At 47.4% G+C, this 70,976-nt stretch overlaps 2 protein-coding genes across 4 annotated transcripts; both read left to right on the top strand.

Moving 5' to 3' along the window:
• Nucleotides 1-37,539: 37,539 nt before the first annotated feature.
• On the top strand, nt 37,540-52,712 carry Erlin2 (ER lipid raft associated 2). 3 transcript variants are annotated; one of them, XM_032918929.1, is made up of 11 exons: nt 37,540-37,660; nt 38,794-38,915; nt 40,931-41,012; nt 42,361-42,407; nt 42,818-42,879; nt 42,984-43,109; nt 45,128-45,201; nt 45,344-45,402; nt 45,990-46,081; nt 47,201-47,290; nt 49,971-50,077. In XM_032918929.1, exons 2-11 carry the CDS (start codon nt 38,809-38,811, stop codon nt 50,060-50,062), a joined length of 831 nt encoding a protein of 276 aa, XP_032774820.1. In that variant the 5' UTR covers nt 37,540-37,660; nt 38,794-38,808; the 3' UTR covers nt 50,063-50,077. The 3 variants fall into 3 exon arrangements, with proteins under 3 accessions (XP_032774820.1, XP_032774821.1, XP_032774822.1); XM_032918930.1 differs by lacking the exon at nt 37,540-37,660 and adding an exon at nt 37,693-37,960; XM_032918931.1 differs by lacking the exon at nt 37,540-37,660 and adding an exon at nt 50,390-52,712 and having other exon boundaries at nt 38,796-38,915; nt 49,971-50,050.
• Nucleotides 52,713-56,322: 3,610 nt separating this feature from the next.
• On the top strand, nt 56,323-69,112 carry Plpbp (pyridoxal phosphate binding protein). Its single transcript, XM_032918985.1, has 8 exons — nt 56,323-56,666; nt 58,979-59,086; nt 59,165-59,200; nt 59,718-59,793; nt 63,707-63,841; nt 65,983-66,125; nt 66,943-67,041; nt 67,798-69,112. The coding sequence occupies exons 1-8, from the start codon at nt 56,568-56,570 to the stop codon at nt 67,927-67,929; spliced, it is 828 nt and encodes a 275-aa protein (XP_032774876.1). The 5' UTR covers nt 56,323-56,567; the 3' UTR covers nt 67,930-69,112.
• Nucleotides 69,113-70,976: the final 1,864 nt, after the last annotated feature.

The raw sequence follows: 70,976 nt of genomic DNA, 5'->3' as shown, positions 1-70,976 counted from the left end.
CTAAATTACAAGTTTCTGAAACTTTGATTTACCGGGCTAAAGAGGACCCTGTGTGAAAGAAATGGCTGAGAGGCGGTTGGCGCGCGCGGATCTGGTTCTGTTGCCCGTGCAGAGTAAGAACACACAGGGCCTGCAGACCGAGGTGTGTGTGTCTGTGTGGGCCAGGCGTGGTAACTACCGCCTAAGTGACCATGCAGAGAGGGTGGCTAGAAGGGAGCCAGCCGGGAATAGGTGGCTTGTGGACCGCATGGCAGAGCGGCCGGAGTGAGCGGATTCGGCTGGCTGGAACTGGAAGCAAACAATTTTTTTTTTTTACTGCAACAACTGGATTTTGAGTTGCTGATGAACTAGATACACTTTTCTTAAGACAAAATAAATTGCTAAAAAGAAGGCGAGTGGGGTTGGGGATTTAGCTCAGTGGTAGAGCACTTGCCTAGGGAAGCACAAGGCCCTGGGTTGGGTCCCCAGCTCCAAAAAAAAAAAAAGAACCAAAAAAAAAAAAAAAAAAAAGGCGAGTAACGGTGATCTCAGAATGGAGTCCAGTGGGATCAGTGTGCTTGGGTGAACTCGGTGACCATTATGAAACGTCCAGCCTATCTAGCCGTTAGGCAGCTAGGAGTCAGGGACCTTGGCTGTTGTTCTGCTTCTAAACCTGACCACATGACAAATCCATCACTTTCCATGCTAAATTTTAAAAAAAAAAATTAGACGGGGGTGGGGGGTGGGCTGACGAAATGGCTTGATTGCTCTTCCAGAGGACTAAGGATTATGTCGGTTCACAGTCATCTGTTAACTCCAGTTCCATGGGATCCAACACATCCTTCTGGTCTCCACGCGCACCAGGCACTTAGGTGGTACACAGTGACACATGCAGGCAAGGAACCAACACTCGTAAAATAAATAGATAATTTTTTTATTTTGAAAATCATAATTGCTAGCCAGGAGCAGTGGTACACGCCTGTAATCGCAGCACTGACAGAGGCAAGAGGATCTTGGGTTTAAGGTCACCTTAAAGTGTACAACGACTTCAGAACAGCTTACTTCAAAATAATTAATTATATCGAATAAAACCCAATGGCCACCTCTAATGGGCCTTTTTTTTTTTTTAATCACCGAGATGAAATTGTTAAACTATACAAATATTTCTTACTAACTGAAATAGTCTATATTTTGAAGACAGAGTATTGCTATGAGGTTCGGGCTAGCCTAGACATCCTCCTGCCTCAGCCCCCGGAGTAGCTGAGACTACAAACACATATCGTACATAGCTCCTGTGGACTTGTGAACTGTTTAAAGAATAAAGCATCGAGGAGGGTATAACTGGTTAGGACGCTGTCACTGGCCCCCATCAAGTATAATTCTAAAGCTCCTATCAGATTTGACAACGTCGCTCGGTGATAGAATGTGCCTGGCCTGCATGAAGCCCTGAGCCCCATCAGAACAAATTCCCTACCAGAGCAGCCAATGTGGACGATCCAGTAAAAGAGGCTCCACGGCCTCGATTCACCAACAGGCGGAAGGAAGGAATACACATGAAAAATTCCTCTAGTGTGGGAACCTTCACCCCAAAAACCTGAGCCCTCCAAAGTGAATTGCTGACGTTTTATTTTTTAACGAAATGTTTGGTATGGTATAGTATTTTAATGAAATGTTCAGTATTTCGGCATCTGCACAGATGGTTCAGGTAGGGTGGAAATTATTCTTAAATAATTTGAAAAATCCTGAGGTTAAACCAAGGGCTTCAAACGGATTTCGACTTTTTCATAACCTACAGCCAAATGTTTTCAGAGTGTGGGGCTAGCTAGGGGAAGAACAGAGAAGCAGACAGACCTCAAACCACACCGTAGACCTTTGCTCTGAGCGGGCAGTGCGTGTTTCTGCACGGTTCAGAACATAGCATGAAGTAATCTCGACGTTTAAATCGGAGCCAGATTTAAGAGTAGAAACAGCAGTTAGAAAGTATTATCGCACGCCCCTCCACATCCTGTTTGCCCTCCTGAGTGTGTGGGTATGGGTGCATATGTGTCTGCATGCGTGCTGTACACAGGTTTGTACTCGGCCCTTACAGGAAATGGCATTGCTCCGCTTTTCCAGTGACTTCACACATGGAGAGCTCTGAGTCCAACGAACGTGTCTGGGGAGTTCAAGAAGCATCACTCCGTGCCCGTCATCGATCAAGAAGCGTCACCGTTCACCATGACAGTCCCACATCATAAGATGTGCAAAGCACTCGGCTCCTCCTGGTTTTGTATGCTCAGCTAAAACCCAGGCCCTGACACAGACTAAGAAGGCGCTCTGCATCTCAGCTAGGTCCCTAGTCCCGGCTACTTAGTGCCTATGACAAATGACTGTTTCCTCTCGGTGACAGAACTGAGATTTAAAGAGGTTTACTGCCCAAGATGTCGTAGTTAAAGGGCTGTAGAAAGCTAGGTATAGAAAGATCCACCGGTAGTACCAAGTACTTGGGGTACTGGAACAGGAAGACTGTGCCGGATTCAGCAATTACTTCCAGCCTCAGAGACCCCCCCCCCATCTCCTTTCCAATCAAACTAACAAAGCTGTACCACCGGGATCTCGCTGTTCTCCTGGCTTTAAGACAACTTGCACTTAGCTTCAGACTTCCTGTCTTGAAGAATCTCCAAATGTGACGATCTGTAGGCTGGATGACCATCCAAAGAACCCAACAGCAAACAAAAACATTTTCTGTTTGGGAGTCGTGTGTACGTTACAAGTGTCTTAGACCAGAATGCTGGTCAGGACAGTAAACATTCCAAGTGACCACCACATACCAAGTAAATCCAGCTGGGAGCAAACCCAGGGTGTTTTAATGTTAAGCAAGCTCTCTACCTCTGAGGGAGACTCCTCTTCCAAGACAGTTTTTTGAAAGAGCTGCGTAGAAATTGAACCTAGATAATGAAAAGATTTGCATCTCACCATCATCCCTTAAGCAATACAATGTATCAATGACTGCTACAGCATTACAACCTGTTGAGTGTTCTGAGTATCCTACAAGTGGTTTGACTGGACATGGACCTAGGTAACAGGTAACTCCTAAGCCATTTTTACGAGAGTCTTGAGCCTCCATGGATCTGGATACCCAGGGCAGGCTTTGGAGTCAATCTACCTTGACACCAAGAGGTGTCCTATAATCTGGCCTAGGAGTCAATGATATGTAGGAACTTATTTCAAGAAACTTTTGGCTGCATATGGTATAGAGACACAGTGTAGTCAATGCATGGTGTACTAAGGGATCCATCAATGCTTTCTCCCGTGTTGACTAGAATATGCGGTAACAACAAATCGACACCCAAATCCCAGTGTCTTAACACAAGGAAGATCTTCCTTCCTCATCCACATTCCTATACGGACTGAAAAGAATTCCAACAATCACAATTCAGCACAATCACAGATGGCAATGGTAAGACACCTCTTCCGAGTCACTGGCTTATGCAATTTTAGTGTTAGCTAAGCAGACCAGGAGTCTATGGTGCATCAAGCAGGAAGGGAGGATCACAAACACTCTGAAAGTCTGCTGGCGTGAGCCATGACTTGAGAGATGGCCGAAAACCTCTCTCAAAGCGCTCTCCCGATTAGGCCTGGCCCTCCTCAGATCGTCTGTCCCTTTGATCGACCTAAAGCCCATTTGTCAGGGACTCTTACCACACTTGTGAAAGTGTTTCACAGAGGCACTTGGACTGGTACGTGATTGACTAATGGGACTATGGCTCAATTTCATCAAGCCAACATATCAGAACGCGTTACGCTATGCCATCCAATGAATCAGAGCCATTGACTGGCAGGGACAACAGCAGAGGATCTTGAATGAATTGTCACATGGTTGAAGCCAAAAATGGCCCTGTTGCCTCTTCTCATTGGATCCTTGCCTCTAACTGCAAGGATAATTTGGAGTCTTTTCCAGTGCACAGCAGGGGAGCCTAGAGGGTAGTTCATCTAGGCTCTGTCCATTCATCCTGCCATCCTCAAGCCCATGTTCATAGAGAGAACTAGGTCAGAGAAGAGATGGGGGTATCCTGCAGCCGCTAACAGTTGTATACCATGGGTACAGGAGAACTTCATCTCAGCTCCCCTCCACCTACCCCCTCAGATCTCACCACACAGAGGCTCTCCATACTCACTGAGCCTTGTGGCTGTGAACTTTTCCCTGGACAAAGTTGATGCCGAAGTCATAGGGGAGGTGAGAATTTGATAGTGTAGGTGTCGAGAAGTCAGAACCAGAATGTCTGTGAGTTTGAGGCCAGCCTGGACTACCTAAGGAGTTCCACGACATCCCAGAGTGAGATACTGTTTCAAAAACAGAAGGGGAGGGAGAGGAAAGGGAAGGAAAGTAAGGAAACACACCCCCCTCCCCCAGGATGGAATGCTCTGGAGGCCAAAGCTGGAACCACTAAGGGCAAAGCAGAAGGCTCAGAGATCAAGACCGGCACCCTCCACGGAGCTGAGGCCTCCACCTTAGAGCACGTTCAGTGGCCTAAAAGTGAGCACCCCTAACAAAAGGGCTAGGGACCTCTGGTGTATTTGGTGACGACGATGGCCTCACAGTGCAATTTACAGGAAGCTAAAGGTTGACCCAAGGTAATGATGATTGGTGGTCACTGCCATCTACGGTCACCAACAGGTGCTGTCAAGAATGTGCTCAAAGTTCAAATGAAATGGAGTGGGTGGCTGAGACCAGACCTGAGCCCTTCTCTCCTGTAACATTAACTGAATGCTTGCTGTGTGTCCGGCACCGAGCTAGCACTCCCCTCGGGTGTTTCCATCAACGATTGCCTTCAGTAAGTCTTGACACATTTTACCTAAAGTCACAACAAGATCCCTACCATGTCCGCGATTACAATGCCTGTGTTTCTTCCACACATTCTGTTGTGCCAAGGCAGCAAGCAAGCAACCAATTGGGGCCTCATAGCTACCTCTGAGCCAGCATGGGCTGCATCCACAAAGGTGTCCCGTGGGGAAGCAGCAAGGGGAGCCATGATTACCTCTGACCCTGCCCTCCGAAGACCAAGGTCAAAAAGGAGCCCTCAGGCCCCAGGTCACAGATTCCCCTCCTGACATATGACACCAAATGTAGACTTGTATCAGGCTAATCGACAGCTACGAAAGACTTCTGGAGCCCAGTGTCTAACACAGCAAAGCCCAGTCTTCAGAACACTGAGGCCTGAGGATCCCAAGTTCGAGGCCCGCCTGGACACCTTAGTATAAAACTCTGTCTCAAAAAAAAAACTTTTTTTATTTGTTTTTATCTCATTCCTGGAGAACTTACAGTGTGTATTAAATACTATTGGACACTCTCTGTGCACCAAAGTGCCTATGATCCAGTAGGAAGAACAACATAAACTCACACTAATAATGCAAATACGATAATGGCAAACAGAGGGGGGTCCCCCAAAAGTGCAAGACCTTCAGAGCACCCCCAGATCCTCCAGAAGAGAAAGAAGAGAGCTTGCTAACAAGACAGGCTGAGCGTGACCCCAACAGGACTGAGCAGGTATCCTGGGGATGCCCCGCTCGGATGCTCCAAGTGACTAGCTTGTGTGCAGAGCAGAAGGCCACGTAAAGACAGCAGTTCATTTCGTTTCTGGGCCACCTGCAGAGGTGCAGTCACCAGGCAAGGGGACAAGAGAGGGTCAGAGGCTCAGTACAGGAAAGTAGCCTGAGCAGCTTGCTTCAGAAGAAGGAAGCTCCTCGATCCCGGGGTTTGGATTTGAAATGAGTGCTGCACTTGCTCAGCCAAATTTCAAAGTCCCAGCTGCCCACCCTGGACTCTCATCCTCACAGGGACCACCTCCCCCGGCTATGTTAGAGCATCGGGGTTTCCAAAGCACGGTGTGTTCTCAGAAGCCTTTCCATGGCCACACCCACAAGAGGTGACATTCACCCACATATCCTGATAGTCACCTGCTCCCCACCCCAGACTCAGCTCCTCCCCTCCCTGCCAAGTACTGGGGAGTGTGTAGCATATTTCTTTGCACCCTTGTACCTCTCTGTAACTGTCCCCCTCGTGCCCCTCCCCCAGAGCCATCCCCCCCAACCAGACACACTCACATGCATGCTCCCTCTCACCCTCGCCTCCCCTCCTTCCCCTCCATTTGTTTCAATGAACAGCCCCTTTTATCTATTCTGTAGGTACAAATGAAGCTGTCAAATTTGATCAGGCGCTTGATATGACAGGCTGTGGGAGTCAGGACCCCTTGAACAGAGTGGGCCTTGTCTGTCACAGCCTGCCTGACACTTCCTATAATGCCCAGACTGATGAGATTCTGAGTAGGGCCCAGCACATTTTCAACTCTATTTTGGGTGAAAACCCTTCTTGAAAGGTCTTGAAAGGAGCTGGCAGTTCCGCCGCCCGGATGATTAATGAGGGTTGGCTTCACTGGACGGATTTCTCCTGGTGCCAACAGCCGTCCTCCCAACAGGCCGGAACGTGTTGCCTCGGACTCCCCCAGTGTTTCCCTGCAGACATTACCCCCCAAAGTCCCTTCCCATCAGCCCTCAGAATGACTCCTCTAACTCTCACTTCTTCTGCCAGCCATGGTCTCGGCCACTCGCCTCCAGTTCTACTGGGAGCCGCCCCCACACATGGAAGAAGTTACCTCACCGCTGAGGGGCCAACTGGAGGGAGCAGGGCCTCGTGGACATCTTTTGAGGAGAAGGGGTGGCTGAGGAACAGCTCGGCAGGGTCTGTAGAGGACTTGTGACCCATGGACTCCGTGCTCCTCACAAGAGTGGGCCTTTCTGCTTTCCCCTCCAGAATCTCAGGGGACAAAAGGCCCCCAAAGACAAAACATGGAATTCCTTGTTTGTTTTTCTTATCTGTGGCTGTTTCTCAAATGGGACAACTACTGCCATGCAAGTCAGGAAGGCACCTCTGGAGGGTAGAAAGTTTAGTATCTTGGTCTCAAGACTGCTCTATCAAGCATCACGGGGAAGAGTAAGAGTGCTTCCCGAAGTTCCTAATGCCCCTGGGGCACTGCCAGCTAAGCCATTCCAGGGACCACCATACCCAGAAAGTCCTTCTGGCCCAGGTATCTAAAGAGCCAGGCTCAGTATGCAGCTTCCATGAACACCTGTGTCCTTCAAGCCCTGCCCTCCCCACGCAGGGGTGATTGCTCTCCCCCCCCCTCTCCCTCCCCCCCTCCCTTCCTCCCCTCCTTCTTCCCTCTCCAGTCCTCCCACCCCAAATCATGTTACACCAGCAGTGCCTGGATGTTCTTTGGGGACTTTCGAACTCAGAACCCTTCAGGAACAAGCGGGCTGCAGGTAGTTGGGGTTAGAAATTTGACTTTGCCTTTTCTTGCTAGCTTCCTGTTTTGGTTGGTTGGTTGGTTGGCTGGTTTTAGTTTGGGGTTTGAGTTTTCTTTCTTTCATTTTTGTTTTTCTTTGGGGGGAGGGGTTGGACATGATCCCCCCTATATAAGCCAGGCTTACCTCAAACCTGCAGTTCTCCTATTTCCCAGGTGCTAGGAATAAAGGTCTGTGTCACCACACACATGAGGCCTCTTTTCCCTCTGGGGCAGACCCTAGCTATGTTGTTCAAGGGCCAGCCTCATGACTAACTAGGCTTACCGCTAAAAAGTATTCTGTCTTTTTCTTAAAAGCACTCATAGATGTCTCTTTCAAACTAGGTTTGAGGTCTGGGGAAGAAACTGGGTCTCTAGAACCAGAGCTCCCTCCCTTGTCCCCCTTCTTCCTTTCCTCTGAGAAGGGAGGAAAAACTCCAAAATACCACCCCCAGATCACTGGGTCACTGCCTAGCCAGTTTTGAGATTACCTCCAATGCACACTTGAACCTGAGACCATCATCACATTCATTCAGCACCATCCACTAAGCCCTATTCCATTACTAGGCAGTAGATTGGCTCTGAAGAGACCACAGTCAGCCAAAGCCTGCAGCTAAATAAGCCTATCTATCCCCCTTCACGCAGCCGACAGGCAAAGAGATGACGCCCACACAAATCAACACACAACTGTGAATCGTAGGGCAGTGGTAAGCAAAACACTGAGTGTCACATGGGGCATATAGTGGGTTGGTGAGGAATCCTCATTTAGATCAAAGGTCCAAGATGGCCTCACTAGAACAGGATCCTAAAGCTAAGATCCAGTGGCTAAATGGGTTCATCCAGGAACAAAACATGTCAGGCTGGAGAAAGTCACGAGGGACTGTCAGCAAACTTCCCTTGTCAGGGGGTTGCGTCCTTTTCAGTCAAGACTTTATGGAAGACAAAAACTCAGAAACCCACCCAAGCCTTGGTAGAACCACCAGAGCAATGAGCTTGGAAGAGAAAGGAAATCCAGGAATGCAGAGGGGGTTACTGACCACAAAGGCCTGGGCAAGGCAGGACCTCTGCACCTAGGCAGGTGAGTGAGTCCCTAGGTGTTGCAGGACCCACAGGGAGGCACTAGGCCGCTCTCTCGATCTTGGAGCTAAGTGTACAGAAACACTACAGAGGAAGACAAAAATCAACAGGAAACCCGTTCGCATCTAAACAGAATAATGACAAGACCCCTGCCAGAGTGTATAGCTTGAAGCGATTGAAGAGAAGTTAGTCTTCGCTCTCCCAGAAGATGCTTTTTAAGGGAATTATAGAAAATTGTGTTTCTCGCTTTTGGAAAACTCCTAGGATCTATGGTAAGTTGGTTTTCTCCAATATAACAAGTACCCGAGATCATCGATTGTTGTTTTTAATGTAAGTTTTAAGGCTGAAGAGAGGGCTAGGGAATTAAGGGAATTTTCAGCACTTGTAGAGGTTTGGTTCCCAGCACCTACACGGTGACTCACAACCATCTGTAACTCCAGTTCCAGGGGATGCGACACCTCCTTCTGGCCTCCACCAGCACACTTGGCAGGCAAGACTTACACACACGCAAAATAAAATTAAGTAAAATTTTAAAGGCATTCAAGAAGAAATGTTAAGCAGGTTCTGGTGGCTTGTGACTGGAAGGGTCACTGCCAGCTGAGGCCATCAAGCACAGGAAGTTCTGGACAGCCTTGGCTATAGAGTGAGACCGTCTCAAAAAGAGAACCAACCAGCCAAAGACAAAAGGTTCATTTTGGCCCACAGTTTCAATGCCTAGCGTGCGCCCTGTCCCTTCAGGGCCTTGGTAAAGCAGCCTACCATGGAGGGACACAGTGTAAAGAAAAGCATTCAATCGGTGATCAGGAGACAAAAGGAGTTATGTTTGCAGTGACTTAAACCCACCACTGGGCCCACCCCTTAAGGTTACACCAGCTCCCAGTATTACCAAGATGGAAACCAAACCTTTAATGCACGAGTCTTTGAGAGAAGTTCCACAGCCAAACTACTGAACAGGACTTCGCTGCGCCCCTTTGTTTAATAAGGCCAAACCTTTACTTTAGCGTGGATGTCCTCATGTCCCCAGTGTCCCTACATCCCCCACCAGCATCCTTCACAGGAGCCAATGGGACAACTAGAGACTTCCTGTACATCAAGCTCTTTAGGGACTTGGGCCTTCTTCTAAGACTCCCATACCCCTCAGAGCTGTCAGTTCTGCCCAGGGACCCTTATGACCTTTGGGGAGGCTGGAGACCGGAAACATTCTCATCTCCTCTTTATCTCCCCTGCCATCCTCATGCACGTCCCTCTCATCTTCCCAAAAAGAACAAGAAACTGCTTTAAAGGTATTCTATTCATCTTCACGTCCCCTCCACCTAGGACGGTGCCCAGCACCTGGTAGGTAATCGATAAATGCTGTCTGAGTCCCATTACTTGAAATCACCACAGGGATAAACATTTGTCGGTGTCTTTGAACGGAGTCATTAAGTGGACATGGGAGGAGCCCCGGGGATGAACCTCGAAGGAGAGACAGGAGTGGTGCGATGAAAGAGGAGAGAACCAATGCACAGTGCCGCTAGGACCCAGTGATCGGTTATTCCAGAAGGACTCCTTCCTCTAGTCAGTCTCCCTTGTCCGAACCAAGCACGTGGTCAGTCTAAGGGACACAGTTTCAGCAGCATGTTTGGAAGCACGCAGGGGAAACAACCTAAACAGAAGGGCAGAGACTCCCTTCCTCTACCAACTTGCCAAAATGGCTAAAATGTTACCTTCCAGTCGCTGCTTGGAGAAAGGAGGGGGTCCTAAGAAAAGCCCCATAGAGGCCAAACGGGATGGCACCTGTCTGTAACCCCAGGCCTCAGCAGGCTGAGGAAGGAAGACCAGAGCTTCCAGGCCCGCCTGGGATGCATAACAAGTACAGTGCCCACCCGGATTACATAGTGACTCTGTTTCTGCAAAATAAACAGATAATAGAAATGTACCTGAAGCATGGTGGGTAGGGAGACAGCCCTGCCGATGCACTGTGTCCACTGAACAGGACAAAATCATACCGAGGTAAACAGAATTGGGGTCTGAGGTCAGAGGGACAAGAGACCACTGGAGGGTGAGACAGTGCCAGGTCACAAACACGCTCCCAAGAAAAGTAGTTCCAGAATCAATGCCCTAGGGGTGGGGGACAACACACACACACACACACACACACACACACACACACACACAACACACACACACACACACACACACACACACACACACACACACACACACACACACACACACACACACACACACACACAGTGCCCATGAAGAGGTCTGCAGACAACGTGTGGGAGTGTGGGATTTGGTTCTCTCCTTCCACCATGTGTATTGAACTCAGGTCATCAGGCTTGGTGGCAAACACCTTTTACCACTGAGCCATCTCAATGGCCCGTAGATATTTCTTGAATACAATTTTTCCCTAAGTCTATAAATGAATGTGCTTTAAGAAAACAGATGACAAAACAAAACAAAACAACAGACCTTAAAACAAAACTAGCCCCTGCCCTTTGGATTCTGCAGCAGACCTGGGAGGCACGCTGAAGTGCCCCTGGACCACTAGAACACTACCTGCATGAGTGGTACTCCTCTTCACAAACCAGGCCCACGCCTGCAGCTTGGGAAGGACGCACTTCACAGATGTTCTCCAACAGTCCCCAGAGCAGAACCAAGCTCCCTCCTGTCTTTCAGAATCTCTTCAGGGAAAAAGATAATTCTTGTGCCCATGAGGCCAGAATAGAAAAACAAGGCTGCATAAAACATGCCTACAAGGGAAAGAGTAGGCCAAGAACAGAATGTTCACCTCTCCTGTATGTCCCCACCCCCAGGACCTCAGCTTCTTTGTCCTGGGGGGACAGGGGGGAGAAGGAGAAGAGGCAAGCCAAGCCTAGTGACCCCCTGGTCTTTGCCAGACCAAAGGCCATCATAGGTAGGGGGTCAAAAAAAAATTCGCTGAGGCCGATTACCAGGAAGGGAACTAGGTACTGGGAGCACGTGTGAGCAGAGCCTCGTTTCCAATTCAGGACTGTCAGGCGGTGATTAATGACTAACAGCCATGGAGCGGCCTTGATTGCCAAGTGCCGTATTGTTAAGCCTGACATTTAATGAGGCCGGACACAACTCCAGCACAATTCCACACCATCATCTGCAAATAGTGCTCGACGGACTTAATTGGTTAAGTATTTGTGTGTGTGTGTGTGTGTGTGTGTGTGTGTGTGTGTGTGTGTGTGTTATGCGCCTGTTCATGGGGGATATACAAGCTGTCCAAGGGTGAATTTGCCTTCAGTGGGCAGTGTGGTTCTCTGTTTTAATATGCAGGGCTGGGTTATCGCTGTGAGGGTTGGTATGAGGGCCACAGCATTGAATCTGCCCACCCTATAACCTCTGCCCCTTGTGTGAGGAAACCTGCCTACCCAACCCAACCGTATCAGTGCCCGGCTCCTCCCCACCACCCCACTCTCCTTGCCAGTGTCTCTGAGGGGCAGCTGGGAGCTGGCATGTTTGTGAAGTTAAAATACATGAAAGGAGATTGAAAGGAGAAGTTGTCTCAAAGTGGGCCAGCATCCAGGGCTCCCGAGAAGCTACTTTTCACTGGACTCAGATCAATGGCGCCTTGGCCTGCTTCGCTGGGCGGTTCCTCCTTTGCCAAAAGAAAACTATGTCACCCCCCATTCCGGAACCAGGGCTCTTTCTCAGGAGATGGACTGAATCCATCTTATTGTTCTAGAAACTACATCCCAGGCAATCGGGCCTGAGAGATGGGTCTGGCATAGATTCCTTGGGCCAACTGAGAAAGGTGACATGGGGTTTTGGAGAGAAGAGGTTGGCTCCGGAGGGCAGATCAATTCCGGGAACCCGTGCCTACAGGGTACCGGCTCCGGTCTCATGTCTTACAAGGACAGATGGAAGTGAATGGCATACAAGGAGCTAGCCATCTAGCTGTGGGGGGATAACAGATGGACATGTGGGACAGCCTAGACAATGTGTGCTAAGGAGCACATGACAGGGAAAGATGGTGTGTACCATAAGGGTGCTTGGGGAGGCCAGCAGCTAGGGCTGGGGAAAACAAAACAAAGAAAAAAGCAGATGTAAGGGGATCTGAAAGGTGTGAGGCACTAGGGGAGCTCTGAGAAGGCTGTCATCCGAGTGATGACTTAGGACCATTAGTCCCCGTTTAATTAATCCCCATTAATTAATCCCCACTGGACACCTTAAAACCCTGTGCCCCTAGCTGTAGAATCTGCAGCATCTGCGTGGCCTGGGACCTTGTTGTAAGGCAGACTCCAGGACACTACCCTAGACCCACAATCCCACAGCTGTAATTTCACGTCAGCCCCCAAAGTAACGGTAACAGTGTGTACATTGTAGACCGTAGGCGAGAGGAGAACGTCTCAGAGCTCTGGCTGAGAAGCGGTATGGAAGAGAAAACCCGGTCCAGAGAAACCTGGAAGAGAAAAAACAAAAACAACAACAACAAAAAAAAACCTCTGTGGAGCAGATGTGGTGTTGCTTGCCTGTAATCCCAGCCTGGGGAGGCTGAGGCAAACGGGATGTTCAAGGACAGCACAGGCTACAGGAAATGGAAGGAAGAAGAAAGGAAACGGGGATGAAGAAGAAAACTGAGCACAGGGAAGGGAGGGTGAGGGCAAATGTTGGAGAGAAAACTTAGTCCTGCTCCTCTGGCTACACTGAGATTCCACTGAGGGGCTCTGTGAGACAGTTAGCCTTTGCGCTGAAGGGCTAGGGTCAGGAGCAGGGGCAAGCGGACTTTCTCCTGTGGGTGTCCGAGCTCTGGCCTTTGTTCCAGTCCAGCGGTTGGAACCTAAGGATCCCATGCTGAGGAATTCAGCTCATTACTGAGGCCTAGTGTAATTACTGCCAGCTAATGTTCAGCCCTTTAGGCATTCCTAGCCTCCCCTGATTACCCTGCTCCAGCCCCTCCAACTGTGCCGTGTGCCTCAGAAAAGAATTAACAGTTAGCATTTTCCAACTGTGACTTGCCTGGGTGCTCTCCCGCTGTGGTTCAGTCTGCTGGTTCCATTGGACCTCAGCCTCTGCTCGCTCAACAGCTGCACATGCGCGCTTAGGGACTCTTCCCACTAGGCAACGCTTGTCTCCCAGTAATACAAGATGCTCCTGGGACTTCCATCCTGCTGCCACGCCCCTTTCCGGAAAGCAGGCTGAAATCCAGAGCCTTGGTTCTAGTTCCAGCTCTGAATTCCGAGTGATCACGCCCCATTACTGGCCTCTAGCTTCCGCCTTGTAGGATGTTAGGATTTGCTTGAAAGGTATCCCCGCAGACTCGCGGTCCTGGTGACAGGCTTTGAGGAGACGGCCAGACCCTTTAGGAAGTGGGCTTTAGGAGGTGACGAGGAACGAGCCTCTGAAAGTTATAGCCCGGACCGCTAGTTCCAGCCAGTCTCTGCTTCCTGGTCAGACATCATGTGAACAGTTTGGCAACAGACTCGTGCTGCAATTCCTGCCCGGATGGACTGAAATCCTCAGCCTCTCTTCCTTAGGTTATCTCCATCAGGTGTTTGGGGGACAACTTTACAAAAGTAACCAGCCCTGACTTCGTGGATACACTGTAGAGACGGCATGCCAATGGTTGACTTTCAATATCCTTCCAGCAGTGATACCCTGACTTTATTAGGGGATGGGTTTGAGAATACTGAAATGAGGGATGTAAAAATTCACTAATGCATCTTTTTACTTATTTTTTAAAATGGTTTTTTATGTGCATTCCTTTTTGGCCTGCGTGTATGTCTGTCAGATTCCCAGGAACTGGAGTTACAACAGTTGTGGAACTGGAGTTACAACAGTTGTGAGCTGCTATGTGCTGGAAATTGAACCCAGGTCTTCTGGGTGTTCTTAACGGCTGAGCCCTCTCTCTAGCCCCCACTAAAGCATCTTTAAAGAATACTAGCACCGTCCTGGGGAGACTCACTCGCTCATTCACTGGAGTGCCCTCCAGCGTGTGGCTGGAAGAATCCTATTGTTTACATATTTCCATTTTCCTCTCCTTTTGGGAAGGGACATGAGGGCAAAGAGGGCAGTTTCTATGGCTTTATGCACCTCTCAGTGACTGACACCCACAGAAGCCACTCACAGATGTTGTTTACATGAGGCAGACTGATTGCCCTCCCAGCTGCTTGTTCACGTAAGTAGAATCATTAGAAGCTTAACAGACAAGTGGTCAACTTTACTCCTTAAGAAAGTAGTCAGGCAGTGAGTTCAAGGCCAGCCAGGGGTGCAGAGTGAGTTCTGGGATAGCCAGGGCCACACAGAGAAACCCTGTCTCAAAAAAACTAAAAGGAGAGGTGGGGGAAGTAAAGAGCAAAGTAAACACTCATATGTATGTATGTATGTATGTATGTATGTATGTATGTATGTATGTATATGTAATGTATGTATGTCTGTATATGTAATGTATGTCTGTATATGTAATGTATGTATATGTAATGTATGTATGTATATGCAATGTATGTATGTAATGTATGTATGTGTGTAATGTGTGTATGTGTGTATGTATGTAATGTGTGTATGCATGTCTCAGTTCTCTGGAAGATGACTACATTAGTTTAACCCTCAGAATTAGCTAGAGTTGAGCCATGCTGGTGTGTGTACACGCTGGTGATCACAGCACTTTAAACTATCAGGAACACATAATGAGATGTTGTCTTTTACAAGAGACTATGCAATGAATGACCCCTTAGCTAAAGGTGCCTGCCTTCCATGAGCTGGCGTGGTAAGTTTGATTCCCACCTAGAAAGGTGAAAGAAGAAAACAAACTCCACAAAGTGTGTCCTATACAACACACACACACACACACACACACACACACACACACACACACACACACGAAATATACTAGAAATCATTTTATTTTAATTACCTTTCAAACCCATCGACTGGTGCTGTTCCCGTCCTTGGCCGGAGAAGTGTCTTTCTACAGTTGCTGAGACTAAGGGGCTGCCAAGTGCTCCCCAATAAAGAGGATATCTGTACCAACCCATGAAAGGCTCAGGGAACACCAAGGTGAATGGAAAGGTGCTGTGAAATGCTGTCTTCTAGACATGGTGTGGCCAGTGCTCCTATGAGCTCACTGGAGTATAGTTATCTACACAGGGTCAAGCCAACGGTCAGTCAACAGTGAGCACACAGGATCAGCTGGACTCGAGAGAGTCACAAAGAAGACGGGAGAGCACTTGGGAGATTGGTGTGTCAGGAGATTCCTGAAGGGGAGTTGGGAGAGAAGAGTCAGGGGTTGAATATGATTGAAATATATTTTATACATGTAATGAGATTACGAAGTAATAAATAAAAGATATTAAAAATATTTTGGCACACAAAAGCGATCTTAAAGCTTTATTAAGACATCCGAATGGAATTTCTAATGCTGCCTTGCCAATTAACATCACACTGGCATGCCCACAGTTTAATTCCACTCCCCAGGTTCTTACTGAGGGTGCCATGGGCCAAGTGCTGGCTCAGCAGTCAGGGAAACAGAGAAGCAATGGTGTCACATGATGGTCTGTTTGTTTGTTTGTTTGTTTCAGACAAGGTTTCACTCTGGAGTCCAGTCTGGCCTCCAATGCACTCACTATGGAGCTGAGGCTTTGAACTCTCTAATCCTCCTACTTCTGCCTCCCAAGTGACCCCATCACTTGTGCATACAGCAGGACCTTCAAAACGGCCATTTTGAAGGATGTGTTCTTTTTGCTCCAATCCAACTTCAAAAGAGTGTGGCTTTCGGCTTTCTGTACTGACAAAGACAAAACTTCAGGCACTGATGCAGACAGGAAGTCAGTTTTCAATCGCTGTGATAAAATACCGGAGATGAGTTAGCTTACAAAGAAGAAAGTTTCACTTTGGCTCCTAGTTTCAAAGGGTTTAGTCCATGGTCCCTTGGCCCTGTTGCTTGGGCCTGTGGTGCATAGCATACCAAGGCAGGAATGCGTGACAGAGGCAGCCTGGTTATTTCATGGCAGCCATGAAGCAGAGAAAGTGGTTAGGTTCTCAGTTATCCCCTCAATGGGCATACCGTCAGTGACCTTGGTTCTTCCTACTAGGTCCCACCTCGTAATGTTTCAGCCACCTCCAGTAGCCCCACAGGTTGGAGACCAAGCCCTCAACATGGGGACCTTTAGGGAACATGTCGGGTCCAAACTATAGCAAAAGAGAGTATCTGCTGAAACCAGCCCTGGACATTGAGATTTATCTAGTCAGACCAAAAATCTAAATGAAGGGCCAGAGAGAAGGCTTGGTGGTTAAGGGCACTGTGTCAGACAGCTTACAACTGCCTGTAACTCCAGGTACATGGACGGGACTCAACACCCTCTTCTGGACTCCACGGGTTACCTGCACATACGCAGTGCAGACACAATCACAGAGATGTACACACATGTGTATGCCCATAAAATAAACCTTTAAAAGATAGACGTGACAGGTATCTTACAGGGAAACCCCGATGAACCCCGACTTCACATCTATAGACTCAATACTGAGGAGGCTGAGGCAGGAGCATTCCTGAGAGTTCTAGACAAGCCTGTGCTACACAAGGAGCTCCAGGCAAGCCTGAGCTACAAAGTGAAGCCACGCCTCAAAGAAAAAAAGGATATGACTGCTCCAAAAGTCAGATTTCATGGAGTTGCCTAAGCTCCACATGTTTGCAAAAGAAGGAGATCAGCTACTGTCCTGATCTTATTATGTACCTCCAAAACCCCTTTGCCTATGCCCAATTTAGCAGCCAAAGCGGTCTTTGAATACCACAAGTTACATCATGCCACTCGCTGGCTAGAAGCCTCAGAATAAAAGCCAAGGTTCCCAAAGTGGCTTCTGAGGCCACACATGATCCCACAACCTGCCCCTTCTCTACTTTCTCCCACCATGGTCTTCTTCACTGGCTTGGCTGCCGGCCACATGGTCTCCTGGCTGTTCCTCAAACCTGCTAGGCCTGCTCAGACTTGAGGCCTCCACTCCAGCTGCCCCCTCCTAGAAAACTTCTCTTGAGTAGCCACTTAGCAATGTCTTTGTTTCCTTCCAGTCTTTCTTCTCAAAGAGACCTAGTCTGACCTGTTTATTACCCCCAGGAACGGCTCCCTCTACTTCATGCATTCCATTAACTACTACAGAGCCACTCACCCACACCCTGGTCTCCATGCTCACAGACGCTACGGAGTTTGTCTGCTAGCCACTGTGTCACTGTCCCTCGTGTCTCCCCGTAAGAACCTACGCTCAGAAGGGCCAGTATCTCCCTTCATTTAGTAGACACACAAACACCCAGAACTGGCACTTAATAAATATATGCCAAATCGGACTGGATTGGATTAAACCGGATTAACTTGCATTGTATTGAATTGCGTAACACAGTGTAAGGTGGCTGCTTTTCTGTTTTTAACGCCGTTAAGAACCAACCCAGTGGTTCCAAGCACTGAAGCGTCTCCTGGGCAGCCTACGACACTTGGCTTGGGAGATGCGCAGTGCCACTGTGGGTACCCAAGAGGAACTGGCTCAGGATTGAGGAGGAGAAAGGGCAGAGGCTGCCCTCTACTTCCTCAGTTATACCATGTCCTTGTCTCTAGCCCAAACATTCCAGACCCTGCTCGCTCACCACTGCTTCTCCAATGGGCTGTGGCACCCTTGCCTGATTGCCCCTTACCCTAACTCCACCCACCAATGCTCAACTTCAACCCCTCCTCCATGCCGTCAGTAGTCCTGGCTTGCTCACAGCTTTTCCCCCTCTCAACCCTGAAGAACCTACACCCTTTCAACCCAAGCCTTAAAGTAAAAACACATGGGGGGGAAGGAGGATATGGGACTGGAGAGGTAGCTCAGAAATTAAGAGCACAGATCACTCTTTCCGGGGACTCAAGTTCTAATCCCGGTACCCCTCCGCCCCGGACCCCACTGCTATCAGCAAGTCCTGATCCAAAGGGATTTGACACCTCAGGTCTCTGCAGCCGTTGGTCCTCACACACAGACCAACACACATAGATATTATTAAAAACAATAAACCCATCTCTTAAAGGTGTGTTGTGTGTGTGTGTGTATGTGTGTGTGTGTGTGTGTGTGTGTTAACTCCCCAGATAAGAAGCACACTTTTTGTTCCTTCCATTATGTAAAGAGAAACAAGCATGCTACAGGCAGTGGCATCGGTGAGCTAACAGGCGGAGAAAAAGAGGAGATATTTCAGGGGAGGTGATCCCTGGCATGAGAGAGAGAGAGAAATCAGGGAAGGGAAGAGACAGAGACAGAGAGAATTGAAGTATGTCCGTATGTACATATGTATGTATGGACATATGTATATGGGAATGGAGATATGGCTCAGGCAAGAGTATATTTTCAAAGTTCCCCCAAAGTGATTGTGATGTGTATCTGGGGTCAAGGATGGCCGTGGGATTACAGAAAACGAGGAGCAATTAGAGAAATGAAGTGTGCAAAGGCTTGGGAAATGGGCCTAAGTACTATAGTCCGCCTCGCCTTCCTCTCCATTTTAGTCTTGCCGGAGGAAGCTCTATGGATCAACCATGGACAGAAGCTACTGCCATCTTCCAAAGCTCTGAGGAGTAGCAAGAAGTTGTTCATGAAGAGAGCTGATGCGGCGGAGGCCCAGGTCAACGTGAAACTCCGGGACACCGGAAGGTATGAGGGAGTGGAGGACTATTTGCAGCCACTGGAAACTGTGTTGCAACCTCTCTCCTTCCTGGCGGTCGTCGTCTTACTCTCCAATGCCTGCCGGCAAATCCAGAGCATGATAATTATATGAGGCCAGTGTTTTAGAACCTCTTGACGAACCCTCACGCCCCTCTTCCCTCTGCTATGCGACTTCGCAGACGTCCGATGTCCTCCCTTCAAGTGGCAACTTGGTCCAAGTGTTGTGAAGTGTCTTCAAGTGACTTTAAGAATAATACAGTCACCTAGATGGCTTGCAAGAATTCTCGGCTCCCTGCTTTCCTCCTCCGTGCGTGCGTATAACCCAGAGGGACAGAGGAGGCAGCCACATTGAGTTGACCTGAGGGGTGTGTAACCTCCATCACCCCTGTTTTCCTTTTTACACACCAGATACCACCCCTCACCATATGCCCCTACTAGGAAGGAGGCTGGGAACAAAAGGGCCTCTGGGAACAGGAAGGATGCAATGGAAACATGGAGACAAAGTGTTTTCCTGAGAACAGACCCTGTCTATTCAAGAATGGAGGGTAGGGGCCAAGCAAGGGACACAAACACACATATGCTGGCATTCTGTGGCCGAGGAGGAGGAGGAGGAGGAGGAGATGGTGCCAGGGGACCCGGGGAAGGTGTGGAAAGGTGGCTTAGAGAGATGATACAAACCCAGACCTCGTGGCTGCCAAAGCCAAGCCCTGTATCCCACAGGGCACAAGGCAGGCTCTGGGGGCCAGCTCCTTTCAACTTTCTCCTTCCCCTCTGATCCCTGGACGAAGACTCACTGCCAGGCTTCTGGGCTCTGACCGTCCTGTGGCTTCTCTACACCGAAAAGGGTCCTGAAAACGCCCCGGGAGAAGGGACCAGGGTGCCGTAGGGACCCACACATCTACTCAGAGGTAACTCTAAACTCCAGTGGGCCACAGGAGGGGGGTAAGGGAGGGGGGGTGGTGAAGTTTTTCCACTTCCATTCGAAACTGTCAGGCGGGTGATTAATGACCAACAGGTTTGAGTCGCCTTTATTGCCAGATCAGTATTGTTGCCCGTGACAGCTAATGAGGTTGGACAGGCTTCTCCACACTGAGCTTTATGGAGCCTGCTCCCTCCCCTGCAGAGCTCACAAGCCTTGCCAGCTTTTGTGCACAGGAATGTTCAAGCCCTACCCCCCTTCATTCCTTCAACACCGCTTCCTCCAACTCCCCAACTACCAGCTCGCCCAGAACCTCGCCCATCTACAAAAGGAGCTGCGTAGTGGGGCACTGGCCTGCCCTGCTGGAGATACCCATCTGTGACACCTAAGCCCCTAAGGCCGTTCCCACCCTGGAGCTTGAGCACTAGGACCAGAAGGAGGAAGAGGAATAGAAGACAAACAAACACGGTAGCCTAGGGGATGGAGGTCAGAAGGCTTGCTCTAGACAGCTGCATCTGGTTCCATCACCCCTGACAACCACCCCAGACAGCTGTAAATCTCAAGGCTGACTCTACGCATTCACCATGTCAGTCGGCGATGGCTTAAGGGGGTAAAGATGCAGAAGCAATCCGAGTGGAGAAAGAAGGCTTAAAACCATTAATAAAAATTTCTGGAGCTGGGAGCCGGGCTCAGTAGTTGGACACTGGTTTCGTACGTAACATGAACAAGTCCTTGGCTGCCATTCCAAGAACTGAAAAGGTGGGGGAAGAACTATTTTAACCCTCACCTTAATCTAGGGTCCACAGAGCCAGGTTTAAGTTTAGAAATCAAGATGGCCCTTGTCTGCGGGTTAAGACCTTAACGAAATACCAGCCTTGTTTTCTTCTCTCTTACAAATAATATTTACCTTTGTGCTGGTCCACATCTTGATATGGTTAAGCATGTGCTTGCCTGAGGTTTAATATTTGAAGGAGTTGGAGCAATGTAATAAGCAAACAGCTTAAAAGGACCAGAAAGACCCCCTCAGCCTAAAAAATCTATTACTTTTCAGTGTGATACAAATGCATTTTGCTTCTGCTTAGAGCAATTTCCTAGTTTGCTCTTATTAAACCGGGAGACGGTTTAGCAGAGTTCTTGATTTATGAAACACATACTAGATTCATTAAAAACCTTAAAAGATTTAATACATTTTATCAGGACATTAAATCTGGGCCGGCTTTTTAAATCAAACACCTGCCATATCTCATTCCCCACACCCTGTACGCTGGCTCGAGAACGCTGAAATGCAGACTGACAAACATTATGGGTGTTTCAGGCCTGATTTCGGAGTGCATTAAAGTCTTCCCTCCCCAGGATTTACAGCCCAGCCTCTCCCCAAGCTTGATCTTCCCCAAGAACAAGTGATTCCTCTCTTTGGAATTTGCTTCAGTTAGGATGGGCTGAGATACGTACTCGCTACCTCACACTAACGTTCCATCTCTCCCATCCTCTAGCCCAGTGGTTCTCAACCTTCCTCATGCTGAGAGGCCCTTTAGTACAGTTCCTCACGTTATGGTGACCCACAACCATAAAGTTATTTTGGTTCCACTTCATAACTGTAAGTTTGCTACTGTTGTGAATCGTAATGTACGTATTTCCGGAAATAGAGGTTTACCACGGGGGTCGCGACCCACGAGTTGAGAACCAATGCAGTAGACTGGGTTCTGTGCTTGCGGGTTCTATAGAAATCCACCCTCTGGATAAACCATCTTCCTCTAGACTTCCTCATGAGCTCTGTGGATTTGGATCTTCAACACGCCCCCAAAGGCCCGTCGCTAGCTGTGGGAGTGGGGAAACCTTTTTAAAGCATGGGGCCTTGAAGAATTCTGTCGCTTGAGAAGTACTCTCAGAGTGGGTCCTAGATATCTGCTCCCTTCCTCTCCTCTCTCCTTTCTGGCGCCATCCCAGCTAGCGTGAGGTACAGTGATGTCCTCCCTCCATGAGCGCATGCCCACATCGCAGCCCTTCTCAACCCACGCAGAGCCACATCGCCGCAGCGCATTCCAGCCTGTCTCACTTGAGGCAAGGAGAGATTGCCTTCAGATTCTTAGCGCCTCACTTTTAAAACCTCTCCACGGTGTTTCTCAGCAGGGACACTTTTGTGACAAGACGTGGGGGTGGGGATGAGCATTTGGCAACACCTGGGACATGTTTGTTGTCACAACTGGGTGAGGCAGAGTGCCACTGGCCTCTAGGGTTAGACGCCAGAGTTACTGATCCAGGTCTTACACTGGACTGGACAGCTCCCTACTCTATATTTGTCGGGGGTCAGGGAAGGGAGAATAAAGAAGTACCCAATCTAAAACCCCAACAGTGTGGAGACTGAAGGACTCCGCGATAGCATCGTTGCAGGTACGTTCTTAAGTTTTCCATTGCCATGACAAAAACGCCTGAGACGGACGATCAACTCAGAAGAAAGACAGAATTCTTTATTTGGGCTCTCGGTCTTAGAGGTATCCATTGATGGCTGCCAGCTCCGTGGATTCTGAGCCTCTGAGAAGGCAAAGCTTTCTGGCAGGAAGCAAGTACATGAGGTAACACAGCTGCTCACCTTATCACAGTGGTCTGCAAGCAACTAGTGTTTATAGCAGAGTCCCTCCTGGAAAACCCATGCATCTGTGAACCCAGTTGGAGTATGTGGTGACCTGTGGTCATTGCTGGGAGTAGGGTGGCTATCAGCATCTGGCTGAGCCATTGATTATATCAGAGCCTACAGGATCCACCCACCTCCCAAAGGCCTCCACTTCTAGACACACAAACTTGGGCAGATGGGAAAGTCTAGCAGCAAGTACGAGGGGCTCGTCTTTCTTAATGTGCTTTTGTGATGTGTCTCAGAACCTAGTCTCTTTTCCTACACAATGCCACTGTGTAGGAATAACTTCTAGACGGTTCTGGAACTTTTTAGTCAATTGTCAATGGATGGAGAAGGGCTCAGACTCTAAAAACAACCCCCCTCAGAGGTCTAGGACTGAATTTTTGCTAGGAGTAGGTTGTGAGAAGTGTAGTACCCATGTTGTTCTTAAAGGTTCTCATGGTGAAAGTTTTCCAGGAATCAGAGAACCACTTCTTTTCCTCCCCCAGTTCTGGACAAGGTCAAATCTGTTACACCAGTGGCTATGTTTTTTAAATAGCTATAGTTTTAACCACGGTGAGCACGAGATCACGTGCGGCATTGGCAGAGAGCCTAAATCAGATGAAAGTGGTCTGGTCTCACCTGGGCAGCTGGAGTACGGGATAACTCGCTGGTCATTGGTGGAAATGTGTAGCTGTTAGCACTGGTTTTAGCTTTTTCAAGCAAGCAGTATGGCTGACACCACAGCGGGCCATCAATAGTTTCAAGGTTCAGTCTAAGTGTCAGAGTCAAATTGTGGCTTAAAGCTAGTGCTTGTTTCAATGAACGTTGCTTGAATTAAACCAGATTTCTATCCCGATACGGTGACTTGCTTCCAGGTTACAAGTGTACAGGAGAAAGTATTGGATTTACAATTGAGTGATTTTGCTCAAGATTCTGAAGTATGCCTAAGATGCTTTGGGCATAGAATAATGTTAGGAAGAGCTGTGGAAGACAATAAGAATTAGAATAGACACACACACACACACACACACACACACGTACACAAATGCACACAGACACAGACACACATACACACACATACACACACACATAACACACACATACACAAATGCACACATACACAGGCACAGACACACATACACACACAGAGACACACAGACACACGCACACATACACACACCTACACACACACACGTACACAAATGCACACATAAACAGACACAGACACACATATACACACAGACACACACACATACACACACATACACACACAAACATACATACACACACACACACACACACACACACACACAGACACACACACACAGACACAAAGACACACACACAGAGACACACACAGACACACAGACACACACATACACACACAGACACACATACACACACACATACACGGACACACACACACACATAACACACATACACAAATGCACACATACACAGACACACACACATACACGGACACACACACATACACACACATAACACATGTACACATATGCACACAGACACAGACACAGACACACATACACACACAATATATATCAAATACATTGAAAAGACTGGAGATGTAGGTAGGGATCACATTAAAAAGTCTATATGATAAGAAAAAGATTTTGAGTTGTTTTCATGGAGAGTCTATTATTGCATATTTATGTAAAAAAAAATACAAAGATTAGTTGAGCTCCAGCCTGGTCTACAGAGTGGGTTCCAGGACAGCACAGTCTATATAGAGAAACCCTGTCTCAAGAAAGAAAAAACAAAAAAGATTAAAAGCACGAAGCCCACTGTGAAGGCTGCATGGACTGAAAGGTAAAGGCCGAGTGGATGCAGGAACTCTGTTAGTACAGGTGACGGCGATAACCCCAGGGACAAAGCCATGGGCTGAATAGAATAAAAAAAAATAATTAGGGGGTTGGGGATTTAGCTCAGTGGTAGAGCGCTTGCCTAGGAAGCATAAGGCCCTGGGTTCGGTCCCCAGCTCCGAAAAAAAGAAGCAAAAAAAATAATAATAATTAGAACTCTGTGACTAATTAAAGCAGAGCAGAACAAGAGAGGGGCTGGTAGATTCAGGATGTGGCTTGATGGCAGAATGTTTGCCGCCCATGTAGCTCTGGGTTCAAGCCCCAGCACCACAGGAAAAAAAATCATAATAAAGTAAAATTGAGGATGAATGGACCTTCAGCGGTTGAATGAACAGCAGTGATGTCTTTCATGGAAAGAGTATGGCTGAGGAAAACAAATTTAAGTTTTAGGTAGGATTTGTTCGTTTCTACCCAACTTCCAAAGGATTGGTTTCCTAACCTATGCCTCATGGGTATCAATATTCACTAGGGTAAGGCCCTATATTTAATACCTACCACCACCCATTTTTTTCTAACATCCCCATAGCAGAGTTGGGAGTCAGGATGACCAGAAATGTCAAAGGCCAAGGAAACTGAAAACATCCAGGCCAATTAGCCAAGAACTTCAGGCTAAAAGAATGTTGTTTCCGACCATCTTCAACCTACATTGTAGACCCTGGCTATGCCTGCTTTCTTGACACTTGTTATTCCTTGTCCGCCTGATTCTCCCTGAATACAATTAACGGACTGAGTGGGTTTCATGGTAACAGCCTCCAACTCTAGATGAAATTCCCCTCAGCGGTGCTGTCCACACGCAGAACATAGATGTCTCACGAAATAACTATTGCAGAGCCAAGAAATCCAAACTCACGCAAGGAAAGAGTGCATACTGCATAGATCCATTCCTATGAAACTCTAGAAAATACAAACCAAGAAGGACGTAAGGAAATCTGTGAGTCTCTGGGAGAAGGATGGGGCTGCCACAGAGGAAAGTGGGGGAAGAGACTGAGAGAGGGCGTGAAGAACTTCAGAGGCCATGCTTGCTTTCCTTATCTTGATCGTGGTGCTGTTCCACAGACAGTCACATGCCAAACTGAAATAATACACTTCACCGTCTGCTCCTTGCTGCAGTCCATTCACCCTTTGTCCCCATAACAGAACACCTGCGATCATTAACCTGAGGGGTTCACTCTGACTTGTAGTTTCTGTTCCTGGTCGTCTGGTCAGCTTCTTGTTCTTACCTCAACAAGGCTGCAAAAACATATCACGGAGTGATCTTTATCATTTCGACCATGATAACTCTGGGATACCTTTTCACAAGGAACTTCAAGAAACATCACCGTCTCATGCAAACATCTGTTTGTTCTTGGAAAGCACCAATTGGGAGCTTCCTAACTAGATGTAACACAGTCCGAAAACAGCCTCTTTATAATTAAGAATAGTATTTCGCGGTGCTGGGATGGAGCCCAGGGTCTCGTTCACACTAAGCATGATAACAGCCCTCCCCAGGCATCCAGATTTTCAGCAATGTTCACCCAAATCTTGACCTGGAGATCAAATGTTCTGAAAGAAAGATGGCTTCTACTCTCTCTTTTAGAGCTTACAGAATGAAAGACCTAAATCAGACGAAAAAACTTTTCCTAGCAACTTCTACTTTTTTGTGATGTCAAAGAACGGAAGGAAGACTGTGAGGGTTGCCTTGCCCTTTGGGGTTCGGCCGGTCACTAATTTTTAAGATGAGCTCTGGCTGTGCAAGCAGAGGCTGGCTCTCTCTTAGCAGGGGCCTTCTCACTAGTGCATAGAGTGATAAGTGGACCAACCAGACAGCACCCCAGAGACGGGGAGACGGAGACTGCTGGGAACAGCATTAGACTCTTAACCTGTTTGTTCCTGTTTCGACCTTGGGTGTCATCCAAAGGCTGGTGTGTTGAAGGCCTGGCCTTTAACCTGTGGCATTGTCAGAAAATGGTGGAAACTTCAGTGGGTGAAGCCTAGTGAAAGGAAGCTAGGTTGTTGGAGACATGCCCTTGAAAGAGACAGGCCCACACCTTCATGCCTCATCCACCACACTTTCCCCATACTACACTAGCCTAGAACAGTTCTGATGTCACAAAGCCAAGTGACCAGGAACGGAAGCTATAAGTCAGAGTGAACCCCTTAGGCTAATGATCGCAGGTGTTCTGTTACGGGGCTGAAGGAGGAATGGACTGCAGCAATCTACGAGGACAAGACAAACGCCACCGTGTAACTCAGTCCCAGGCTTTACAGATGGCTCAGTGGGTAAGGGCACTTGCTGTGTTAGCCTGGTGACACAGGCCAACCCCTCACACCAATGTAAAGGTGGAAGGAGAGAAGTGACTCTATAAAGTTGTCTTCTGATCTCCACACATGGACGATGGCACACAGGCACACGCACGCACACACACACACACACACACACACACACACACACATCGTGCACATGCATGTGAAACCAACAACAACTTTTAAATATAGAATTCAAAATTAGACTAGAGATCCTGTGGAGTCCGGGTTTGCTACTCGCCAGCTCTGTGGTTGTGCTGGATAGTTTTATGTCAACTTGACACGAACTGAAGTCATCTGAGAGAGAGGAACCTCAATTAAGAAATTAAGATCTGGCTATAGAGCAGCCTATAGGGATTTTTCTTAATCAATGATTGAAGGGGGAGGGCCCAGCCCATTGTGGGCGGAGCCGTCCCTGGGCTGGTGGTCCTGGGTTTTATAAGAAAGCAGGCTGTGCAAGCCATGGGGAGCAAGCCAGTAAGCAGCACCCCTCCATGACCTCTGCGTCAGCTCCTGCCTCCAGGTTCCTGTCCTGCTTGAGTTCCTGTCCTGACTTCCTTCAGCGATGGGCTATGATGTGGAAGTGTAAGCTCAATAAACCCTTTCCTCCCCTAGTTGCTTTGGGTCCTGGGTGTTTCATCACGGCAGTAGAAACTCTACTAGGACACTCTAGGACAATAATCTAGTCTCTTAACTTAAATATTTAAGCTCAGCTCACTCTAGTATGCAGTTTTAGAACTAACCTTAAGATTATGTAAAATAAGAAAGCTTAAGTCATGAGGCTTTCCATAGGGACAGTGCTCAAAAGTGTTTCATGAAATCTATTTGGTAAATACTTATTATAGTACAATTGCCAAGAGCCAAGACCCTTATCTCTTCTTCTGATAAATTATGTCATTTTAAATGTCTTTACATTAATTTGGTGTGTGTGTGTGTGTGTGTGTGTGAGAGAGAGAGAGAGAGAGAGAGAGAGAGAGAGAGGTGTTTGTGTGAGAGACACAAAGAGACAGAGAGACAGAGAAAGAGACAGAGACAAAGACAGACACACACAGAGAGAGAACACCATGCAAAAGTAAGAGGACAGCTTGTAGGAGGGAAAGGATTCTCTTTCCAAATGCATATTTCAGGAATTGAACTTGGGTCATCAGGCTTGGCAGCAAGCACCCTTACCTGCTAAGCCATCTCTGCAGCCCCGGATACTTTGATTACTACTCAGTAGCACATAACTCTAAGCTTACCCTTCCCTCCTCCTCTGTCCCGTAAGTGATCTGAATGCATAAGCGTATAAGAACATAGTGAGAGCACCAGCCAATTCCAAACCTGTACTTTACAAACACTTTCCTTCATCCTCAATGTAATAGTAGAAAGTTTGTGCTGTCATTACCCCCATTCTGCAGACAAAGGAACCGAGACACAGATAGGTTAAGTTGCTTTCCCAGGGTGACACAGCTAATAGAAAGTGGAAGCCACAAAGTCAAGTGAGGTGCTCAGTCTGCTGGGTCCCGGGTGTACCTTACTGCTCTGCGATGCAAGCTTTCAGAGTGCATTTTGACCCTGTGTTGAAGAAATCATCAGGCGTACCTGCTTGCTAACCCGCAGTGCTGGGTCTCTTGGGAAAGCACTTTGCTCTTCGGACTGCTCAGTCCTTTACCACATCCTCCCTCAGCCCACTCACAGTCCACCCTGAAGTTTAACAAGAAATTCTCAGATTCCAGTAAATATTCCGTGCTGCAGACTGAGCCCATGTATTAGGTTGATAAGCCTCAGTATTTTCATTTTTTATATACATTCACTCAACTATATTTTGTAAGACAGGGTTCCCTATGTTTGCCTGTACTTTTGATCCCCCTGCCTCAGTTTACTAAGTGCTGGGATTACAGGTGTGTGTGTCGTTATGCCAGAGTCTTTCGATTATTAACCGGTAAGCATACCTAGTATATGAGAAGAATATAACTTTCTAATAGGATCAACCAAGAAAGTGGCCGCCTGTGTCTGTTGTGTGCTAGGGCTAGACTGAGAAAAAGACAGGCATTCATGGTGGTGGGCAGTTCCCTGGACAACACACATAGCCCATTTGTGGGCTTAACAATATAATGGCCGGAGAGGAGAATTTGGCCAATACCAAATTCATGCCTGGAAAATCTACACTTTCCATAGGATGTGTAAAAATTAGGTTTGTCAGGAGAAACAGAAGATGAGAATTCAGACAGCCTCAGACAGCCAGAGCAGGCTCTATTAAATGCCAGAGGGGCAGAGTCTCAAGTTCTGACTATACCCTGGACATGGCACAGGACCCAGTCATTGAGTGACCAGAGTTCAAGAGAATGCGATTGTGTGCTTCAAGCTAGGCGGTTTGTAGCTTAGGGGAGCAGGAAGTTGGGGTTCTTTAGGGCAGAATGTGAAGTTAGCCAGTTCCCTTAGATAAGGATCTGTTGTCTGCTTTTGCAAACACCTGTATCTGGGGTAGAGGGCGGCTGCCTTTTTGCTGTCCCCAAACACCTTGCTTCCTGGAACTCTGAGCTAGGTAGGTTTGAAGACCTTGGCTTTGGCAAGGGATGGGGGTCCTTTATTCTAGACTCTTTCTATATAAAAAAAGATAGTGGTTTCTGTCTAGCTACTTCCTGGCAGTGGGGAGGTGTCCTTCTAGGGTCCTGGGTCTGAAGTGACTAAAAGAAGTATTGCTTTTATTTTGACTTTTGTAGTAGCCCAAGTGTTGGCAGCAAGATGGTCCAAGAGAAGTTTCTATTCAAAGTTTAAGGGGATGGAGAGGAAGGGGGTGAGTATGGGGAGAGCCGTATGGGAAGTACCCAAGAGTCCAACCAGAGGACGAGACTCAGTAGAATTTTTGTACCCGTTCCCTAAGCCTATAGGCCCCCATCCCTTACACACTTTGATTTACTAATGTAAAAAGAAGCCTCGTTCCTACAAGAAAGTGTGTCTCCCTCTGCGGGCTAAGTTAGGAGGTTCAACCCTCAGTGCAGGCACCAGAGTCAAGTTGATCTTGAATGGTGTCAACCAGAAAATTGAGCTAAGCAGCTTAGAATATAAGGCCCCAGTAACAAATCTAGAATAATGGAGAGGAAGGCCCCAGGATTAAAATAACAATCATAATCATAACAAACGACCATCTACATCAGCAGCTCCTAACCTGTAGATCACGACTCCTTTGGGGGTCAAACAACCCTTTCGTGGGGATTACTTCACATCATTGGAAAACACAGATTTTTACAGTACAATTCATAACAGTAGAAAACTGCAAGGAACATAATTTTATGTCGGGGGAGTCCCACACCATGAAGAACTATATTAAAGGGTCACAGCATTAGGAAGGTTGAGAACCACCGCTCCACAAAGACAGGCCCGTTATCTGGATGCATCGTCAGGTAGGAATCGTTGAAGAGAACAAATAGCTGGGCAGCGGTGGAGGACACCTTTAATCCCAGCACTCAAGAGGCAGAGGCAGGAGCATCTCTGGGCCAACCTGGTCTACAGAGTGAATTTAGGACAACCGAGGGGCTAGGCTCAAATCCTAGAGAGCCTGTGATGACTGGCCAGAATCAATAGTAACAGAGTCCAAAAGGGAAGAAGGAGGCACTATCATCCCTGTCTCCAAATGTCCCTTTTGAGTCCCCAGGAAGGAGACTCAGAGGGGCTGGTGAAGTTTTTCGGGCCACACCTCTTCTCCCTCCAGCAGTGTTATCTTCCTCACCCAGGTGTGGTGGATCCAGGCGATGATTCCATAACTTAGTGTTTGAGTGACTGTCCACGGTTCAGTGTGCTGGGCTGACTGGCCCTTTGGGAGAGCATTACATTTACTTGGACCTCCCTGAGAGCCTTCTCAAAGAAGCAGCATTGACCTCTCAGTCCTGAGATCAACTTTGCTAATAGGAGGGAAACTGAAGACCGTAGGATAAAGGCATGGCCAACTAGACTAGCATGCAGGACCCAAACCAGTCAGTAGGCTTGGCTACAAGGTTCCTCCATTTACAGCATCATCATATGTCAGTTTGGGGTTGCAAAGTAATTGTTATTTGCCTCTCCGTTGGTTTAGAATGTGGGTACAGACTCCAAGATCCTGCACTGGGCAAGACAATCCATTCCCCTGTCATGTGAAACGGGCGAAGCAATTCATCTTCCCTTTGGATAAGGAGGGGTTATCACTGGTCCAGCCCACACAACTGGGAACAGGAGCAATAGACTCTGGTAAATCTTATTTCCCATGCATCCTTCTCCTGCATTGAGGTTAGCATGCAACTTACTCTGATGGGGTATCGGTGTCCCAGCCAAGGGAGAGGGTGCTACTTGAATCTGGAGATGTCCTGTCATGTAAGTACATCAACAATCGTTCTTCAAGTGTAAGCGGTGTAAATGTAACCTGTCTCACTCAATTGTCTTATATAAACTCCCACAAGGCTGGTACTCGATCAGTTAAAGTAATTTATCTCTAAAAACTTTAGAGCCTTGACAAATAACATTCTTTGGGGCTGGAGACATACATGCCTCAGTAGTCAATAACACTGCTCTTCCAGAGAACCAGGTTTGATTCCCAGCACACGCACGGCAGCTCACAACTGCCTGTAACTCAAGTTCCCAAGGATCCAACTCCCTCACACAGACATGCATACAGACAAAACACCAGTGCACAGAAGAAGAAGAAAAAACAAAATAATAACACTCTTTGAATCTGTAACAAAATAAACTTTAAATTATACATCCAACCCATAAAGAAGTTGGGAGCCTCACTTTCAAAGTGAAGAGTTTTGGAAGGTCAGCTTTTGATATTATCTTTACACCAAGCAGGTGTGTGTGTGTGTGTGTGTGTGTGTGTGTGTGTGTGTGTGTGTGTGTGTGTGTGTGTTACAGGGTTTCTCTGTAGCTCTGTCTCTCTCAGAACTCTCTCTGTAGACCACGCTGTCCTTGAACTCAGAGATCTACCTGCCTTCTGAGTGCTGGGATTAGCGCCAACGCTGCCCAGCATAAGCACTCTCATTCTCATCATAAATAATATAACCATAGGAGAGATAATCACCGTCAAGCTGGTTCTCATAAGGATAAAATATGGGGGTTGTGGGGGAGAGAGCACCAGCTACTCTTCAGAGGACACGGGTTCAATTCCCAGCACCCACACCGCAGCTCACAACTGTCTATAATTCCAGTTCCAGATGGACTGTCTTCCTCTTCTGGCTTCCTTGGGCACTACATGTGCATGGTGCATAGACATTCACACTGACAAAATACCCATGCACATGAAACAAAACTATTTTTTAAAAAGAACAAGAATATGTACAATTAATAATTAACAAAGTTGCCTCAAGACATCCTCCGCAGATCTTGTGTGACTTACTTGGATATTTTGTACGTTTGCTTTAAACTTTTATGGTTTCATTTGGTCTCACAGATCCTGGGTGAATGAGTTTCCATATTAACAAGGGCTTTAGACATACCACTGGTTTTGGATGAAGAAGCATTCTTTAAACTAGCAAGGGGAAAGTTGTCAGAACTAATGATCTTTAATGCCAACCTGTAATTGTAGCCTTAGATGGCAAGTCATACTATTCATGGTTTTTAATCTCATTAGAAGTCACTCCGGTTGAGTTTTTGTTTTGTTTTGGGTTTTTATTTTTTTTTTGCCAATTTCTGGAAACATTCAGATGTGTTAATCTTTTTTTAATACTGTCAGACATGATTATCAAACTTACTATCTATTGTGAGAAATTATCCCTGGAGAAAAATTAAACACTATCTATTTATGTGCAATAGCTTTGTCATTCCTGCATAAGGGGAGGCCCCATCTTAAGTCCTGTGTGTGCACACGCACGCGTGTGTATGTGCGTGTGTGTTATGTATATTTGTATGTGTCTATCTGTGTACATGTGTGTGCACATGTGCATATGCATATGCATGTGTGTTTGTGTGTATGTGCATGTGTGTATGTGTATGTATGTGTATATGTGCATATGTGTGTATGTGCATGTGTGTATATGTGTGAATGTGTGTATGTGTATGTGCATGTGTGTATATGTGTGGATGTGTATATATGTATGTGAGGGGTGTGTGTATGTGTGTATGTGTGTATGTGTGTATGTGTGTGTGTGTGTGTGTGTGTATGTGTGTATGTGTGTATGTGTGTGTGAGTGTGTGTATGTGCATGTGTGTATGTGTGTATGTATGTGTATATGTGTTTGTGTGTGCGTGTGTGTCTATGTGTGCACATGTGCATGTGCATATGCATGTGTGTATGAGTATATATGTGTGTGTGTGTGTGTGTGTGTTTTTCCCCAAAACCTTGAGGCTCTGTGTATTGCACACAACGGGGTGGAATGGCCTTGTCCATCTCTTTCTCCTATGAAGGATTAATATAACCAGTCCAGCTGCAGTCATTTCAGGCAAGCAGAGCTGAAAGTATAAACTGAGAAGACACTGAGCGACACCATCTTATTATAAGAAAGCTGGACCTAAGTTATGTAGGGAAATACAATACAAAAAACTTAGTCTGTGAGGAAATTTGGAGGCAGACGTGTTTTTGTCTGAAGCCTGTGGGTCAACCCCATCTCCAGAGTGAGCTTTTACCAGCATATGACATCATCTAAGTCAGAAAGGGCATGTTTAATGACACTGAGCCCCGCAGTGCATATTGGACAGGATACTCAGTGTGGAGCCCAGCAGACCACTAGACAGACCTAGAGTTGTCCAAATGACTCTTATCTGCTGGGTCTGAGGGAGATCTTGGTCACAGATCTTGATGACAACAGGGTCACCTCTTCCTGCTTCCTGCTCAGATAGAATCTGTTAGGGCTTCCTTTGCAGAAGGCTCTGACCTGCTGTGCAAGGGGCATGCATGCACAAGCCGCTTCTTCAAGCGCTCCTGTCTCCCCTTTGGACAGGTTGAAAGGTTTAATTATAGTCCGTCCTTCAGCTGCTCAGTGAGGAAGTGGAGGATGCGTTCACAGTTCAGGCATGAAGTTGCTTTCCTTACACTCCTCCTGGTTCTCAGGATGTCATTCCAGTCCCTTGTCCATCCTTATGAGAAGGAAAGGCGACTACACTGGTGGTATGGCCTGCTGACTTCTTACCAGGTTGCCTCTCCTTGTAGAGAACGTTTCTTAAGCCCCGCCCCCACTACCCGACGACTAATCTTCACTCTCTTCTCCAACTCTTGCTCCTAAGTGCTTTTCAGAAATGGTGGCCTTGCAGGTGGTGCACCGGGCACAGTATGTCTGCCCCTGGCCTTCCTATGCACCTAGATTTTCAGTCTCTTCCTCAGCAAGCATAGACGAGAATTTGATAGAATCGGTGGGGAGACAGGAAGGACTAAGTAAGGGGTTTAGGAACGAGATTCCCAGACTCCCGCACTGCAAACCAAACAGCAGACTTGAGGTTTGTGGTATGTGAGAGTGCAGCAAGGAAGCTGATGGACTGTGAGCATGCAAGCTCAAAGCACCAGGACTTGGTCCCAGGCTTCTTAAACCTGAGCCCTTCGTACCTGGGACACCATCTTGTCACCCTGTTGGTGTTGACTTGGAAATTGGTAAATGGATGAAGGAGACAGAGTCTAAGAAGGAACCAGAGGACGAATGCTTGGAATTGCATTCCAGATCTTGCCCTACTAAAATCTTGGATGATGTCGTGAGGGTTCCATTAAAGAAGGTACCTCTCTCGTCACTGTGGGCAAGTCACCTGCTTTTACACCGAAGAATAGCATACTCTCTGGAGAAGATGATGATGCCCTGGCCTACGGGAGAACTGAAACAGCAGAAAGAAGCAGCTTGCCTCAAGGCTCACCATCATCCCTCTCTAGGAGATGAGAGAGAGAGAGAGAGAGAGAGAGAGAGAGAGAGAGAGAGAGAGAGAGAGAGACCAGTTGCTGTTCAGGACCTTTTCAGCTGTCCATTGAAAAGAGAGCCAAGGAGCAGCAGAAGTTCCAAAAGAAAATGGCTGAAATGGAAGCCTGGAAAATGCAGTATTTATGGGAAGACAGGCAGAGGGAGGAGAACAGAAAGAGGAGAAGTTAGCTGGGCTAAGGAAAGAACTAAAGCACAAAGCAAGGCCTATGTATGTCTGTGCACCATGTGTGTGCAGTACCTGTGTTGGCCAGCAGAGGGCATCAAAGCCCTTGAACTGGAATTACAGATGTTGGTGACCTGTCCTTTGGGTGCTGGGAATCAAAACAGGGTCCTCTGCAAGAGCAGCTGGTGCCGCCCTTTGATGTTTTCAAATCGGTCAAACCACCTTTCTTCAGAAGTCACATCTTACTGGGGAAGTGGGTAATTTGAGAGGAAGGTACAGGAACTTTCCCAAGCAAGGTTGTCCTCAAAGGAGAGTGTTATGTAACGTTTTCTGTCAGAACACCCTTCCACATTTCATTGGCTTCTTCTCCAGACACCATCCAATTGCAAAGGTTGTATCTTCAACCAGAGTATCTTTACCCAAACCAAGCGAGCTTTTTAAACATCAGGTTTATATAAAATCTTTTTCAGGGAAGGGGGGTTTTGAGGGACATCCTGAGTTTGATCCCCTGAACCTGTGGTGGAAGGAGAGGGGGTGGGGAACCTTTGACATTTGTCATCCCATTGCAAGCATTTCGTCAAGATCTTTCAAGATATTTGATTGGAACATGACAAATTGAGGCCAGCAGTTTTGGTTGTCAAGGGGATATCAGGGCCAGATCAACATCTAACTTGAGGCCCAATTGTCTGGAAAAAAATGTTTTTTAAGCAAGCCAAGACTGTCTTTGGGAACAGAGGCATTGCTGCCCATGTTCGTGGGTCTAAAAATGGGCCAAGGCCAGTTTCCTGCTCTGGAACGTCCTCCAGACACACAAGTTTCACTGGAATTAAATTCCCAAGCGTTTCCAGAGAGAGGAATGAAAGACTCCTGAAGCAGGGTCAAATTCCCAAGACACTGCTGCAAACAAATGGGCCCTTTACCCACATGCCGGCTGAGCAGAGAAATGGCTGGTGTGTGTGTGTGTGTGTGTGTGTGTGTGTGTGTGTGTGTGTGTTTGCATGTGTGTGTGTTTGCATGTGCGTGTGTGTATGTGTGTGTGTGTGTGTGTGTGTGTGTGAGAGAGAGAGAGAGAGAGAGAGAGAGAGAGAGAGAGAGAGTGTGTATGTGCATATGCACGTGTGTGTTTGCGTGTGTTTAGCTCCAGAAATAGCAAAGGCTGGCCTCTGGGGTGCAGGAGGTCTCATCAGAGGATAAGAGCAAGAACGTTTACCAGACTGCAAATGAGGGCTCCAGACTAAAGCCTCCATTCCACTCCCATATCAATGAGGCTGTTAGGAAATGTGGCTCCAGACTGGGCGATGTCTCCAGTAAGGGGCCTGACCTGATTTCTGTTTAGCCTTAGTGATCTCTAAGGGCAGAGTGGTGCTTGGAAGGGAAAGAAAGTTGAGAGACTGGAGATAGGATAGACCAGAGGTGAAGAAGGGCTTCTGGGACGGATATGTAAGAATTGTTTGTAAGGAGAAACAGAAGCTGAGAATTCCAGTGACTTCAGACAGCTGTGGGAGGCTTTCTTTAATGCCTGGGATAGATTCTCTAGTTTGGACCACACTCTGACCAGGGCACAGGACCCAGTCACTCAGGAACCGGAGTTCAGGAGAATACAGATTACATGCTTGAAACCTTGGGTTTAGCTAAGAATCGGGAAGCTGAGGGGGTTCTTTAGGGGCAGAAGGGGGGAGTTAGCCGGTTCCCTTAGACAAGCTGTTTTTGAAACTACAGGGTCTGTTGTCTGCTTTCGCAACCACTGGGTGTCTGGGAGTGGGGGTGGCTGCTTTTTTTCAGCTGTCCCCAAACATCTGGCTTCCTGGAACTTTGAATTCAGTGTCAGTGCCTTGGCTTTTGGGAGAAGACAAAGGGTTCCTTCACGCTCCTTTTCCTGAGTCCTAAAATCATCCAGCATTGAAAATGGCCATCTACTGTATGGAAAAGCCTTCTCATTTACTAGAAGATGGAGTTAAAGTGGGCACTTCCTGGCCTGCAAACAAAATTACTTCAGTAGCCAGTTTAGAAATTTCCTGCTAAGGAAGCCGCTTGGGGATAGAGTGCAGCCACAAAGCCCTTAGTTCCACCCCCAGGACAAAATGGTAGAAAAGGCCCAATATGGATGCTCCAATACCAAACTGCTGCAGGGTGAGGTCATCTGAGGGCTTTAGGCTAGTAGACATGTTTTCCTCATGGTCCACAATACTCGGGGGTGCAGATGGCAGACAAAAACTCACTGTGGCATGTGTTAAGCAAGACAGGAAGCCCAAACTATTAAGGAAATGCTAAGGAAGTTTTCAACAACTGCTTTTGTCCTCGGCACTCACAGAATTCAGAATCCGTTCATTACAATCGGGACTATAATTCCTTGTTAATTACTTTATGTTGCTGTGGGGACCTCAAGGCCAAACAAAGCTCTCAGAAAAGTATAAAGAGCAATTCAGAATAGGACTGTTGACTGGCGACGTCATAATCTGCACTTTTGGAAGTTTTTTCCCTTCGGCTGGTGCAACAGGAAAACCACGAGCAGAGGACGAGGACGCTGCATTGCATTGGTACCGGCTCCGGAAAAAGAAAGAAATCCAGCTCGACTTGAAGCGAAGGAGGATCTCTAGCAATCTCCAAAACCAGAACCTCGGAAGGCGACACCAGAGCCGTAGTGTCCGGAGCCCACTCTGCCAGCCCTGGGCACCTGTGCCTTGGACATCCAAAAACCAACAATCCCAGGTCTGCAGCCACCGAGCCGGCTCGCGCGCGCCCCCAGGCGCCACCGCCAAATACTACCGCTCGTAGCGCGAGGGGCGGGGCGGCAGGACGAACCCGGGGTGTGGGCGGGGTCTTTCTTGCGCGGACTGATGGCGTCATCGGAGCGACTGGCCCGGAAGGAAGTAGCGTGCTGAGGGGTGTGGCGGTTTCTACGGTTGTACGGGGGTTCAGACGTGTACGGAGCGCCTAGAGGGACAGCCTGGTACGCGGCCCCCGCCCCTCAGTGCACGTTCGGCCTCGCTGAGGCTCGGGGGCTGGAGCTGACGTGCTGAGCTCCAGAGCTCTAGCCCCTACAGCCACTCAGCTCGCCCACCCGGGAGCAGAAAGAACCCCTGTCTGTCCAGTCCCCTGTCCACGGGTCCTTAAGCGGGTCTGAGCGGAAGCTCTTAGACGTGTTGCCTCGCGGAGGAGGGCGGGGAAAGGGCAAGAGGTGGCGTGGGGTGGTAGTGAGGACATTTGCAGAGAGGACACTACTGCTGCTCGGTAGCTGAAGGCCGCTACGGTAAAAAAAAAAATAAGTTAGATCTGAGAAGTGGAATCCGTACCCTGCGCCGGTGTGCCCGTCCGTCTCTGTAGTTTTTCCAGACCATTCAGTGTTCAGGAAATGAGTTTCTACATGTAACTCTGGCATCTGGGTACCTGGACGTTTTGGATCCTCGTCCCCAGGAGTAGACCAAAGCCTCCAACCTGAGACATCCCCAGTTTCCTATAACCGTGGGGCTCGGGGGCAAAGGATATGACAGAATGTGTTTCGGTTTTATTAAGAGGTCTGTCCTGTTTAAATCCAAAGGAGTAACAGGGGCGGTGGATGACAGACCAGAGAATCTTACGTCGGAACTCAATTGCTGCTGTCTCTCTCCCTAGAGTCCCAAGGGAATGACTGGTGGTTTCCTTCGAAATGGCAGGCAATTAGAAGTAGGAGGCTCCGACCAGAAATACATGGCCACAGCTGCCTGTCGTTTGACATCCTCTGTAATTTGGGCCAACACACTGCAGCTGCCTCTCTTCCTTACTAGTAAAAGTGGCTCCATTGACAACACATTAACCAGAAGTGAGGAGAGGGCTGTGTTTTGAACTCTGCCTAATTGGCACGGGATATCCCTTAGGTATAGCAGTAACTGGAGCTAGTGCCTCTTCCCTTCAGTGAGGGTTATACTCCTACATTAAGGAGCGGAATGGTGACTGAGAACAAGGATCTGAGTTGTAGATCTGGCTAGTAGTGTGTGTCTATGACAACAGGCTGCCAGTGAATCACTTTTCGTGGTGAGCTCCTCACAGTGGTGCGGCAACTGTCCTGTGGGTCAGGCCACACATTGTCGAATATCTTATCTCTAGGATACAGGTTCACTGATGGCTCAGTTGGGAGCAGTTGTGGCTGTGGCTTCCAGTTTCTTTTGCGCATCTCTCTTCTCAGCTGTGCACAAGATAGAAGAGGGACATATCGGAGTATATTACAGGTAAGGCAGAGGCAGGTGGCTCCTCTATAGCTTATAAGCCAGTGGCCCCGAGTAAGGGTACAAGTGTGTCTTTAAGTTTGTAAATTTAAAATTGTCTTTAGTGTTTTAAGGTGATGCTAATGTGGATTTGTGGGTTTAAAGGCAAAATCTGAAGGAATCCGTGCTCATCCAAGATCATCTCTGACATACTTTTCTCTTGCATTCCTTGAAGAACCTTGTCTCCACACTGCAAGGCTGCCGCTCCAAAAGTTGGCATAGTCCCAGTTCTTGACGGCAACTTGAGAAGTGTACTCTGCTGAGTTGAGACTGTTTTAAAGTGAATATTTCAAAAGAAAAAACGTTTAAAGGCTCTGCAGGATGATTTGTATCAAGGAACTTTCGGGGAGTGACTCCTAAATAATCTTGAGTTACTTTCTTTCCCATGACTTCTGTGACCAAGGTTTTCATTTTTGGTTTTAGAAGGGGAATTTGCATGACTAATTGTTTGGTTTGTGGTGGTGAGAATCAAAACTCCCAGCTAATGCATGCTGGGTAATTGTCCTACCACTAAATATAACCCCAGCCCTTGCTGTAAGCCTGTATGACACCAACACCCCTTCTGAGACAGGATCTCACTGTGTAGCTCTAGCTTGCCTGGAATACTTTACATAGACCAGACTGACTTGAACTCAGATCTTCCTGCCTCTGCCTCCCAGGTATTAGGATTAAAGGTGTGTGTCGATATGTTCATCTTGTCCCCCTTTCTTTATATACTTATTTATGGACTGCCAATAGCAAGCTCTAAATGATCATTAGAGTTGTAGTTTCTAACATACTCAAGATTCTGAATTTAAAAACATATATTGAAAAGGAAATGTAAACTTGCATTGAGTTTCCTCTCTTTGGTAATTTATCTCTAGCATCTGCTTTCATGTTCCCCCAAAACTTTGAATTTTGTCACTCTCATACAACTTGACTAGAAATATATGTCAAATATATATTATATATTTTATATGTATTGAAATGACTAAAATTATTCTTGGATCAAGTATAATGATTCAACACCAGTAATTCTACCACTTGGGTTAAGGCTAAGGCAAGAAGAGTTTTAGGCCAGCCTGGGCAACATAGCAAGTACTAGGCAAATCAGGGCTATGTAGCAAGATCTGTCTCAAAAATGGTGAGATATCACATGCCAGTCCCCAGATGATTCTGGAACTTGGCGAGGTAGAGCCCAGGGAATTACCCTTTTGCTCTAAGTCGGACTGAAACTTGTAAAGCTCCTTCTCGCTTCAGTTCCACTTGGCTCTTCTAGCATGCATTCTTCGTCACTTCCTACTGACGTATGTTTAAGGAGCAAGGTGAGCTCATAATGTAGTACTCATAATGGTAGAGTACTAGAATGTGTGATGCCCAGGGTTCAACCCTAGCACTGCCCCCAAAAATAATCTTTTAATTGCCCATGTCACTGGATTCTAGCAGACATGATGCTTGTTGAAACTGGGGGGACACTCTGGTGACCACCACAGGCACAGCAGCTCTGACAGACTTCTCCCCAATCAATTGTGGCCAGGATTCTGCTGTCTTTGGCTTACTTCAACCACACACTTACCTCTCTAGTGGGAAAGTCTAGCCGATGGTCTTTTGTTTCCATCAGGTTTCCTAGACTGTTGAGACAGAAGAGAGGGTGAAGGGTAAACATGTCATTCTACCATAAATCTTTATAGGAATGGAGATGGGTGGTCCATAAGTCTTGTTTTAGGCAGTGGCTCTCAACTGTCCTAATGCTGTGACCCTTTAATAGTTACCCGTGTTGTGATGAGCCCAACCATACAGTTATGTTCCTTACTACCTTATATCTGCAAATCTTGCAACTGTTATGAAGTGTAATGTAAATGTCTCTGTCTTAAGTGACCCCTGTGAAAGAGTTGTTTGGCCCCAAAGGGGTTGCGACCCACAGTTTGAGAACGGCTGGTCTAATGGCCCTCTCTTGAGATTCTGAACCTGCCTTTCTTGCCTTTCTCCCTCCTCTACAGAGGTGGTGCCCTGCTGACCTCCACCAGTGGCCCAGGTTTCCATCTCATGCTCCCGTTCATCACATCCTACAAGTCTGTGCAGGTACCAGTGGCTTGTGTGGTGTGGCCGGATCATTACAAATCTGGGTTGTTGACTAATGCACAATGTGAGGTCATTTAGACATAATGCCTTTTCAGTGACTGACTTAAGGCTCTCTCTCTCTCTCTCTCTCTCTCTCTCTCTCTCTCTCTCTCACACACACACACACACACACACACACACACACAGAGACAGAGACAGAGACAGACAGAGAGACAGAGGCTCCCTATACAATATCCTTGATCATTGAAATGCTGAATGAACCCATTGCCTCACTTCGTCAGCCCCAAGTGGAAATTACTCACTTTTGAGGTGGGGCTAAAAAAGAATTTTTTTCTATGAATTTTTAGAAATAAAGTCAAGTGGGTATGCATATTAAATCACAGGTTACCATGACCGAAATAAAACATGGAATTTTGCTTGTCCTTGTTTGAAATTCAAAACTGTAAATATAATTTCATGGGGAGGAAAGTTGGTTGGGTAAGGGCCAATGCCATGTAAAATTAGAGTAAGATAAGTTGTAGCCGACCTCCTCCTGACTGAGGTAGACTAAAGTATATCCAGCTAAGATGGGGCTGGAGAGATAACTCAGCGGTGAAGAACACTGTCTGCTCTTCCAGAGGAGCCTGGTTCAATTCCCAGCACCCACAAGGCAGCTCGCAGCTCACTGATGTCTGTGACTCTTGTTCCAGCTGATCATCATATTCTCTTACATGTGCAGGCGAAACAGCGGTGTAAATAATAATACAAATAAATTATATATAAAAAGTATATCCAACTAAGAAACTTTTAAGCCAACCCAGCAAGGGACTGGGAAATGTCACACAGAGGTAGAGGCTAGCTTACACCAGGCCCTGAGCTCAATTCCCAGCACAAAAGAGTGAAAGAGAGAAAATTGAGTTAACCCAACAGAACACTCATCTTCCCTTGCGAGTTTCTTCCCTTTGCCTTGCTGTTTGGACTTCACAGTACTTTGGGTAGCTTTTTCTTACCTGAGTCTCACAGAGATGCTGACCAGATACTACATTCTGAAACAGCTCAGAAAGGAGCCTACTGCTTCAGCACTAGTAAAATACGCCCTTCAGGCTCCAAACTGTCTTTATTTTGTTTTTAATGATCCTGCCCGTCCATATGTGCTTCACATACAGTGACACAGGAGTAGTCACTTTTGCTTGGTTTCAGGTTACAGCCTGTATAGGGTACTAGTTGGGACAGTAGTCATGTTTAGCAAGAGCAAAGCTCAATCTAATCAAGCCACCAGTTATGAAGACAGAAGCTTTGGGCCTTCCAAATAGTAGGGGGGCCCCCTTGTCACTGCCCATTTTACATTAGTTGTTTCCTCTGTCTCCAGACCACTCTCCAAACGGATGAAGTGAAGAACGTACCATGTGGAACCAGGTAAAGTACCCAGAATAAGGATGGTAAACCTTAGCCGGTAAGCGAGGAGAGACCGGTGGCCACAGTGAGAGACAATGTGAGGGAAAAGCAACGCAGACTGAAGTGAAGCCAGGATGAGAGACAAACTTCAGGCACCCAGTGCACTCTGAAAACTTATTCATTTGCTTTGTCAGAAGAAACTAGTGGCTCAGAAGATAGGAACTACCCTTCCTTTCCTGGCATTGCAAAGGTCTTACTGTTTCCTTGTGCAGGTCAGAAGTTGTGCACATCTGCTCAGAGGCGTGAGCTGCCTCACATTCCAAAAACATTGTCCTCCTACTGTTCATTCACATGTCTTAAGTCATCTCCTTAGGAGATTTCACCGGATTCCAGCGCACTGGTAACATCTTTGTCGCTTCTCCCTCCAATAGTGGTGGTGTGATGATCTACTTTGACAGAATTGAAGTGGTGAACTTCCTGGTCCCACATGCAGGTATGTCTTGCCATGTGTCCACACACCATATGTCTGGGTCTCACGAGAACTGAGAAGTGTGAAGACTGGGCTTTTCTTATGCTGAGCCCTCTCCTTCCCCACAGTGTATGATATAGTGAAGAACTATACTGCAGACTATGACAAGGCCCTCATCTTCAACAAGATTCATCATGAGCTTAACCAGTTCTGCAGCGTCCATACACTTCAGGAAGTCTATATCGAGCTGTTTGGTAAGAATGTGGTGCCATTCCCTCCTCTCCCTGAGGCAAATCAGGCTTCGGCAGCCCTCTGTCTGTGTGCTTCTGAGTCACCACACCACAGAACAGGGGGCACAGCAGCCAGCCACCAAGAGGGTTCCAGATAATATCAAGAACAACCCAGCATAGTTGTCTATACCTGTGATCCCAGCATTCAGGAGGCTGAGGCAGGAGGAAAGCAAGTTGAAGGCCAGCCTGGGCTACAAAGTAAGACGTTTTCTAAATAAATACACCCCCACCCCCACCCTCCCAAAAAGAAAAGAAGTTAAGAACCACGGGAAGACTCTTGGAGTAGTCACACATAAGCACTGGAGGAAGAGTGGTTATAGCAGCTACTGCTGGCCTGCACAGTGAACTAGAACTGAAGTATCCTCACTGCCCTGGAATATTCTGTAATGGTTTCTAGACGAATCTTACAAGGCTTTTAGCCTAACATACTCTTTTTTTAAATTTTCTCTTCTCTCATACAATACATCCCATCCATAGCTTCCCCTTCCTCCACTCCTCCCAGTCCCACCCCTTCTTACCCTCTCCCCTAGATCCACTGTCCAATGAGTCTCTGCCGAGAGAAGAGTAGGCCTCCCTCCCAGAGACATCAATTAAATTCGGCACAGTAAGACAAGTCACAGTCCCCCACTGGGGCCAAGAGCAAGAAAAACAGAGAGCTGTTGCAAGTAAACGGCAGAGCTGCAACCAGACGCCTTCCTCCCCTCCTGCCCTGTCACTTAAGTGTTCCACCCACTGAGTGCAGGGTGTTGTGTGCTGAGAATGGAGGTGCCTGCTTAGTTCTAGAAGTGAGGAAAGAAGTGTAGGTTCTTAGACTTCCACAACAAGGTCTATCTTTAAGGGAAGTCAGAGCAGGAACCTGGAGGCAGAAACTGAAGTAGAGACTGGGGAGAGTACTGCTTCCTGGCCTGCTTTTCGCGCTTCGCTCTGTGCATTTTATAGAGCCCAGGACCACGTGCTCAGGGGTGGCATGCTGCACTGTGGTCTGGGCCTCCCACGTCAATCGTGATCAAGGAAATGCCTCAGTAACAGGCATCGGGTTAGCCTGGTGGGAGCACGTCTTCAGGTGAGGTCCTTCTTCCCAGGTGTCTCCAGTTCGTGTCATGTTGACAAAAATAAACCGCATGGTATTTATTTCTTCTTGTACTCTTAAGCCCATATCAGGCGGAGGTGCTAATTTTATGCTTTCCCTCAATACTAAGAGGCTTGTGAGAACATATTCACATATAGAAACATGGCAAGTCCTTGCCTACCATAGGCAGGTGAGGATAAGTAATTTTAACATTGTAACAATCAAAACATAGTAATTAAGGAGATCTCTTTCTCTCTCTCTCTCTCTCTCTCTCTCTCTCAGGAAGGGGGGGGGGGGAGCCAGCCCAGCAAGTGCTCTGCCGCTTTGCCACTCCCCAGCCCAGCCCCAAACCAAAGGCTCATGTTTTGGTCTAGTTAGCTTCTGTGGTCCTCAGTTTGAAATCCATGAAAGGAGGAAGGAGACTCGCTGTTCCTCAGAGGCTGTGACTCTGCGACACTAACTGTGTGATTCTGCTCAGATATCCCAGCCTGGTTCTGCTGACGTTTTCCTGCCCCTCAGTGAGACCTCAGTGGTGGAAGGCAGGAAAAGCAGGCCCAGGCCAGAGAGGCAGCTCTAGTGTTGCAGTTCACAGGAGGTCAGTGATGCCCGTTGAGAAGGCTGCTCAAGGAATGTTGTAAAGTTGGTTTTGTTTCTCAAGCCTAGGTCCCCTGAAAGGTGTGGTTGATGTTTTACACAATGAGGGGATTTGATTTTGAGGCCAGAGTGAGGGATTACTTCTGTACTTCGCCTCCACGGAGGACTGCTGTAGGGCCTCACCTTAGGTTTCTGGCTCAGGTATGTGCACTGCGGGGAAGACTACAGTGAGCTAGTGGTTTTGCTGCTGCTTTCCCCACACTCTTCTCTCCCCACCTAGACAGTGTAACAGCTCCATTCGTGTCTTTCTTGACTCCAGATCAAATCGATGAAAACCTCAAACTGGCTTTGCAGCAGGACCTGACCTCCATGGCCCCTGGGCTTGTTATCCAAGTAAGCATTGCCTCAGTGAGAGTACACTGTGTGCTCTGTCTCACGGGATGCTCTGTTAGCACAGTGACACCCAGAGCTGTCGGAGCTTATGTCCCTGACCATTTTCATCTTCCCACGAGTTGTTGTTTGTGCCTTTCTTCAGGCTGTACGAGTGACAAAGCCCAACATCCCTGAGGCAATCCGCAGGAACTATGAGTTGATGTGAGTATGCCCTGCCTAAGCCCATGAGCGCCCAGCCCAGCCCAGAGCCACATGCTGATTCCTTCTCCTTCCCTTGCATGTTAGTCTGCTGTACCATAAGGTTGGGTGGGCACTCAGGGCCACAGACATGCTCTGGCGAGCAGTGGTGCTCTTTAACAGGTGAGAGAACCCTAGCCGTGGAGACACAGGGACAGACAAGCACGTTTCCTGGCAGGTCTGCCTTACTAAAGTCATCTGTGCTCCGGTTCTTTTGCTCTGAGAGAGGGTCTTGTTTAGTGTGCAGGCTGTCCAAGCTCCTATGCTTAAGCTGTCCTTCCAGCTCAGCTTCCTGAGTTGCTGGGACTACAAGCAACTAAAAGAAGGCCGTATGATGTGTGACCGGTCTAAGGGCTGAGCCACCGAACAGCCTTGCATGGGAGAGCAAAGACTTCCGCGTGTGCACATGCACGTGTGTGCTTCTCCTCAGCCAGAGTTGGGTCTCTGCGGGGAGCACGGCGTTCCCCAGCACCACACACACACACACACACACACACACACACACACACACACACACACAGAGTCTCACAGCTGCATGCTTTTCCCTCCAGGGAAAGTGAGAAGACGAAGCTTCTCATTGCGGCCCAGAAACAGAAGGTGGTGGAGAAGGAGGCGGAAACGGAGAGGAAGAAGGCCCTCATTGGTCTGTACTGGTTCTCTAAGCCCTTTCAGAGAAGAAGGGTTGGCAATGGTGGGATGCTGTAAGGAAGGCCAGGGCATGGTTAAGTCCCTCAGAATGCTTCTGGTGTGCTGGGGTGGCCTTCATACCCCCAGGGACCAAGTGGACTTTATCAGATCATGGACGCAGAGACTGGGTCTTGAGTATTTTGTAGCTCTGAAGTGGAAGGGCACTTTTCTTAATAGGAATGACTACTGTTCACCGAGAACTTCATATGTGAAATAATTCAATTGCCATATCACCTCCCGAGGAAAGTACCACCATTTGCTTGGATTTCTTGTTCATTTGATGTCTTAAATAATATTTTATTTATTAGTCTGTGGGGCGGGGTGGGAGCTGGGGAGATGTGCCTTTATGGAGGCACATATGCCCTGGCACAATTGTGGAGGCGAGAGAACAGCTTCCAGGATGCTCCTCCCACCGTGTACTGAGGGTGCACACTGCCTGGCAAGCACGTGTACCCACTCAGCCATCTTGAGGTACTTGCTTTGTTTCACTGAACTCAGATTTGTACGCACATCCAAGGCCGTGTGGCAAATAAGAGAAAGCATGGGGGCTCCGTCAGCCTGAGCATTTTCTAAAGAAGGGTCAGATAGAACTTATCTTTAAAAGGCCGACGGGGGAGAGAAGTCGGGTTGTCTCCCTGACTTCCCCAAAGCTTGCTCTTCTCCTGGGTCAGCTCCTTTGGTTACTGTTGGATGCTGACGCTGTGCTCCTGTGCTCACTGGGACGTTCGTCTTTGCTCAGGTGTGCCCATTGCAGCTGCCCTCTGTGGACTTGGCTCTGTCTGAGCAAACCCATTCAGGTATTAGGGCACTCAGATCAGGGGCAGGTACAGTCATTCAAGGTCTTCTGTTGTTACGTTTATGTGTGTAAGTGTGGGCACATGCATGCCATGGTGCTTCTGTGGAGGCTAGCGGACAGCCTGTGGGAACCAGTTCTCCTTCCACCATGTGGGTCCTGGGATTGAACTCGCACCAGCAGGCTTGGCGGCAGGCACCTTTACCCACTGAGCCACCTCACCTCCCTAGCCAATCTTTTGACACGTCAGCACTAAGTCACGTCTCCACTTTATTCACTCAGAGGCAGAAAAAGTGGCACAGGTTGCAGAAATCACCTATGGGCAGAAGGTGATGGAGAAGGAGACCGAGAAGAAGATTTCAGAAATTGAGGGTGAGTACTCCTGATGTCGTGCTCACCTGATGGAGCGTGGGTGGCTGAGTTACTTTTATTCCTGAGCTCTTTAGTCTCTGTTTTGGGCATTGTGGTGTCTATGAAATACTAGGTGTCCTCTGCTTAGACTCAGGGGCAGAACTTTGAACCAGTGTTGACAGAAAGCAGTGGAATACGGTCAGCAAGTGCTGGCTGTGTTGATGATGCACTGGGCATTTTCTTGGGAATGAAATGGCCCCGTAGGTAAACGTGCTTGCTGACAAACCCGAGGACCTGAACTGGATTCCAACAAGCCTCAGGGTGGAAAGAGAAAGCCAACTCCTGAAAGTTATCACCTGACCTCTGCATACTCACCTTGTGTGTTTGCACATGCGCACACATTAAAGGTTTATAAGTAAGGGCTGGGAGCACGGGTGTCTGTCAACCTGGCATGGTAATAGATTCTGAGAGTCTCAGCACCTAAGGTAAGGGAGAAGGGGTGGTGGGTCAGAAGACATCTGGGCTACAGAGCAAGACCCTGGCCCAAAAAACAAAAGAGACAAGAAAAATAAGAGGAAGAGAAGGAAACCGTCCCTATCTGTTGACCTGGACCTCAGTCTAACAAGTATCTTCGTGCGCTCTGACCCTGGACCCAAGCAGCAGCTCTCCCCGTCTCTGTTACCTCTTCTTAAAGCCCTCAAAAGCAGGCTGGAGAGATGGCTCAGCAGTTACGAGCACTGTCTGCTCTTCCAGAGGTCTTGGGTTCAAATCCCAGCAACCATATGGTGGCTCATAACCATCTATAATGAGATCTGATGCCCTCTTCTGGTGTGTCTGAAGACAGTGGCAGTGTATTCATATATAATAATCTTTAAAAAAACAAAACAAAACAAAAAACCCTCTAGAAGCAAGCAAGTTGAGACACACTGTCATCCATAGCAGCACCTTGCAGGGGAGAGGGATCAGCCGGTTGCATGTTTTCATCTTAGAGTTTGCTCTCTCGGTCCACGCAGACATTAAGTTAGCCTTAGTGCATGTGCAGCTCTGGAGTCTTGGTCACTAGCTTCCTGCCCATTGCTCAGCTGTAGTCCCCTCCCAAGCCCTCACTTCCCCACTACCCTCACCTTGCTTGAAGTAGTGCATTTTGTCAAGTGACTTCCAGGACAAGGTGGAGCCTCATGGACGCTTCAGGCCACATTGTTCTGTGTAATTATACACTCACTGTGGAGCCCGCAGGCTCTGCAGGGACCTACTGGGGAGCTGATTAGGATATCACAGATCCGTGGGCTCTCACCAGGGAGCTCTTGGTAAAGCAGTGCTTTCATTTCCTGTAAATGTTTGTCATGGGGCTGAGAGAGACGCAGCTGCTAAGAGTATTGCTCATGCAGAGGACCTGAGTTCAGTACCCAGTGCACAGATTGTGCAGGTCACAACCACTTATAAATCCCACTCCAGAAGGACATCTGCACTTACAAGCAAGCACATTATCTCACACCAATACACATAATTACACACAGATATACCCTTATTGGGGTGAAGTAAAACACCCCAAAGGAGAGCTCAGGGTCTTTTTCAACAGCCAACACTGAAGAACTTAAGGACTTACATTTTCCTGGCATGGCGACCCCCATAATCCCACTACTGAGGAGGTGGAACGAGAGGAATTAGAGTTTTAAGCCAACCCAGATTGCATAGGAAAGCTGTCTCAAAAACACCAGCACCTAGCCAGCGAGGTGGCTTAGCAAAAGCTCTCACTTCCAAGCCTGGCAGCCCGAGTTAGATCATGACAGGATCTCTCCTCCTGATCTCCCTAAGCTGTCCTCACACCTCCACACATGTGCCGTGCTGTCCATGCCCTACCCCCTCTCAATAAATAACGTAACAATGAAAAGGTTTTAGTTTTTTAAAATGGTGGAAAGGAAACAAACAAACAAACAAAAAAACCCATAAAACAGCATCCCCAAATAGTGTCTCTGAATATTTCCTTATAAATGTGACTAGAGTGGCTGGCACATTCCCAGGCCATGGGGCTCAAAGCAGAGCTGTGCGTCATCTCTGAGCAGGGAGGGAGGGTTACTACCACATGATGCCGTGAGGCAGGTCTGAACCAAACGGCATCCCTCTGGACCAGCATGCATAAATCTAGAATTAGCCAGCCTTATCACTGTTAGAAATTTGGGGAAAATGAAGTCAGAAAGGGACTTGAGCTCTTTTACATTTGTGGTATTGAGTCTTGGGCAGACCCATGGCAGGCACGGCAGTGCGTGTTTGTAATGCCAGCACTGGAAGGCAGAGTCAGGGAGACGCCATATACTATCATACCGTCATATACTGTGAAACCATAATGTACTAAACTGAAACTCTTGCTACATTGTCGCGAAGGTCTCAGGTTACTTTCTTTTAGAGAAATGGTTTCTCTGTACTAACAGGAAGTCTGCATAGTCCAATGCTAACCAAGCTGTAAGGCGAGACCATTTCAAAAACAAAACACACATACAAAAAAGCTATCTCTCCAAGGTCATGGAGACCAGAAAATGTCTTTGTTGGCTTTTTGTTTTCTGCAGTGCCAGGAATGGAACCTGGGCTTTATGTGTGCTGGGCAAGTGCTCTCTATACCACTGAGCCAGCCCCCAGACAACAGGCGTCTGTACCTTCCCATGGTTTTGTACTTGATCCAGTTCCCTGCACCCTTCACCCCTAGATGCTGCGTTTCTGGCCCGGGAGAAGGCAAAGGCCGATGCTGAGTGCTACACTGCTCTGAAGATCGCGGAAGCGAATAAGGTAAAGGCCTGACCCAGCGTCCTAAGGGTGCGCTTGCCTTTGCCACTCACTACCGAGCCTCACAGCAGAATGAGGACCCCTCTGCTGTGGGAAACAGGCACTCCTCTTGTGTGGGAAGCCTTAATAGAAGCTTCATTTTTGTGTTAAACACGAAAACTCTTGAAATTGTTGCTACTCTGTCATAGGACCTTAGATTATTTTCTCTTGGAAAAACGAGGTTTCTGGATAGCAGGAAGGCCATGAAAAGTGGAAGACGAATATCTGTTTAGCAGGTACCCTCTCCAGATGAAATTCCTCTATGGTGTCCTCTCCCCTAAGCTCTCCACTTTTACCTCACAGCTCAAGCTGACCCCAGAATACCTGCAGCTGATGAAGTACAAGGCCATTGCTTCCAACAGCAAGATTTACTTTGGCAAAGACATCCCCAACATGTTCATGGACTCCGCAGGCGGCCTGGGCAAGCAGTCTGAGGGGCTGAGTGACAAGCTGGGCTTTGGCCTAGAAGACGAGCCCCTAGAGACAGCCACAAAGGATAATTGAAGAAAAAGACATGTGTGCAACCTCTGATTGTGCAGCTTAGAGAGATCTTTATTTTTTAAGATGAGACAGAGTGCTCCTCCTCTCCACACTACCTTCCTTGACTCTTCGTTACTATGATTATAAAAGGAAGAAATGACACAAACTTACCCCCTTCTGGGAAGGGGGGAGCAGATGGAGAATTGGCTTTGGTTTATTTTTAATTCAGGTAAGTAAGTTGTATGACTTCTGATAAGGTGTGTACACCATAGATTTGACCTCTGACCTGCAGACACCAACTTTGTCACTTTGAAGCTGGCTTAACTGAGGATACTGTCAGTAGGAAGAGGGAGAGTTGTCGTGCTGCCTCCTCATGGCTTGATTTCCTTCATGGGAAAATGCACTCCGTAGTTCTCTCCCTTGCCTCTAATGTAGGCAGTGTCTGCATGTGAGTGAGGTTCGTAACAGAAGGGGTGTCTGCTGTGGAACATCGGCTGCAAAGAGCGTTGGCCTGCTGGGCTTTGACTGTGAGTGGATTACTCTAGAGTTAAGCTGTCTTGAGCCCTTTCTAGGGCACCAAGAACTTGGTGCTAGGTTTTGCAAGGTTTTCTACACACTGTACTCTGCCCTAGTGTTCTCTGACTACGTCTCTCCGCAGCAGGGCTCAGTCACTCCACACGCTCCTTTTCAGTACTTCCACCTGATCTGTGATTTGATTTCTTCTTGAATAATCTATTCATCAGTTCTACTCAGCATTAAGATGGGAACAAACAGGCGCTGTACTAGCTGGTGACCTGGCTCCGTATTCCTTCCTCATTAGCACTGTAGTACTGTTTGGCTAATTATGCATATACTTTTGAGACCAAACATCTTTATCGTTATGGAGGTTCTTCACTAAGAGCCCTTAACACTGTGGAGCAGAAGGGCCCAGCCAGTAGACATCCGAGTAGTCGTGCCTGTGGCCTGTGCTGGGGTTTGTCTGACACCCTTGTAAGAGCTTTTAACTCTGGCAGCAGCCACTTGAGAGTCAGCTCCAGAGCGGCACAGTAGATGTGAGGCAGAGCCGTGCCCATTCCCTGTGGGCCTCATTGAATCCCCGAGTTTTGTTTTTTGTTGCTCATTAGGAAAGCAGTGAGCCACCCTAGGAAATTGAGAATGGGAAGAACAGATACGAAAGAAAGGTATTTCTTATCCCGAAATTGGGCTGGAGGCAGGAGGCTCCTCCATGGCCCGTGAGCACGCACAGAATACCTTTGTGGAGGGCAGCTATCCAGTTAGTTTGCAGACATGGCGGAACCCTGTACAACCATGACCACCTCTAGCTTAGGACTTGGCCTTGTTTGCTGGTCCTCTACCCACCTCTCACACACACAAAACACCTACTGTTCTCTTAGGTGACTACTATAAATGATATTTTCTGGCATCAATTCCCACCTCATTTTTGGTTTTGTAAGTCAGGCCAGTTTGCTCTGAAGTGACACCAGGCTTGTCAGGCTTCAGGTATTTGGGAAGCATCCAGTCTGCCCAGAAAGAGGCAGAGTTCATTGTGCATACTTCAGATGTCCCCTTCTTTGCCCTGACTCCTCAGACTGAGACTTCTCAGGCCACGGACCCTGGCCACGCTCTGTACAAACTAAAGCTCTTACAAGAGTGTTTTTTTCCTCCCAAGACCAACTCATCTTACTCCCACTTGTTGCTGCTAATCATTTGAAAGCAACATGCCGTACCCAGCATCCTCTTCTACATGAACCTCAGAACACTACTTGAGTGGAGTCAGTGCAGGAGTCAGGGTATCCCAGCAAACAGCACCCTCCTAGCCTGAAAGTCTTCTGACGGACATTCTGATAGCTCATCCCTCCATCACGGAGAGCCACGATAAAGTCCTGCTGCAACTGCTGCTTCCCCGCCCCTTTGATGTCACTTCTTTAACAAAACATGAATGTTCCCATGTCATAGCATAAATCCAGTAGCTGTTGGTATCTGTCACAGCAGTAAAATCATGGACCGCAGATGTCTTTTAGCTTGGGATACCTAGCCCATCTGTCTTTGTGACCTTGTTTTTTGTAATACTATAAAATCTGATTGTAAAGAATTTGAATTCTAAACATATAAAATGTGATAAGCCTGCAGTTTTGTAGGCAGTGAAGTCATGGCTGCTATTTTTAAGTAGAACTTCTATCAAAATAAGTAACTGTTTGTAAAATTCAGTTTTTGTAGGACTTTCCCAAGGCACAGCCACCTTGGTAGAATGCTTCTCACTCACTAAATGTTGCAGAAGCAATTCATATTCCATACAGTTTTTACTCACTTTTCAATATATGGTTAGAATGTTTGTAAGGAAGCTGAAGTTTAATAATTTTTATATAACTAAAAATAGGTGTGGAGGGCTCAGTGTGGTTACTGAGGAGGAGAAGGGGGAGGAGGGAGAGGAGGAGGAGGGAGAGGAGGAGAGGAGGAAGAGAAAGAGGAGGAGGGAGAGGAGGAGGAAAAGGGGGAGGAGGGAACCTGACTGAGGCCGAGTAATGAAGTGCTCTGAAAAGGGAAGCGTTTTTTTCCTAAATGATCTGTGGGGCTGTGTATCTTGGGAGGTGAGATAGCCACGCTTACTGACCTGGGCTGTCGTCAGTCGGACTTGTGTAAACTGTCCCTGGACAATAGCTACTCTCTGTGAACTGTACCTGCTCTATTGTCTTCAGTGGGGTTCCAGCCACTGTTTGTTTCCTTATAAAAGCTGTAACGGGCAATCATGTGTTTGTAGTTCCATTCCTTTTTATCTCTACTTCTGTGTAAACTGGTGATTGAATAGTTAAAGCAATTTTTTCAGTGTGCCCCAAGGGTATTAATGAGCATTTATAACTGAGAAATGATTCTTGTTATATTAATTATTCCATAAATGATACTACTAGATACATTACCTTGGGTTAATAGCTCCAGGATTTGTTTCAAACAACACAAAAGGTCTCATGTGAATATACTTATATCTTGGATTTAATTTCAGTCTTGCTAAATAAAATGTCTTTGTCTTTACTTTTTTTATTAAAGTAAAAATTACCAGTAGCTACTAGGACAGGCGATGGAAATCAAACTTCCTTCCTAGGCTTTCCCTAAAAACATATCCAGGTGATATGTTCTTACCAGCATGGTGTTACATGCTGTTAGCCCCAGCACTCAAGGAGGAGGATCTGTTTGAGCCCAGCCTGGTCTGCATAGTGAGACCCTGTCAAAACCAAACAGAATTAACACATTGCTGCCCTTCTCTAGTTGACCCAACCTCATGTGCTGTCAGTTTAAGTAGGTAACTCCCACTCTGGCTCTGCCAAACTGCCTAGCCTAGTGTCACTAGATAAGTGCTACTGTCAGCTAACTTCACAACTGTATACATCCCCAACATTCCACAAAACCAACCTTTATAGAAGGACTTCCACTTTATCTGAAATTCACATTTAACTGGGTCTTTTCTTGTAAATAAGTTTGTTTGGGTTTTTGTCTGTTTTCAATGTATATAGTAGAGGGTGTTTTGTCTGCATGTGTGTCTGCATACCACATGCATACCTGGTGCCTATGGAGGCCAGGACAGGGCATTGGATTCTCCGAACGGGGCAGTTTGTGACGTGTCCTGTGCTGGAATCAAGCAGGGTCCTCCTGAGGAGCAGCCACCTCTCCAGTCCCTCCCCTGCCACCATAGTTTTCATTGTTGCGTTTTTCTTACACCGTGCTTTCCTTGTGAAAATGGCTCCTTCACAGTTTGCATTTTGACCATAACCCTCCATACATTATCATCTTAATCCCTTCCCCTCCCACCAAACTTTTCTTCCTTTCAAGTCCCCCCTTCCTACTTTATAAAAAAAAGGTTCACTAAAACTGAGTTTTTAGTGAACTATGTTCTTTATTATTTATCTACTCACTTTATATCCCAAAATCAGTCCTTCTCTCTTCCTCCCTCCCCCTTAAGAAAGGGCAGCCTCCCCTAGGTATCAAAATCACACACACACACACATACACACACACATACACACACACACACATACACACACACATACACACACACACATACACACACACATACACACACACACACATCATCATCATCATCATCATCATCGTCATCATCATCATCATCATCCTGTTTCCCTACTTTTTTTAAAACTAGGGTTGCTTGCATAAGCCTGACCTAGGAGTTACTTGGGCAAGGGTAACTTCCTAATAGCAACACTACTGAGAAATATGGCTCCCCCTCCCCCAGCAACCACAACTGTCCCACACTCCTCAGAGATTGGCAGGGCCTCATGAGCTCCTCCCTCATTCATGGTGGAATGCTGATGCCCCAGTCGTGTCCAGGTGGCCATGTTGCCATTGGTACTGGCCACAAGAGCCTTGCCATACCCAGAAGATGGAAACATTTCATACCACCCCTCCCTGTCCTCCGGCTCTTACTCCCCCCACCCCACATACCCCTCTTCCAAGATGCTCTTTGAACCTCGAAGGAGGTACTACAGATGCTCTTGTTAGGGTTCAATAGTCACTTAATTTGAACACTTTGACCAGTTGTGACTCTGTTAATCGTTACCCATTATAAGAAAAACAGCTTCTTTAAAACAAAGGCTGGTCAGCACTAATCTATGGGTATAAATATTTAGAAGGCAATTTGATGACTTGTCCATTTAGCAAAGCAGAAGTAGTAGGTTGTGTGTGTGTGTGTGTGTGTGTGTGTGTGTGTGTGTGTGTGTGAAAGAGACAGGGATGGGGTGCGCTACCCTAAATCTATGTAGTATTTATAGGTCTCATTTTTTATGTGTACATACATATCTATGTATACATCTCTGTGCATGCACACATGCTCAAGTGCCCTGGCATTCACGTGGAGATCAGAGGACAATCTGTAAGAGTCTGCTCCCTCCTCCTTCCATGAGTTTCAAGGACCCAACTCAGATTATCAGACTTAATCACAAGCACCTCTGACCCCTGAACTATCTTATCATCTTCACTGTTTTGAAACAGCAGGTCTCTTCAATTTCATGTGCATCCCATCCTTCATGAATCCTTTTAACTTGAGCCACTTGTTCCTTGCTGCTGACTAGTTCTTTCCAACTGCAGTGGTAACAGCAGCAATGTATCAAAAGGCATTTTCCTTCAGTATCATTACTCCTAAAGTCTAGGATGCAGAGAGAGCACTTACTGTGCTTATGAAGGTTCAGAACCCAGCACCCACACATACACTCATCACCTCCAGGGGGTCTTATGCCCTCCTCTGACCTCTGTGGGCAGTTCACACACACACATTCAGGAAACGCCCACACAACATAAAAATATAAAAATCTTTAAAAAGTGGGGGCTGGAGATGGATCAGTGGTTAAATACATCTGTTGCTCTTGCAAAGGACCAGGATTCTGTCCTCAGCATACACATGATGGCTCACAACCATCTCTAACTCCAGGTCCAGGAGATCCAGGCCACGGCACCACAGACACGATGGTGCACATAAATCCATGAGGACAAAACAAGTCAACACACATAAAATGAAAACATATTTTCTCAAATAGCCGGGCGGTGGTGGCATACATCTTTAGTCCCAGTACTTGGGAGTTCTACCTGCTATACAGAGTGAGTTCCAGGACAGCCAGGGCCACACACAGAAACCCTGCCTCGGTTAAAAAATAAAATTAAATAAATAAATGGGAGGGAGAGGAGAGGGGAAGTGAGGAGGGAAGGAAAGGGGAAAGGGAAGGAAAGAAAAGCGGAGAGGAAAGAAACGGAAGAATGAAAGTTACTTTAATATCTCGGTTTATAGATAATCCCGGCCCGCCCACCTCCCTAACTCGCTGGGCACTCGTGCTTTCAGACTTGGTAACCTCTGCCCTCCCCAAGATGGCGCCCGCCTGGGCCGCCAACCTCCGTTGCGGGAGGTGGCTAGGTGCTGAGCGGTGATTGGACCATTCAGGAAGGGGGCGGGACCGGAAGGTGGTCTCCTTAGGTCTCGGGTCTTCTGGGCATCCTCTAGGGAATGTTGAGAGGTGGCAGCATGACAGCGGAGCTGGGAGTCGGGTTGGCGCTGCGGACCGTGAACGAGCGCGTCCAGCAGAGCGTGGCGCGGCGGCCGCGGGTGAGGACCGGCGGTAGGGGACTGGGGCGGGCTGAGAAGGGGGACACCTGCGTGGGTCCAGGTGTCACGGTGACGCAGAAGGGGCTCGCGAGGTTTCCTCGGCGATCTGGCCTTGAAGATCAGGACTTCCTGGAGGGTAGCTTGGTTGGAGAAAGGTGCTCACTCGTGTCCATGTGTCTCGCCATGCGTCATTGCCCGTCACCACGGTACTAGAGACCTCGGAGGGCCATGTCCACCCGCGATCACGTGCGTTGCGGCGGCGGGGAGCTGTGGTCTAGGTGCGAGTGAACTTGACAAGATTTTACCTCCACAGAGCAGGAGGGTGCTGTCATGTGCACAGTCACAAGCATTTGTTATTTTGGTATGGTTGATTTGTTCCCTATTGGACTTCTTATATAGACCGGAGCCAGTATCTGCTTTTCTCCATGCAAATTAAGCTACATTTTGTGAAACGAGACAGAAAAAAAGCAAAGACCTTTCCTTAATATTTATGGTCTCAGATTTCAAAATGATGCCTGAAAACCGAAGGCCGAATTAACTGAGGCCTGGGACATTACCTTAAGTCCTGTTAACTAGGGGTTGGGGATTTAGCTCAGTGGTAGAGCGCTTGCCTAGCAAGCACAAGGCCCTGGGTTCAGTCCCCAGCTCCGGGGGGAGTCCTAGCCTTTGGGTTCCTCATAGCTGAAGAAAATGAGGTCAAGCCTGGGGAGTTCCTTCCTCCTTCCTGGTCCCAGTGCTCTGTTTCTTCAAAGAAAAATCCCGGGATTTCCCTAATGCAGCCCACTCCCAATTTGTCTCTGGAAGCCCCCAGTTCATCAACGTGATACTAGGACTTAGACACAGTTCATGAGACAGTGATGACCCAGTCCCTCAGAAGGAAGCAACAGGAAACCTTGTGGTAATTCTCCAAGTCCTTGAGAATACTGTGGTTCTATGAAAGTCTCAGACACCGTGGGTTACATGAAGACAGATACGTGAGGATTTGGCTGCGACTGAAAGCAGGGAAACCCTGGCATTTTATGTAACGGATGTGGAGAGACTTTGGATGAGTCTAATCCTGAATACAGAATTGTTTGTGTCTCATTGTCAGTTCTGCTATCTGTTGGTTGAATCATAGACTGAACGATGCACTGCGTGTCCTTATCTCAATTGCTCCTCTTCCAAGGTGAATGGAAGCGTTATTAGTAATTACGTCAGGACCAAAATGAGTTTCTAAACTGTTCAGAAGCCAGAAGTGACCTTCCTGCTGAACAGGATGTTACCTTCCCTTTGTGAAGTGATTGATGGTTGGGATTTTGTTTTACATTTGTTTGTATTGGTTTGGGTTTTTTGGGGGGGTGGGGGGTGGGGGTGGGGTTAGGTGCTAGGGATACAACTCAGAACCTCACAAATGCTAAGCAGACCTTGTGCCACTGTTACTGTTCCCTCAACCCAATAAACTGACTTTGTGTGTGTGTGTGTGTGTGTGTGTGTGTGTGTGTGTATTTGCATGTATGTACAAATGCATGTGTATTCGTGTTATATGCATGTATGTACAAGTGCATGTGTATAAGTGTTATATGCATGTATGTACAAGTACGTGTGTGTGCACACGATATACTCATACATGTGCAAGGGTACGGGCCATGAATGCACATGTGGAAGCCAGAGGTTAATGTCAGGCATCTTTCTCTTATCACCCTCCACTTCGTGTTTTGACACCCTGATCCTGGAGCTAGATAGCCAACATGCCCCGAGAAGCTACCTACCCCTCCCCCTGCCCCCAGCACTGGGATGACAGACAAGGGGTACCAAACTTATTATATAGATTATATAAATTATACACTAAGGCCCTCATGCTTACATGGCTACCATTTTTTCATCAAGTCATCTTTCCTGCCGCTGGTTTACGTGAGAATTGTCTGGAATACTCACAAGGAAATTGGCAGACAGGGTTAGAGCTCCCTAGAGGAACACTTGTCTGGTGTCCCCAAACCCCAGAGCTCTATATCCAGTGCCACAAAAAACAAAGGAAAGGGGAAAATGGATCTTATCATTGCCAAGCTGAGATCTGTGCTGATCTATTTTTACAAGGTGTGTCATTTTGTCATTGTTTGTTTGTTTGTTTTGTGAGACAAGGTCTCTGTGTAGCCCTGGATGTCCTGGAGCTCATTTTGTAGACTATGCTGGCCTCGAACTCAGAGATCTGCCTGTCTCTGCCTCTCAACTGCTGGGATAAAAGATGTTTGCTACCACCACCTGGCTCTACAATGTGTGTATTATCGGGACAAAATGCCACACATTCACTCATGTGGCCTGCTCTTTCTTCGCAGGGTCTCCCAGCCATCCAACCCCGGCTAGTAGCGGTCAGCAAAACAAAACCTGCAGAGATGGTGATTGAGGCCTACGGTCATGGCCAGCGCACTTTTGGAGAGAACTATGTAAGATTCCTCTTACAAAGAACCTTTGGGAGAGCTGTGACTACTGGGCTTCTAACTCATTCTGTTCTTGCTCCTTAGGTTCAGGAACTACTAGAAAAAGCATCAAACCCTACGGTACGTAGACATAAGAAGTGTTGATTTCGTATAGAAGTCTTAGCTCTTAGCTGAGAGCTACACCTGTGTTGATGGTAGGATTTTAGAACAGAAAGCTGGGCTCGGAATAAAAATGTCCATATTTCTATTGCGCCCTAAATAATTCTGGGCTAGCTCTTCTGTCGCTGTTCAGACATGATGTTCTCTTGTGTGGCAGTTAGCGAATAGTGATTTTAGGAGAACCTTGGAGATTTGAAAGCATAAACCAAAGGGTTCAGGGATGCGGCTCAGTGGTAGAGGGCCTTGAAAACATAATTCACTTCTGTCTTTAATGGATCATTTCTGAAAAATTCAGTGAGTTGATGGGAACGAGGAAGGGGAACAGCGATAGGCTTAGATGACTCCAAGTTTCCTTGTGTCTCACTGGCTGAAGGGAGGGCAGCAGCTCATCACTCCCAGGAGAGCTCAGGCGTGAAGGGCATTGAGCCCACAGAGCCTCCATAAAAGCTCTATGAAATGGTTCCCTTTTTCTCTTCAGCTTCTGTCGTCGTGTCCTGAGATCAAGTGGCACTTCATTGGTCATTTGCAGAAACAAAACGTCAACAAGTTGATGGGTAAGACAAGACTCTCACTCTGAAGGCAGGCCTTCTCTGTGGCTGTGTGATGTACACCGCCTTCTGAGTAAGCAGCTCGGAGAGCAGCCCCAGCTCACCATTCGTGTCGCGGGATTTCTTCAATGAAGCGTAGTCAAATACTAAGAATGAGGTGCAAGGGCTGGAGGGCGTGGCTCCGCGGCAGAGTGCTTGCCTAACATTTACAAGGCCCTAGGTCAGTCCCCAGCACCATAAAAAATAATTACTAATTACAGAAAGATTTAACCTTGTGACCCGAGGACCTCAAGTAAACCGTACTTAGTTCTGTCAAGGTATCAAAATTTAAAAATTTGTTTGGGTTTTTTTGGTGGGGAGAAAGGAATAGAGAAAGGCAAATTGTGTGTATAGCGATCAGAGCGACATAGAGGAGTTGGGTCTTCCTTTCCGTTATGTGGGTCCCAGAAATTGAACTCGACTGTCAGGCGTGGTGGCAGGCACCTTTACTCACTGAACCATCTTGCCTCCCCTGGTATGTATTTTTCTTAACAGCTTTGTCAGGGTAAACTTGAAAAAAGCATATCCAACTACAATAAAGTACCCAGACTGAAAGTGTCTGATTGGACCAGTGCTGACAGAGGATTACAGCTGCGAACTGGTCCAATAATTAAAATAGCAGCCCCCTCCCCTACAGGCTCCTTCCTGTCATTTGCTCAAGCGCTGCTCCTGGTCTGTGCTGCTGCTGTCATTTCCACAGTTCAGGTCTCGTGTAGATGGAATTACGAAAGGAAAGGTCTTCCTCCTTCCCATCCTGATCCAGCGTTGACCTTTATCACGGCATGTGGTCCTTCCATCTTCCTATTCAGTAGTATTCCACTGTACCAACACATCACCATGTTTCCATTCACAGTGGAGGACTTTAGGTTACTGCGAGTTTTGGGGAATTACAACTAAGCTGCTATCCAGACGTGATAGCACAAGCCAGAATTCCCAGCACCCAGGATTAATAAATCAATGTAATAAAAAATAAACAAAAGTCAGACCATTCTTTTCTCACACTCTCTCCTCTGCACTCCAGTTACTTCCTTTACTGTTTCGGAGCTCTCTGCTTGTTTGTCTGGGCACAGTGACACATGACACTACGCCCAGCACTCTGGAGACAATGGCACACAGATCTAATAAGTTAAGAAGACAGAGCTACGTAGACCCTGTCTCAATACAATTAAAATAAAGGGGCTGGAGAGATGGCTCTGAGGTTAAGAGCACTTTCTGCTCTTCCAGGGACCTGGGTTTAGCTACCCAGCATGCACATGTCAGCCCACAACTCTTTCTAACTGGAGCGTCAGGCATCCAGCAGCGTCTTGGACCTCCTTAGGCACCAGGCACAAACGTGGTGCACAGACCTATAGGTAAAACATCCACGTGCATAGACTTAAACTTTTGTAAATAAAATTTAAAAAAGAAAACTTTAAGTAAAAATTCCTCCTGTGGTTCATCTTGAGTTTTATTTGTTGAGACATGATCTAGCTATAGGGATAGGATGGCCTTGAGCTCACCATGCTCCTGTCCTGGTCCCCTAAATGCTGGGACTGTAGGCACGTGCCACCATAATCAGCTTAAATTTTTTTAATTAATTGTTTAGATATAATAGCCACGGAGTATGAAGTTTAAACATGTAATATATGTCTTGACCCCAATGCTCAAGAAGTTTCACAGTTTGGATCTTCAATTTTTATACTATAAATTCTAAGACCACCACAAAAAATAATACCACAAGGAGTTATGGCTAATGCATGCATAAAATGATGTAGTCATTACTGAATTAGTCCCACAGGCAGGGAAACAGTAAACTAAGGCTCGAGAAATTAAACAGCTTGCCCAAGATTAAGTACTAAAAGGAATCAAGGCTATACCTGTCAGGAGAATTCTCCCCACTGCTACCCCCAGAGCCCCTGATCATGGCATGTGTTTGGACTGGGGTCCTTGTCTGCTTTTTGTTGCTGTGATCAAGACAATGAACAAAAGCAACTTAGGAGGAAAGGGTTTATTTGGCTTATACCTCCATATCACTGTCCACCACTGAGAGAAGCCAAGGCAGGGATCCGGAGGCAGGAACTGAAGCAGATGCTGTGGAGAAATGTTGCTTACTGGCTTGCACCCATGGCTTACTCAGCCTGCTCTCCTATACAGCCCAGAGCACCTGCTCAGGGATGGTGCCACTCACCGTGCGCCATGCCTTCCTATAGCATCATTAATCAAATGGCACAGATTCTTGCCTATAGGCCAGTCTTATGAAGGCATTTTCTCGGTCGAAGTTTGCACTTCTCACTTGACCCTGGCCTCTGTCAAGTTAACAAAAACAACAAACAAACAAAACCAACCAGCACAACTGGCTTTGCCATCGTAAAGAATGTTGTTAGCTAATGCCTAATGTTAGCTCTCAGAGTTTGTCATACAATTTGAGTTTATGGAGGGGGATATTTGTTTCTGCTAGACTTTTGAGTCTCCTTAAATACATGGAAGAAATGACTTACTGTCTTTATTATCTTTTCCTCAATTCTGGGTCGGTTTCAGTCAACTTAATATATACCTCATCCTGTGAACAGTTGCTTTTACGTTGATGGTTTGGTTTATCGTTGTTTTTCTGAGACACAATCTGACCAACTCATGCTGGCCTGGAATTTACTCTATAACCTAGGCTGGCCTAGAACTTGTGGTGATCCTCCTGCCTCAGCCTCCTGAATTCTGGAACTGCAGGCATGACCACCAGCACACCCAGCAACATGTCTGACAGTTTGGTTTGTATTTCACACATAAATTTGTCTTACTCAGTTCTGGCTATTTTTACATCCCTACAAATACTTCTGCAACATCATTTACATTTTATTGGAACAATTTGATCCTTTTAGGGTTTTGGGTTTTTGTTTGGTTGGTTTGTTGTGACAGGATTTCTCTGTGGTCCCTGGAACTCTCGGCAGACCAGGCTGACCTCAGACTCAGAGATTTGCCTCTGCTTCTGCCTCTGCCTCTGCCCTCTGTCTCTGCCTCTCTCTCTGCCTCTGCCTCTGTCTCTGCCTCTGCCTCTGCCCCTGCCCCTGCCCCCTGCCCCTGCCCCTGCCCCTGCCCCTGCCCCCCTGCCCCCCTGCCCCTGCCCCCCCTGCCCCTGCTTAGGGCTTGTTCCTACTACCAGTTGGTGCATAATCAGGTCAGAGCTGAGTTTAGAATTAACTATTTACACTACCAAGGCATACCCTTCCTGTACTTGTGTCTCCATCCCAACAAGGCTCTGGGCTCAGTCTTCACCATGGAAGAGGAAAAAAGGCAAAAAAGAAAGGGTGGGAGTCAGGGAAGTAGTTAGCTGACTGGAAGATTCCTGTGCTCAGCACAGTAAGCTGGTAGGGTTGTGCCATGGTCCTTTATCTGTGCCAAGAGTCATAGTTCATCTTCACTGAAGGCAGCTTTGATGACCTCACTGACTGAGCATCCGGTGGGAGCTATTCTGGTGTCCTTGTCGAATAAAGAGACCCATCCCAGAAAGTGTAAGAACATGGTATCTCTCCAGGCTAGCATCTTGGCTTCTGGATAGCCTCTGTCCTTTGTCACTTGACCTGTTTCACTCAGTTTGGACCGAGACATAATTAGATCAGGCCTACTATTCAGAATCTCAACTACCAACTTTCTGAATCGTCCCCGACTCATGCAGCCTGACTGTGGTGTCTTGTGTCTCCCTTATCCATCTTTGCTGGTGGGAGGGGCTTGCCTGCCTTTGAACTTCACGTCTAGCAAGCTCTCGTGCACGTCTTCTTGGCCAGTCACGAGATTTAACTGTGCTTTTCTTTTCCTGGAGTACTTCTCCCTCGACCAGATCAAAGGTTTGCTGCGTGTCTCTGGCAGCAGGGAAAGTGAAGGCTACTCCCTCCCCACTTTCTCTTTTCAGCCGTCCCCAACCTCTCTATGCTGGAAACTATAGACTCCGTGAAGTTGGCAGACAAGGTGAACAGTTCCTGGCAGAAGAAAGGTTCTCCTGAGCGACTGAAGGTGATGGTGCAGATAAACACCAGTGGAGAGGACAGTAAGTGACTAGGCCTGACCGTGATGTTTGCTCTCCTAGATGGCCGAGACTCAGGTACAGTGTGAGTGTAAGCGTCTGAGGATATTGTGGGGAGAAGCTCTAGCCTTCTGGTGAGCTGCTTTGTCAGGATTTACCAGTGGGATGATCCAATATAATTCTTTTGTTTTTATGTCTGTGAGAACACTGTAGCTGTCCTCAGACACTCACCAGAAGTGTGCATCGGACCCCACTACAGATGGTTGTGAGCCACCATGTGGTTGCTGGGAATTGAACTCAGGACCTCTGAAAGAGCAGTCAGTGCTCTTAACTGCTGAGCCATCTCTCCAGCCCAATATAATTCTTTAATATATCCCAGCTTGTTAGGTATTGATTTTGAAGAATTATAACTTTGAAATTCTGGAACTTATAACTGGAAATTCCCTCCTGGAGGAGATTGAGAATTACATGTGGAATACTTCTTAGATCCCAGGAAAATTACCCAGTGCTTCATTGGGCAAGAATAGAAGGAAATCACTGCTGAGCAATGAGTGAGTGTCTCACGGGGCCTGGCTTAGCAGTGTGGCCGTGAACTACAGAGGAGCCTGGCCCTGACATCAGACAGACGTCTGCTTGAGCGCCACCACTCTCCAGCATTGGAACTTTCAGTCAGTTACCTAACCTCTCTGTACCTGAGTTTCCTTCTTTGGCAGTGGTGTCGAGGGAGTGGCCATTGTTAGAAGGGAGTGGTGAGGACTCTGCACAGTGATACGGAACCCTGGACTTCTCCCTTGCGCGCTTTTTGTTAAGAGTGAATTCCAGGCATTTGCTTACAGCCATCTTCCTGGCGCTCACATGTAGCCGATCTTGGCTTGAAGGAGCTCAGTGTAGACATCTGTTTTCCAGATGTGCCCTGAAGTCAGGTTGCCTGGGTTCAAATCTCAGGTGCACAGTTCTAGTCCATAGCCTTAGGAAAAGACTGCCCCGCCTGTCTTAATTTCCTCTGAAGACTGATGTGGGTAAGAACATAGAGTTGCTGTATGAAGTGAGAAATCGTAGGGCTGGCACAGGGGTCAGCAGATTAACAGTTACTATTACTTTGCATGTTCCATGACTGGCTACACGCATGTAACTCCAGAGCTCTAGCATGTCTTTACTGCATTTCCTGACAAGGAGCTGTGATTGGCCTTAATTAATAGCAGGAAAGTTCCTCCCTGATCCCCTTCATAAACGGGGGCAAAGGCAAAGCAATATTAATAGTCCTTAAAATACGTAACAAATAATCACTTGCTGTCGTTCCTCCAACCATCCTTAACTAGTAAGTAAACTCTGCAATTATACAACCCCACTTTATTATGTGCATATGACTTAAGTTTGCAGCTCTATTAATAAATGGACAAAACCATAACAATGTCAAGTTTAGAAAAAGGTTCTGAGATTCATCTAGGACTTTGGCAGTGTGACCCTCCCTAGTGTCCCAAGACATATTCGTTTCTTTTCTATTTCTAAACACCATGACCAAGGCAACTGACAGAAGGAAAGGTCTGTGCGGTTTATGGTTCTGGAGGATAGGGGCCCATGGTCGGGGAGCGTGGCAGCCTCATCAGAAGCTCAGGCTTCACATCTCGTACCGCACTCATGGAGCAGCGGGGGGACTGAATGACACAGGACTTTGAAACGTCACAGTCGGCAGCCGTGATGTAGTCCCAGCAAGGCAGCATCTCCTAGGCATATCCCGACAGTACCAGACACTGGGGACCAAGCATTCAAACATAGGAGCCTGAGGGGGGCACTCTCATTCAAACCACCACACATTTCTCTTCTGTTTTGGCCTCCCTAGCCATTCCCAGCTAAAATCCTGTGGGGTGTGTCTTAGGGGTAGCACCTGTGCACGCAGAACCATGGCTTCCGTCTCTGGCACTAAAAATAATACAGTAGACTCCTGATGTGGGGTAAAGAGAAGTAATGTGGAGAAACAAACCTGTGTGGAAGAGGGCCCGCCATGAAGGCCCTCACATACACAGTTACTCGTTAGGGTCAGGGAAAGTCACTTCGCTAGGCTTTCAGCTGAGAGCCACGTCTGTGGTAAGGAAGGGATGAAAATGGAGCCTTCTTCTGGCTAGTTAAGATGTTTGGTGTGCACATTTCTGTTTCTTTTTATGAAGGTAAACACGGCCTTCTGCCCTCAGAGACCATAGCCGTCGTGGAACACATAAAGGCCAGTTGTCCCAACCTGGAGTTCGTGGGTCTCATGACCATAGGAAGCTTTGGGCATGATCTAAATCAAGGACCAAACCCAGACTTCCAGGTACTGGGGATGGTTGGGGCGATGCTCTTATGCCAAGGAAGGCATCATGGGACTGCGGGTCAACCCACACACAGTAGGGTGTGTCTAGCCCAGGCTTGATCCCAGCACTGGTGGGGTACAGAGGTATCCCACCAGCATGCAGGGCCAGCTGTGTGGTACGTCAGCCACCTCTCAGAACACAGCCTGTCAGGTGCGATGCTATTCCGCCTCTTCTGGACTGTTCTCATAAGGAAAAGACAGACTAGGCTCCCAGACACCCACCACCCTCCTTAACCCAGTGTTCACTTGGCTAATACAATTCTAGAGCAACCTTTTCCTTCCTTTCTAGTGACTGGTATCTTTACTGTTGTTGGCTTTCTTTGTTTTTAAGATGTTGTTGGATTTTTTTTTTCCCACTGCTTGGGATAGAACTCAGGGTCTGGAGTATTCTGCCACTGAGCCACGCCCCCTGGCTCTGCTAATTTTCTTGAAAGTTGAAGATGTAACTAAAACTTATAGTAACTTCTGGTAATCATTATACAGAATCATAAGAATCATGAGAAATAGAGTCACCAGACACATTTTGGTTTGGTAGTGTTCATTTTGGTGGGTTTTGTTTTCCTCCTGTTTTGTTTGGTTTGACTTAGTTCGGCTTGGTTTGCTTGTTTTAGAGACAGCTTCTCTTCCCCATGTATCCCAGGCTGGCCTTGAACTCAGGATTCTCCTGCTCGTCCCAAGTATTACAGGGAGCAGCACTACTGTGCCCAGCAGAGCTGGTCACCTTTTGTCGTCATTGGAAACAACAAGAATAAAACGGTAACGCTTGTGTTTTGCACAGAGGTTGCTGTCCCTGCGGCAGGAGCTGTGTGAGAAGCTGGGCCTTCCCGTGGAGCAGGTGGAACTTAGCATGGGCATGTCAGTGGACTTCCAGCACGCTGTAAGTGTCCCTGCCGACGCCTCGCCCAGAGGCAACTGACATCCCCTCCCCACACCGCTTTAACCTGATTTTAAAGGCATTTCAAACATGTCCTAGGGCATCGGCTATGGGACAATAAGCACAAACTGAAATAAAGTACGGTGTTAGCAACTCACATACATGAATTTCCACGGTAGGGAAGAATCACCAGGTGCCGTGACGCCCTCCTATACCCAGCCCTGGAAACAGTCCAGAGGACTGCTATTGAGTTTCAAGTCAGCCTGCTCTACACATGTTCGTACAGGCCAAGGCCACATAGTAAAAGCCTGCCTTGAAATAATAATAACCGTTCTAAAAAAATCAAAGTATAAAATTGCACTTTTGGAATATCATATATATTAAAACCATGTAAAAATTCTAAAAATGGAGCTTGTTTTATATCAGTTAGCTACAGGGTTTTTCCATTTGGCCAGTCACAAGCCTTTGGTCAAGAGCTACAGGGCAGCTTTTTGTTATGCTGTGCTGTCCCCCGCACCTACATTCCTACCATCCCGTGGCCCTGTATCTCTAAATGCAGTTGAACTCCCCAAGCACCGTGTAAGCTGAGGTCACTGCCTTTCTCTTGAAGACTGCCAGAAAGTGGCCCTGCTCTGGTCGGGGACACCAGAGCACCCGCCATCCTCAGCTGCAGCTTGGTCGTTCCTTATGCAGCCCCTGGGTGGCTGGAAACAGACTCAAAAGTGTCTGACACTCTCCTCGCTTGCTTCCTTCCCACAGATTGAAGTAGGATCTACAAACATCCGCGTAGGAAGCACTATTTTTGGAGAGCGGGATTACTCAAAGAAACCTGCCCCAGACAAGACTACGATAGACCTGACAGCCTCAGTGCCACTGGTGCAAGGACAGTGAAGCCAGGACAGCTCAGAAGATCAGCCACGCACAGCCTAGTTCATTCTGGTGTTGCGCATGTCCCCAGTCACACTCTTCCGTGGCCTATAGAGCGCACTGAGGATTACACGAGTTGATGGGAACCACCTGTGCTTAGCTTCTGCCGTAGCAAGCTCGGTTCAAGCAGTGGCTGAGGCTTGGATTTGGAGAGTTTCGAGACTTCAGAACCAACACCAGATTAGTAGCTGGGACCTGAGTTTGATTGAACACTGCCCAGGGATACCCAACCCTGTGATTGCCTGAGCCTGGGTTCTTGTGTGTTGTGATGTCTGTAGGAGGGATTCCCATTGGCCATTTAATAGAACACCCTGCTGTTCCTACAAGTCCCCACTACTCTAGAATGGGGTGGTTTCTGTTCCCAGTTCCCATCCTGGCCACTAGATGTCTCCAGTCACGGCTTCTCTGTGGCACTGGCCTGCAGTTCCAGGGTAACTTGTTAATAGCACTTGGGCCTTTCTTGCTGAAAAGGCAGGACTTGGAGGTCCACTGAGGACCACAGTGGTGGAAAGTGGGTGGCAGGATTTCTTCCCCACCATAACTCTTTCCTGGTTTCTAGCAAAGACTGCCCCACTGGGAGACAAAAGCTTCCAGTTCTAGCCCAAGGTTTCAACAAGGCCTCGCTTGCTTTTCCTCTTCTGGGGCTGTATCCCAGGCATATTTACAGCTACCCCAGTACACTGTATCTACAAGCCAGAATGTTACGGGCCCTGGTTGTTCACGATGCCATAAGAGCTTCAAAAGTGAGGAAACAGCTGGGCACAGGAGCACTTGTCCATAACTCCGGCATTCACGGGGTGCAGGCAAGAAGATCAGGAGTTCAAGGATAGACAAAGGCTAACTGAGACTCTTCTTTATCTAAAAATAATAATAAGCCAGAAAGCACAATTCTGCAGTAATCCCCACAGAGCTCCAGTGCTTATATCCTGACAGCTTTTTCTCTTGTTTACTCCAGCCCTCATCCTTCATTTAACAAACAACTTCAGGACCCGCTGCTGCTGAATGTAATTTCCAAACCTAAGCCACTGTGATTCTTGTTCTGTTTCCATCAAAGCTAGCGTGGTATTTCAGCTTGTTAAATACAAATGTGAGCTTGAATTATACCATCCGTGCCAACTATAAAGCCATTAAAGGTTTATTTTTATGATCTGGTGTGATGAGTGAATTGACATTGGAGCTGATAGGAAGCGTCTCGTCTGGCATCGTGCCTGGGTCTGGAGAGGCCCATCCTTACGTCAACGACGCACCAAAGCCACACCATATATACAAGGATGGTTCTGAACTTCGTGAGTGAGAAAATGTCTTCATAGAGCTTCGTGACATGCCTGTAAACACACTACACAGAAGGTGGCAAGTTCGAGACCAGCCAGGGCTACATAGCCAGTATCATGCCAACCGGCTTGTATATTGAGACCCTGTCTCAAAAAAATGAAGTATTTGGCTAGTTGGGAATTGGGAAGGTTCTATGAAATTCTTTTGATTGCCTCTAGATGGCGACGTTGGCTGGCCCGAGGAGCAGGCAAATGCTAACACTGGCTAATCTGAAAAGTACACATATTTGGCTCCTCTGTCAGCAGTTTATCCTAGTAGGGCCTATCCAGTCTTTCTCTCTTTATGAGTAGAAGTGGAGGGCAGGGAAGACATGTTTGCCCTGGTGACACATGGGCTAGCAGCCTCGGGTGCTTTTGCCAATGTTACTTCTGTGCTGACTTGATTAAGGGATCTGAGGGCAACTCTGGAAGCGTTGGAAAAAGTGAAATGGCTAAGCAATAAAAGCTCTCCCTGGCTTGGGCCTGGGGATTAAGAAAGCAGCAGAGGGGGAAGCCAGGAGAGAACTTTAGTCCAGATGAAGGAAGGAAGCCAGACTCTATCCATGATGGGATGGCTCTCTTGAGGAAATTCAGCCAGGCTATGAGACTGTCTTTTGTTTCATGTAAGGCAGCTGCTTGGGTTACTCCCAGATTTTAATAGCAGAAGTGACAGCATCGGGGAAAGTTTAGAGTCAGACCCACCCATCTAGCCATGCAGAACTAACTACCCCTCCCTGACAGCCCATGCCCTGCCCTGTGTGTGTGATTGTGTGTATGTGTGTGATAGTGTGTGTGATTGTGTGTGTGTGATAGTGTGTGATTGTGTGTGTACACGGGCGGGAGTGCATGCATCCCCTGTATTAAGAATCTCTAAGGAACGACAGATAAAATGAACATAGCACATATATGGATTTATAGGGTGACTTACAGGCTGTAGTCCAAATAGTCCATCGGCAGACCAAGCTAGACCAAGGATCCAGTAGTTGCTCATTCCACAAGATTGGACACCTCAGCGGCGCAGGTGCTGGAATCCCAGGGAAACCCTAGAGAACTGCCCGTTTTCGATCCACTTTGGAATCCCAAAAGGAAGTAGGCTCTAATGCCAGCAAAGGAGTGGCTCAGAATAGATGAGCTGGCCAGAGAGCGTGGGGCAGGCAGACAGAAAGCACAAGCTTCCTTCTTCCACATCCTTTTATGTGGGTCACCACCAGGAGGTGCGGTCCAGACTTAGGGTGGGTCTCCTGACCTCAAAAGATCCCAACTTAAGTGGGTCTTCCCACTTCAAATATTCAACCAAGAGTAATCCCTCACAGGTGTGCCCAGCTGCTTGGGTTTCAGTGACCTCCAAACATTGTCAAGTTGACAACCAAGATGAGCCCTTCACATTCCCTGAATCAAGCATCAGGTTTGAGAGGCTCCAGAGGCTCTGGTAAAAGAGTCCATACACACGGACACATACCCAAACCCTTGTGATAAAAGCCAGGGCCTAGTACACTGTGGAAAGTACAGAACCATGAAGCTGCACCCTGGCCTTTACCACGCGCCTTAATTTTTTACATGCATTAATTAGATGCAATAGCAGGCTTCATTATGATGTTTCATGCATGTACAGTGTAGCTGTGATTAAAGGATGAAATCCTTATCTGTCTTCATTCTAGCCCATCCTAGCACCCACATAACTGACATGGAGATCTGCAAACC

The sequence above is a fragment of the Rattus rattus genome, chromosome 13, assembly GCF_011064425.1.
Source record: "Rattus rattus isolate New Zealand chromosome 13, Rrattus_CSIRO_v1, whole genome shotgun sequence".
NCBI lineage: Eukaryota > Metazoa > Chordata > Mammalia > Rodentia > Muridae > Rattus > Rattus rattus.
The sequence above is the reverse complement of the archived record's forward strand: the minus strand, read 5'-3'. Positions and strand labels throughout refer to the sequence as shown.

What these genes read in the sequence shown, in the direction of transcription:
- Erlin2 (XM_032918931.1), top strand. Translation starts at nt 38,809, where the DNA reads ATGGCTCAGTTGGGAGCAGTTGTGGCTGTGGCTTCCAGTTTCTTTTGC. An exon ending in CGCAGGAACTATGAGTTGAT is followed by an intron (nt 45,403 to 45,989) that starts GTGAGTATGCCC and finishes TTTTCCCTCCAG; the next exon opens with GGAAAGTGAGAAGACGAAGC. An exon ending in GAGGAAGAAGGCCCTCATTG is followed by an intron (nt 46,082 to 47,200) that starts GTCTGTACTGGT and finishes TTATTCACTCAG; the next exon opens with AGGCAGAAAAAGTGGCACAG.
- Plpbp (XM_032918985.1), top strand. Translation starts at nt 56,568, where the DNA reads ATGTTGAGAGGTGGCAGCATGACAGCGGAGCTGGGAGTCGGGTTGGCG. An exon ending in GCGTGGCGCGGCGGCCGCGG is followed by an intron (nt 56,667 to 58,978) that starts GTGAGGACCGGC and finishes CTTTCTTCGCAG; the next exon opens with GGTCTCCCAGCCATCCAACC. An exon ending in AAAAAGCATCAAACCCTACG is followed by an intron (nt 59,201 to 59,717) that starts GTACGTAGACAT and finishes TTTTCTCTTCAG; the next exon opens with CTTCTGTCGTCGTGTCCTGA.